General features: G+C 44.1%; 3 long non-coding RNA genes across 3 annotated transcripts; all 3 read left to right on the top strand.

The window, feature by feature from the left end:
* Nucleotides 1–21371: 21371 nt before the first annotated feature.
* LOC142436139 (uncharacterized) lies at nucleotides 21372–22252 on the top strand. Its single transcript, XR_012781801.1, has 3 exons — nucleotides 21372–21454; nucleotides 21720–21857; nucleotides 22197–22252. It is a non-coding gene; the product is annotated as an uncharacterized LOC142436139 (long non-coding RNA).
* Nucleotides 22253–22747: 495 nt separating this feature from the next.
* On the top strand, nucleotides 22748–24906 carry LOC142436141 (uncharacterized). Its single transcript, XR_012781803.1, has 3 exons — nucleotides 22748–22902; nucleotides 23688–23877; nucleotides 24413–24906. It is a non-coding gene; the product is annotated as an uncharacterized LOC142436141 (long non-coding RNA).
* An 11076-nt stretch (nucleotides 24907–35982) lies between these two features.
* Nucleotides 35983–47986, top strand: LOC142436140 (uncharacterized). Its single transcript, XR_012781802.1, has 3 exons — nucleotides 35983–36116; nucleotides 36421–36612; nucleotides 46775–47986. It is a non-coding gene; the product is annotated as an uncharacterized LOC142436140 (long non-coding RNA).
* The last annotated feature ends 24103 nt before the right edge of the window (nucleotides 47987–72089 follow it).

Below are 72089 nucleotides of genomic sequence, written 5' to 3'. Positions count from 1 at the left end.
CTACAGAACCATAAAGTGCCTGGGATAGATGAGTTTATTGTGCTTGGCCTTTTAAAACCATCAAACGGGCAACAGTTAGAAAGTCAAACATACCAAGTGTCATTGGAGATCCGGGGAAAGGAGAGAAACACTGCTAATGATGCAGGTTTGCTGCACAGCAATCTGGCAGAGCTTAGTGAAAGTCCATTGAATGGACCCTAGGACCTAGTGAGCCCCTCCTGGGCGTACAACCAAAGAAGCGCAGTCACTGAGTTGACTTTCATTCCTCGTGACCCTATCAAACAAAGCTGAATGGTCCCATGATTTTTCAAGGCTTCTATTGGGAAGTAGACAGCCATGCCTTTATCCCACAGTGTGTGGAAGACGGCTTCAAACTACTGACCTTTGTGTTAGCAGCCAAGCACTTAATATCTCCCCCATCAAAGCTCTCTCCTGGATGTATAAAAGCAAACAAAACCCCAGTTGATTCTTCCTCATTAGCAACCCTACAAGGCACAATAGAATTGCTGCTTTAGGTTTACAAAACTAAATTCTTACGACAGCAGACAGCCTCTCTTTGCTCCATGGAATAGCTGGTGGGTTGGTACTGCTCACCTTGGGGTTAGCAGCCCAACACATATTTCCTGGGTATATAGGCCAAGCTATTTATCCAATTCACAGGGCCCTTGGGACATTTTTACAAGAATGGTCACCACACTGATACCTGCAGTAGAGAAGAGTTGGAGCCGAATTGGATGCCAATCAACAGACAACTGAAGAAGGAAACAAAAGAAAGATGATGATTGCTCATGACCAAGTGGCACGCAGCAGCACATACAATTGATATGCAGCATGACAATAACTCTTAATGACATTGCAAGGAGTTGAAAAGTTCAAAAACAGAATGAGATTTATATTGCAGTACCATTCATGGAAGCTGAAAGCCCATTCACCAAGCAGCATGGTCTAGTGCACATGGCTGTATGCCTATAAGGACACACACACACCAAGCACCCAGCAGGGGGTATTAGTCTGAAGAGGGGAATGGAAGTGATGTGAATGTGGAAAAGGAGGGACAAAACACAAGCAGGGCCTGACATTGATCAGGGTTCACAGTGTGCTATAAAGTAGGCATGATTAATCACTTCCCTGTACCAGAAGACTGAGCTAGATTTTTAAAGCAAATCGAGTGCCTGGAACACAATGGTTGTTAGCTGCTGTTGAGTCAGCCTCCATCCCAACTCACTGTGACAACCAGCTCCCAGTGAGTCCATGGGCAATATTCTCCCTGGTCCTGCACCATCTCTTTGGTTGTGCATCAGATTGTGATTCAAAGGGGTTTTCGTTAACTGGTTTTCAGAAGAAGAAAGCCATGCTCTTCTTCATCGCTCATCTTAGTCTGGACACATCACAGAAACAGGTTCAGTCTCAAAGCCGCACCCAACCAAGCTTCCCCATTTCAGTATCATAGCAACGCAGAATCAGTTCAGTACCTCAGCAATAACCAAGCATCCCCCTGACAAATGAGTGTTGGATGCACATGAGTTTCATTGTCTTGGACTCAAACCCAGATCTCCCACATGAAAAAGGAGAATTCTACAACTGAACCACCAATTTACCCTCAGAATATAATATGTATCCAGTAAATGGTTATTAAGAATGTGGCTGCCAGGAAAATCCAGCAATTTCCTGCCAAGGCTTAACACTAATATCTTCCCCCACACACTAGAAGGCTGCAGAGGAATGACTTTCTCCATGCCAGCCCTGGTATCTAGACAAGGGACCCTAACACTGAGCCACTGAGCCCCAGCAGGCTGGGGAGCAATGTCAAATTGGATGAGGGACAATCCTGGTTGAGTTAGTTTCCCTAAGCTCGCAGGGCAGTTTAGCATGTCCACAGCTGTGTTCAGAATAGCCATGCGATTACCACCGAGAGAAATTCTACATGCTTTCACACCCCATGCTAGTCGTTGCAGCCATCGTTGAGTACAGTTCATGCTCATCACTATCTAGAACTCACGGTGACGCTGTGGGTGAGCCGTTGGGCAGGTAACCTCAAGGTTGGCAGTTCAAAGGCACCAGTTGTTCACTGAGAAGAAGGTGAGATGATCTGCTCCTGTAAAGATTTAGCCTGAGGAATTTTATATAGGGTCACAGTGAGTCAGGATCAACTCAATGGTGTTGGTTTGGTTTATTAGACCCACTATCAGATCATATTTAATGTTTTTATTAACATGTATATTTGCCACAAATCCAATGTCTTTTATTTTTATCACTGCATTTCAATACAATTTGTGCCTTTGTGATTCTGTATTTCATTGGAGGTATTTGGAAATATTATTCTGGGGAGTGGGCAGGTGTTCCATAGCCTTTCCTAAATGCCAAAAGGATCCATGGGGTTGCAATGGTTAAGACCCTCTAATAGAGTTTATCAAAGAGCCCTGGAGGCACAATGGTTAAGTGCTCAGCTGCTATCCAAAAGGTTGAAGGTTTGAACCCACCAGTGGCTCTGTTCTTGGAAGAAAAACCAGGCAACTCATTCTTGTATAGATTACAGCATAGAAAAGACTAGAGCAGTGGTTCTCAAACTTCCTAATGCCACAACCCTTTCATACAGTTCCTCATGTTGTGGTGACCTCCACAACCATAAAAATATTCTCATTGCTACTTCATAACTGTAATTTTGTTACAGTCACCCTGTGCAAGGGTCCCACAGGTGGAGAACCATTGGTCTAGAGAGCTCTGCACTGATGCATTGAGTCACTATGAGTTGGACTGGACTAGAAGGTTCCTAAAAAAAACACCAACAATCCTTTTTTACCATGACCTTGTTAACTCAAAAAGATTAATAAGCAAATTCACAAATGAGGACATCCAGTTGCCCCTCCAAACTGGACAAGCATGAGTTAAATGGTGACCTTGACCCCACGGTGTCTTCCAGTTGGTGCCATGCTGCCTTTATTCCCTCTGCCTCTCAGTTCTGTGGAGAAGAAGGGGAAAGGGAGGGAAAGAAAAAGAAAGAAATGAAAAGATAATTTTCCCAGCTTCTTCACATCACTGAATTGAACTTTACTTTTAATAAAAGTATTATGAAATGGAAATGGTGCTTTCACTATTTTGCTTTTACGTGATATTCAGAGACATGGTGCTGGTAATTATTTGAGCCGGGGAGGTTAATGTGCGGACTTTCTGAATATGGTTGAGCCAGCATGCCCCCTTCCAGGCCTAGCATTTCCCTGGACTATGAGAAGTTATAGACAGTCTACCCTCTTCTTCCTCTGACTTCGCTGCAAACCATGGACACACTGGTTCTGACTTGACCTGGCTCCAGTACAGAAAAAAATATCCTCCTTGCATAATTGTAGTGCTTGCATTGGAAGGCACCCAGAGACAAATCTCTCATCTGGTGGCATAATGGGTTATGTGTTGGGCTATTAACTGCAAGGTCAGCAGTTGGAATTCACCAGTCGCTCCTTTGGAGAAAGATGAGGCTTTCTTCTCCCATAAAGAGTTATAGCCTTAGATGAGTATAAAAACTCAAAATGCATTGGCAGAGATTCCACAGAGAATAAGCCTCCATTAAATCCCCTGGGACCATTCACCAGGGATGGGATTAAACCCTGCTCACCGTCAGTACATCAGAAAGTGTATTGTTGCAGATATGATTAGGTTAAACATTAACATCTTATCATTTGTCTTTACTCTTAACACGTTTTCATTTGTTCTTTTTTTAATATTCTGCTTTCCTTTTTATTGAAAAAAGTAACTAATGTCACTAAACAAGTAGAGAATTTGTTAAATGAGAATCTAATCGGTTATGTAAACTTTCATTGTAAACATAACACAATTTTATTTTTACAAAGAGTTATAGCCTTGGAAACCCAGGAGGCCGGAGTATTTTCTCTCGATAGGATTGTTATGCACCCAATGGCAATGAGTGTTGTTGGATTTTGTTTCTTTATTGTTTTCTGTAGCTATGGTGGGGTATAGGGGTTATGTGTTGTGCTGCTAAACGCAATGTCTGAAATGGCAAATTTGAAATCCCCAGCCACTCCAAGGGAGAAAGATGAGGCTTTCTACTCCCCTAAAGAGTTCTAGTCTCAGAGCAGCCAGTCGACAAAGAGAACAACATGGCTGGCCCCACTATGAGACATGATGCCCCTCAGTGACCAAGGGTGATACAGGGGACAGCACTGGAGACACAGTGTGCGAATTGCACCTAACCTGATTCCACCACACCGAGGCAAAGTGTGGTGGAGTGCAGTGGAACAGCAAGGGAATGGAGTGGCAAGGTCCCCAGGGAATGCTGAAAGTGGAGTTTGGGGCCAGGTTGTGGTGCCTCAACAGACTGGATTGGAAAACACTCCTAAGGTCCAACAAATGATCCTTGAACTAACTATAAGCTCTTCTTTCTTGATGTGTTTTGTTTTGTTCTTTGTCAGTGGTTTGTTTTCGTTGTTTTGTTGTCTGGTTGTATACTGTTGCTCTGTTTTCCTCTGTCTTGTTTTCGTGCATGTTAGTGTCTCCACAGGTCTGTCTAAATAAGACAGGCTGGATGAACTATCTGGAGGAAAACAACAGGACCAACAGTTCCGGGGGCAATTGGGATAGGGGGAGGTGCGGGGTGGGGGGTAAGGAAGTGGTGTTAACAAACACAGGGACAAGGGAACAATATGGGACTCAAAATGGTAGTAAGGGGGAAGTGGCAGGCCTGGTAGGGAATGATCAAGGGTAAGATTACGTAAAGAAGAGGTATAGCTGTAACCCAGGTTGGGACGGAGCATGGTAGTGGGACAGGAGGAAAGTCAAGGGAGATGGAGGAGAGAGCTAGGAGTCAAAGTGCATTTATAGAGGTCTAGACAAAGACATGTACATACATATATATATATATATATATATATGTATATATATATATATATATATATATGTATGGGGAAATAGATCTCTGTGTCTATATTTATAGGTTTAATATTAAGGTGGTGGCAGGACCTTGGGCCTTAACTCAAGCACTCCCTCAATGCATGAATACTTTCTTTTATTAAATTGGCACTCTACAGTGCTCATCCTCCCGACACAACTGCTGAAGCCAAAGCTGGTGAACAAGTAAATGTGGTGAAGAAAGCTGATGGTGCCCGGCTTTCAAAAGAGATAGTGTCTGGGGTCTTAAAGACTTGAAGATAAACAAGCGGCCATCTAGCTCAGAAGCAACAAAGCCCACATGGAAGAGCACACCAACCTGTGTGATCACGAGGTCCCGAAGGGATCAGTTATCAGGCATCAAAAAACAAAAAAGTCACAGTATTGGCTGCACACCTCCATGATACGATTGGCGAAGACAAATGGGTGCATAAGCAAATGTGGCGAAGAAAGCTGATGGTGCCTGGCTATCAAAAGAGATAGTGTCTGGGGTCTTAAAGGCTTGAAGGTGAACAAGCGGCCATCTAGCTCAGAAGCAAAAAAGCCCACATGGAAGAAGCACACCAGCCTGTGCGATCACATGGTGCCAAAGGGACCAGGTATAAGGTATTATGCAAAAAATATATACATACCATATATATGGTATGTATATGGTATATATATGTATATATATATGTATATATGTGGATATATATATATATATATATATATATATATAAAATAGTGAATGAAGGGGGAAGTGCAGAGTGGAGACCCAAAGCCCATTTGCTGGCCACTGGAGATCCCCTCACAAAGGGGTTTAGGAGAGGAGATGGGTCAGTCAGGGTGCGATGTAGTACTGATGAAAAACACAGCTTTTCCCTAGATCCTGGATGCTTCCTCCCCACAACTACCATGATCCGTATTCTACCTTGCAGGACTGGATAGGGCAGAGGTTGTACACTGGTACGTATAGGAGCTGAAGGCATAGGGAATCCAGGGTGGATGATACCTTCAGGACCAGGAGTGTGAGGGGTGATACTGGGAGAGTAGAGGGTGAGTGGGTTGGAAACGGGGAACAGATTACAAGGATCCACATGTAACCTCCTCCCTGGGAGACAGATGGCAGAGAAGGGGGGGAGGGAGACTCCGGATAGGGCAAGATATGACAAAATAACAATCTGTAGATTATCAAGGGCTCATGATGGAGTGGGGAGCGGGGAGGGAGGTTAAAAAAAAAGAGCACCTGATGCAAAGGGCTTAAGTGGAGAGCAAATGCTTTGAGAGTGATTAGGGCAAAGAATGTACGGATATGCTTTATACAATTGATGTATGTATATGTATGGATTGTAATAAGAGTTGTATGAGCCCCTAATAAAATGTTTAAAAAAAAAAGAGTTCCAGTCTCAGAAACTCACAGGTGCAGTTCTACCCCAAACTGTAGAGTTGCCATGAGTCGGCATCAACTGGATGGCAGGAAGGACACATAACGATTCAGACCCGGGCTTAGTTTGGGTTCTCACTGAAGCAGACCCTGGCCAAAGACTTAAAGGCAATGAGCTTATTTAGGAAACTCTGAGCATGCAGGTAATGATGTGGGGTTGTGAGCCAGTGGAGGGAAGGCCACCGTTAACAAATAGATTGTGAATCCAATGACAAACCTGGGAACCTGCTTCTTAATCACTTAGGAAGTCTCCAGGGGTAGGGTGTAGCACACGCCTCTCAGAGTTTTGCCATCCAAGGAGTAAGGGGCCTGGTCAGGGCTGTTCCCAGGGGCATATGTTCCTCAGCACATTCAGCCAGCACCAGCAAAGGGACCTTCAGAGCTGGCCCTTGGTGACTGAGGCGAGTACACAGAATCAGGAATTTGGGAGTGAAGAGAAGGAGCACCGGGAGTGTCTGCTACAGATTGGAGACTGGAAAGTCAACTCGTTGCTCCTCAGGCGGACAGGCGCTCCCCTCTCTGGATCTCACTTTTAACATCGATACACAAAGGTCGATTCTGTGAGGGTCACAGACTTGGGACTCCCATAGCCAAATGAGGACCTGTGTGGACTCTGGTTGGCCTGCTTATTCACTGCCATCTAGAAGATTCCAACTCACCGTGACCCTGTAAGACCGAGCAGAACTGCCCCTGTGGGTTTCCGAGGTTGAAATTCTATATGGACTAGAAAGTCTCATCTCTGCACAACCCCCACCCTATCCCCCACCCCCCGCTCCCCAGTGTGACTGGTGGTTTCAAACTACTGACCTTCTAGTTAGCTGCCCAACACATAACCCACGGTGCCACCGGGGCTCTTTGGCCTAACTGGCTTCTATCCAATGTTATTGAATCGCCTTTGAAAAAATCAGGAGGTTTTTAAGAAAACAGGAATTTTGACTATCTCTAGAAAAATCGATCTGGCATCACTGGAACCTAAACTAGAGGATCCACAATTCCACGTGGCTCTGGGAATCTCAACATTTCTTCCTCCTGCTCAAAGTAAAATGGTTTAAGGGGACCTTTCACAGCTGGTGGGCTGGTCTCCTTTCTAGAAGTTGCCTCTGTAAAGTAAATGCATCTTTCTTCCCTTTTACCTAGTTGGGGGTGGTGAGGGTAGCGGGAGCCATTGGGTTAAGAAAAAACAGTCGAGGTAGCTTCATTTGCCCTGCCAGGGCTTTAGAGTCCAAGCCTTTTTTGCTCCACCTGACTGGCCTGCTGTTTCCAGGGCAGCCCCACCATCTGTTCCCAGATGCAGGGAGGGAGCCCACTTTCCTTCATCACACCTGCCCCAAACTCAGGCCCAGAACTACTTTCTAAACACAGAACAACTTTTGTCTGTGGCCAAATGTGGGACCCCAAATTTCTTCCCTCTTTCCCAATACTCCTTCAGTGACTTGATGACCTGGGCCAGGCTGAGATGAATTAGCTTGCTCCTCACAGCTGGCTGCTGGGTTCCAGTCAACTCCCAGAGGCCACTGGCTGTGCCCATCAGTAGAAGTGGGAGTTGAGAACCCTCAGCTCTTGGCTGAGCAGCTCTGTCAGTCTGTAGCTGTTGACTGTAGCTGCTTCTGACAGCCAGTCTAGCTGGTGCTTTAAGTCATTTCAGTCGCTCCACCTCAGCTGTGATTAGTCTAGTCTCTGTAGCCTCAGAGGGAGGGGAAAACAAAACACCTCAATTACTTTGAATCAGAGTGGGTTATCCTCTTTTAAAAGGCAGAAAGTCTGAATTGGAGGATATTTTGGGGGGTCTCTTTTATGCATTTCACATTTACAAAATAAGAACTAACAGTATTTGTTCCAGTAAGTGGATCAGAACCAACTAAGGGCCCACTCCTCCCACCAGGCCACGTCTCACTAAGAATAGAGGTCCATCACTTGTCTGGCATTTTGTGGTACTGTGGTGACTTTTGTTTTGTGTGATACTGGGAGCTATGTGATTGGCATTTCATATACCAGCAGGGTCACCCAAAGAGCTTCCAGACAAAGAACAGACAATGAAGAAGGAATTGGCTGCACGCATGGGAAGAATGAGCCATTGAAAACCCTATGGATAGCAGCAACACTGTCAGTTACTAGACCCCCCATGAACAACAGAAGAACATTGTCAGAACGTGTGCCAGAAGATGAGCTCTTCAACTTGGAAAGTACTCAAAATACGGCTGAGGAAGAGGAAGAGCTGACTTTTCATAGGCAAGTCTACCATAATGATGCAAATCGAGTATAGCCATCAGGACCTTCATTTGCTGATGGGGCACAGCTCAAAATGAGGAGAAACAGTTCAAATCGTCATTAATAATTGAAACTTGGGATGTATGAAATATGAATCTAGGGACATTGGAAGTCATTAAAAATGAAATGGAATACATAAAGATTGATATTGTAAGCATTAGTTAGCTGAAATGGACTGATATTGACCATTTTGAAACAGAAAATCTTATGGTTTACTCTGCTGGAAATGACACAATCAAGAGAAACAACATTGCATTCATCATCAAAAGGACATTTTAAGATCTATTTTAATGTACAATGCTATCTTTGATAGGATGCTATGTAGCCCCCTTCAAAGAGAACCAATCAATACAACTATTGTTCAAATTTATGCACCAACCACCCAAAGCTGGTGACACAGAAATTGAATAATTCTACCACCATATTCAGTCCCAAATTTGTCAGACTTGCTATCAAAATGCTATTGGAATGCAAAAGTTGAAAACAAAGAGGAAGGATCAGTAGTTGAAAAATATGGTCTTGGTGATACAAACCAAGCTGGAGATCGCATGACAGAGTTTGCAAGACCAATAAATTGCTGATAGCACATACTATATTTTCCAACTTCTGTTCTTTCCTCTTTGGTTCCTACATTTGCACTCCAATCACCAATAATTACCAATTTATCTTGATTGTATGTTAGAATTTTGCATGATTAATGATTTCTTCAAACATATGATCAACAACAAAAAAAGTGACCATAAATGTGGACTTCTCCAGATGGAATACACAGAAATCAAATTGACTACACCTGTGGGAAGAGACAATAAAAGAAGCTCAATATCAGCAACTGAAACCAGTCCAGGGGCTGATTGTGGAACAGATCAGCAATTGTTCATATGTGAGCTCAAGTTGAAGTTCAAGAAAATGCAAACAAGTACACGAGAGTCAATATACAACCTTCATAATAACCCACCAAATTTTGAGAACATCTCTGAATAAAGCACAGTGTCATTTTTAAAAAAAGGAAATAAAGAAAAGATACAAGTGCTTATCAGAAGAGACTCTGAAACTTACTCTTAATCAGAGAGTAGCTAAGGCAAATGGAAGAAATGATGAAGTAAAGAGCTAAAAAGAAAATTTCAAAGGACAACTCGAGAATACAAAGTAAAATATTATCACAAAATGTGCAAAGGCCTAGAGTTAGAAAACCAAAACAGAATATATTCAGCATATCTTAAACTGAAAGAACTGAAGAAAAATGTCAAGTATCGAGGTGCAATATTAAAAAATTCTATGGGCAAAATATTGAATAATGAAGGAAACATCTGAGGAAGATGGAAACAATATGGAGTCACTGTATCAAAAAGAATAGACCAACATTCAACCATTTCAGGAGGTAACATATGAGCAAGAACCAATGGTCAGGAAAGAAGAAATCCAAGATGCATGGAAAGCACTAGCCCAAAACAAGATGCCAGGAATTGCTGGGATATCTATTGAAATGTTTCCACAGGCCGATAAAGCACTGGCAGCACTCACTCATCTATGTCAGAAATTTGGAATACAGCTACTTGGCTAACGGACTGGAAGAGATCCATATGTGTATACATACCAAAGAAGGGAGACCAAAGGAATGGTCAAATTATGTAACCCTATCATTGGCATCACATGTGAGTCAAATTGTACTGAAGCTAATACAACAACAGTTGCATTGATTCATTGACAGAAAGTTACCATATTCAGCATTCAAGAGCCATCGTGGCACAGTGGTTACAGGTTGGATTGCAAACCCCAAGGTCAGAAGTTCAAAACCACCAGTCACTCCGTGGGAGAAAGGCAAGGTTTTCTACTCCCATAATGAGGTACAGTCTCAGAAACTCACAGAGGCAGTTAGTTCTACCCTATACTATAGGGTCAGGATGAGTTGTCATCAACTACAAGGCAGTGAGTTTGGTTTCCCAGAGATTTAAGCCAGATTCAGAAGAGGATGTGGAACAAAGGATATCAGATATCAGATGGATCTTGCCTGAAAGCAGTGAATACCCAAAAGATGTTTACTTAAGTTTTATTAACACCCAAGGTATCTGACTGTGTGGATCATAACAAAACATGGATAGTTTTGAGAAGGGAATTCCAGAACACTTTGTCTTGCTCATGTGAACCTTGTACATGGATTAAGAAGCAGTAGCACAAATAGAACAAGGGTAGATTGCATGGTTTAAGAATCAAGAAAGATGTGCATCCTGGTTGCACCCACTTATTATACTTTTTCAATCTGTATGGTGAGCAAATAATCAGAGAAGCCAAATTATATGAAGAAGAGCACAGAATCAGATTTGGAGGAAATATTATTAACAACCTGCTATATGCAGACGACACAGTTTGGCTTGCTGACAAGGATGGGGGACTTGAAGCACTTGCTGGTGAAGATCAAGGATTGCAACCTTCAATGTGGGATACAACTCAACACAAAGAAAACCAAAGTCCTCACAACTGAACCAATAGGTAACATGATGATAAATCGAGAAAAACTTGAAGTTGTCAAGGATTTTGTCTTGTCTGGATCCACAAGCAATGCTCCTGGAAGCAGCAGTCAAGAGATGAAAAGATACATTGCACTGGGTAGATCTGCTGCATAAGAGCTCTTTAGAATGTTGAAAAGTTAGGATGTTACTTTAAGCAGGAAGTGCACCTGATCCAAACCATGGTATTTTCATTGGCCTCATCTGCATGTGAAAAGCTTGCCATTGAGTGAAGAAGACCCAGGTAAACTGTATGAATTTGAACCATGGTACTGGCAAAGAATATTGACAGTACCATGGACTGCCAAAAGAACAAACAAAATCTGTCTTGGAAGTACGGCCAGAATTCCCATTAGAAGTAAGGATGGTGAGACTTTGGACATGTTGTCAGTGGAGACCAGTCCCTGGAGAGGCATCATGCTTAGAAAAATGGAAGGGCTGTGAAAAAAGGGTGAAGGCCCTTGAAGAGCTGGATTGACACAGTGACTACAACAAGAGGACTGAGCATAGGAACACTTGGGTGGATGGAGGAGGAGCTGTTATTGTTACATTCTGCTGTGAATAGGTTTGCCATGGACCAGAACCAACTGGATGGCAAACTAACAACAACAACAACAACAACAGGAAGAGACATTAAAAAGCCAAACTCACTGCCATTGAGTTGACCTTGATTCAGAGCAACCCGTGAGTTTCCCGAGAGTGTAACTTTTCACAGGAGGGGAAAGCCTGTTTAACCTACTACTTAGCAGCCCAGCCCATCACCAGGGCTCCACAAGGATAGCGAGAAGCACTGTTAGGGCTGGATAGGGCAGAGGCTGTATACTGGTACATATGAGGGCTGGAGGTACAGGGAATCCAGGGTGGACGATACCTTCAGGACCAAGGGTGTGAGGGGCGATGCTGGGAGAGTGGAGGGTGAGTGGGTTGGAAAAGGGGAACTGATTACAAGGATCCACATGTGACCTCTTCCATGGGAGAGGGACAGCAGAGAACCGGGGAAGGGAGACTCCGGATAGGGCAAGATATGACAAAATAACGATGTATAAATTACCAAGGGCACATGAGGGAGGGGGGAAGGGGTGGGAGGGGGAAAAGAAGAGGACCTGATGCAAAGGGCTTAAGTGGAGAGCAAATGCTTTGAGAATGATTGGGGTAGGGAATGTATGGATGTGCTTTATACAATTGAAGTGTGAATATGGGTGGATTGTGATAAGAGTTGTATGAGTCCCTATTAAAATGTAAGAAAAGAAAAGAGGAGAAAAAAAATGATTAGGGCAAAGACTGTACAGATGTGCTTTATACAATTGATGTATGTATATGTATGAACTGTGATAAGAGTTGTATGAGCCCCTAATAAATTGTTAAAAAAAATGATCCTCAATTCTATCTGAATCCTTGCCAGGGCTGCAAGTTGCCTTAATAAACACGAGCAAAAAAAGTACCTCTGGCAGCAGACCGCTCAGGTTCAAATCCAGGCTCTCTAACTTATTGACTATGTGACCTTGGACCTCTCTGTGCTTCCAAAGACTCACTTTCCAAAAGGGAAGTCATAAGCCAACTTTTCTTATTCCTCACTGGGTTGCTTTGAAGATGAAATGAGACATCTGTCTAAAAATGCTTCTGACCATCCCTTGGTTCTCAGAGCTCCACAAATGCTATGGATTATTGTTTTAAGATTATGAATGCTTTTTTTCCAAGGGTAGTGCAAAGATTAACATCAGTGCTACTTCTCTCTGACAAAATATAAATCCAAATTTCTAAATAGCAGGGTCTGAACGGATGCGCTGTTAACAGCATCTTGCTTTTCTCCCATCACTTGTCACAGAAAATCTGATAAGAAATGCTGGGCTAGGGCCTGCAGCCAAGCCCCTCACTGGCAGAGTGCAGGACCTCAGGTTGTTGGCAGGCCAAGGGGCATCACAATGGCAAGAGGAGACTCCACAAAGGGCCCCTGATTCCTCCCCCACGCCCCCCTTCCCCACGTTCAGGGTGAAACGTCAAAATACAATTTTTTTTGTCACCTGGTGAAATAATGAGCCCCCATTCCTGTTGCCTTGGTATCATCAGAGCGCAACAGCCACGTGGGGTAATCGCTGTCTCCGTGTTAATGCTGCTCAGTTCAAACATTTTCACAGGCCCTGGCGAAATGAAACCCGTGCTTTCTACCTAGGTGGAGTTTGAGGCGATTCAGCCCATTTGCTTCTGCTGAAGAGGCTACCTCAGAAAAACAGGAAATAAAAACATAGAGGGTGCCATTGACATTAGGTTTCTCGTTTTCTTCCTTTCTTCCCTACCTTCCTTTCTTCTTCTTGCCCTTCTCTTTCTCTTTTCTTCCTTCCCCCCCTTTGCTCACGTCTTCCTGCCTGCCTTCACCTTCCATCTTCCCTCCCACACTCCTCCATTTCTTCTTCGCTCTTCTCTCCCCACCCCCACCTTTCTCCTTTCCTTCCCTGCCTTTTCCCCTCAGCCTCCCAGGCTCCCTCCTTCACTCTCTCCCTTTCCTCCTTCCTTTCCCCACCTTGTTTTCATCCAGTGATTTGTACTCCTTTCTTCCTCTCATCCCACCCCTCCCCATTGCTGGAGAAACATCAGTTCCTTGTGGCGCTGGTTTTTTGGCGCCAGACACTGTTCTTTGGGTGCTCACAAGTCTGCGTCCTGTGTGCAAACATAAGACAGACATATGATCAGGGTTGGACAGAAGATGGGATTTGACAGGTGTTCTGCACCCGAAATCTCCAGGAGGCAAAGGTAAAGTCAGGCTCCTGCCTTTAAGGTTATATCTCCCATTGTAACTGCATCCCACAGAGGCTCCTGCCTCCTGGCCACCTGAGGCCTGCTGCCTGCCTTCCTCTAGCTCCTGGGGAATTGGGGCAGCAGTGGCAAGAACAACAAAAATCCCCAGGAGTTGACAAGAAGGGAGGCTGCCTTGCTCAAGAGACGGCCCCCTCACCCACCTGCATGTTGTTGAGATGCAGGTTCTCATCCCTGTGGCTGGGCAAGAAACGCCCCCTCGGCCAAACGCAGTGGTTTCAAACAAGGACCATCATCGTGTGGTTGCTGGGAGGCCACTGGGTCGTGCTTGGAGTCTCCCATGAGTTGGCAGTCACATGGGAGCTGGGGCAGGGGCCTCTGGTGACTCCAGTGCCTACACGTGCACTCAGAGGGCTGTCAGCTGAAGCTGGCCGTTAGCTGGGTGCTTAACTGGGTTGTTGTTTGGAGTGTCTCCACGTGGCCTTTCCAGGTGGCTCAGGCTTCTTTCAGCATAGTGTCTGGGTGCTGAGAAGTGTCCTGAGAGGTAGCACGTGGAGGCTGGACATTCTGAGGGTGAGCACTCAAGAAGAAGACTTTGAAGGGATTTTTCAGAAGCTGTGAAGCACTTTGGGGGAGGGAAGGGGGTTGCCCAAACTAGATGTCACAGTGTCATCTTCTCCATAATCTATTGGTCACAGAGGTCATGAAACATCCCAATTTAAGGGGAAAGGGCATAGACTCTACCTTCCTATAGGTAGCCTGTCAAGGAATTTGGGGGTCACATACGAAGGCTGGGAGACCCTGAGTGGCACAAATGGTTAAGGACTCAACGTATCAAGTGGTGGGCAGTTGCACCCCTCAGAAGAAATAACTAATGGCCTGCTTCTAGAAGCCCACAGGCTTGAGAATCCTGTGATGTGTAGTTTCTCCCTGGCACCCACGGGGTCCTCGGGAGCCAGAACCAACATAACAGCAACGGGTTGGGTTTTTGTTGGTTTTGTTTGGGCTAATATTAAAACGACTAGTATGAAATTATATATGTATTGTGTTTAACTCTCAGGACTCTGATTATGCTGAAGTTGAACAAAACTGTCTGCCTCTTCTATGAACGCCAGCCGATGGAGGCAAAGGGTGAGGGTCTAGAGGAAGAATGAATGTCACATTCCCATCCTTATGTTTCAGTTGTCCTTAAAGGGCACAGGGGACAAACCAGATGTCTTTGATATGATTTTAGCCTAATGATGTGCTAGTATGATGATGAGCAGCCTGAAAAGTGGTTTTAACTAATGTGATCCAATATTTGAAAAGTTGACGATTTCACATCGAATTTTATATTCTCAGCATCTCAGTTACAAACAGAAAATCAGGCCTTAAAATCCTTGCATTTACCCAAGGCAACAACCGTCTGGAGCTAGAATTTGAATGTCCCCCGTGGATGAGCTGCCACGTGCCTGTTAACCACAGTCCCTTTCCATCCCTATTGCCCCCAACACAGAGGTTGGCTACAAGTATCCTTTATCTATATGGCTAAATAGGTTAGTTGGTTTGGATTGGGTTGCTATTTTTTCCTGTTTTGTTTTTGTTTACTTTTGATTTTTTGGGGGGCTAGGAAATGGTGTGTATTTTGGTACCATGTCTTCCAAAGTGAGAAAATAAAACCCAGTAAGCCTAGAAGGTCAAACAGTTTAGATTAATGATGAAAGGTGGAGCCTTGTTGGTGAAGTAGATTATGAGTTGGACTTCTAACTGCAAGATCAGAAGTTCGAAACTCCCCTCCCCACCCCCACTCCCCAAGAGAAAGATGAGATTTTCTACTCCTGTAAAGATTTACAGCCTTGGAAACCCACAGGGGCAGTTCTATACTCTGTCCAAAGGGTTGCTATATGTCAGAATTGATTCCAGGGTAGTGAGGTTTTTTTGATTGATATAAATAATTTTTGGTGAGTATTGAAAAAAACAGTCAATATTATTTTAATACACATCAAAGAAGGTCCACATTAATTGTTCACACAACCTTGCCACCTTCTTTCTTTATTCCCTTGCCTCTCACTCTCCTTTCTTCCTCCCTATGGTCTTTTATCTCATTCTTTTTCTTTCAAGGTTTAGCCTAGGAGTGGGAAAGTCTGAGTAATTCTTAACCAAAAGACTAAATTGGTTTTATTGTTGGTGTTATTACTTGGGTTAAATTTTTTTCTTTTCTCTTCTTCTATTGGTTTGTGTCATGTAACCCAGAAAATGGGGAAACATTTGGAACATTTAAACACTAACCTTTCTCAGTAGACTACAATCATTAAAAGCAACAGAGATAAATACTCCTATAATAACAATAACATACAAGGATAGCTAGAGAGATAAATAGATAGATAGAAAAACCACAAAATCTGAGCAGTTGTGGGAAGGAGAATGGGACTAGCCCCATGAATAAATATAGGTTTGCCAGAGAATAGTTCTATATACATATTAGCATATACTACAAATATGTCCATGAATATAATAGTACATCCAGGAGGCATAGTTATGAAAATGTCTTAGCTATAACAAAACCCCTTGAGGGAGTGTGTCCTAAATATGGGGGATCAGGAACATAGCTCTGAGAGACCTCAAAATCAATTCGTACAAACTAGCTCACAAAGACAATGTTCTGTATCCATCAGGGAAGTGACTGGGGTCTTCAAAAGCTAGTGAGTAGCAAACTAAAAGTCGGTTCTTGGTGTATGTGTGTGTGTGTGTGTGTGTGAAAAAAGACACCAAGTAAGACACCCTCCAGAGATTCTACCAGGGTGTGTGTGTGTGTGTGTGTGTGTGTTTGTATAAAAAGACACGAAGTCAGAAGCCCTCTAGAGATTCTTCAAGGGTGTGTGTATGTGTGTGTGTTTGTGTAAAAAGGACACAAAGTTCGAAGCCCTCCATAGATTCTTCAAGGTGTATGTGTGTGTGTGTGTGTGCATGTAAAATCACACGAAGTCAGAAGCCCACTATTGATTCTGCAAGGGTGTGTGTGTGTATGTGTGTGTTGTGTTTGTAATAATTACACCAAGTTAGAAGCACTCCAGAGATTCTGCAAGAGAGTGTGTGTGTGTATGTTTGTGTGTGTGAAAACGATACAAAGTCATAAACCGTCTGGAGATTCTGCAAGGGTGTGTGTGTGTGTGTGTGTGTGTGTGTGTGTGTGTCAAAAAGACAAGAAGTCAGAAGCCCTCTAGAGATTCTGCAAGGGTGAGTGTATTGTGTTAAAAGGACACGAAGTCAGAAGCCCTCTAGGTTTTCTGGAAAGGTATGAGTGTGAGAGTGAGGGAGTGTGTGTGTGTAATAAGGACATGAAGTCAGAAGCCCTCCAGAGATTCTTCAAGGGTGTGTGTATGTGTAAAAAGGACACAAAGTTCGAAGCCCTTCAGAGATTCTGCAAGGGTGTATGTGTGTGGGTGTGAGTGTGTGCGTGTAAAAATCAAACGTAATCAGAAACCCACTATTGATTCTGCAAGGGTGTGTGTGTGTGTGTGTGTGCGTTGTGTTTGTAATAATTACACCAAGTTAGAAGCCTTCCAGGGATTCTGCAAGAGAGAGTGTGTGTATGTGTGTGTGTGTGTGTGAAAATGACACGAAGTCATAAACCGTCTGGAGATTCTGCAAGGTTGTGTGTGTGTGTGTATCTGTGTATGTGTGTCAAAAGGATACGAAGTCAGAAGCCCTCTAGAGATTCTGCAAGGGTGAGTGTATTGTGTTAAAAGGACATGAAGTCAGCAGCCCTCTAGGTTTTCTGGAAAGGTATGAGTGTGAGAGTGAGGGAGTGTGTGTGTGTAATAAGGACACGAAATAAGAAGCCCTCCAGAGATTCTACAAGTATGTGTGTGTGTGTGTGTGTTTAAAAAGGACACGAAGTCAGAAGTACTGCATAGATTTTGCAAGAAAGTGGCTTTAGGTTGTGTGTGTGTGTGTGTGTAAAAAGGACATGAATTCAGAATCCTTATAGAGATTCTACAAGGGTGTATGTGTGCGTGTGTGTGTGTGTGTAAAAAGAACACCAAGTCAGAAGCACTCTAGAGATCCTGCAAGCGTGTGTGTGTGTGTGTGTGTAAAGAGGACACGAAGTCAGAAGCACTCCAGAGATTGTGCAAAGGTGCTTGTGTGTGTGTGTATGCCTGTGTAAAAAGATATGAAGTCAGAAGGCTTCCAAAGATTCTTCAAGGGTGTGAGTGTGTGTGCGTGTGTGTGTAAAAATGAAAAGAATTCAGAAACCCTCTAGAGATTCTGCAAGGGTGTGTGTGTGTGTGTGTGTGTGTGTATAAAAAGGACATGAAGTCAGAAGCCCTCCATGGATACTAAAAGGTTGTGTGTGTGTGTGGTTTTGTTTGTTTAAAAAGGACAGGAATTCAGAAACTCTCTAGAGTTTCTGCAAGGGTGTGTGTGTGTGTGTGTGTGTGTGTGTATCTGTGTAAAAAGGACCCGAAATCAGAAGCCCTCTGGAGATTCTGCAACGGTGTGTGTGTGTGTGTGTGTGTGTGTGTTTAAAAAGGACAAAAATCAGAAGCCATCCAGAAATTCTGCAAGGATGCATCTATGTGTGTGTGTGTGTGTGTGTGTGTGTGTGTGTGTGTGTGTGTGCGTAAAAAGGACACGAAGTCAGAAGCCCTCCAGAGATTCTGCAAGAGTGTGTGTGTGTAACAAGGACATGACGTCAGAAGCCCTCAAGAGATTCTGCAAAGGTTTGTCTGTGTGTGTGTGTGTGTGTGTGTGTGTGTGTGTGTGTGTAAAAAGGACCCGAAATCAGAAGCCCTGTTTGTGAGCCCTGGCTCTGTTCCTTAGTGGTCCTTATCTCTCAAATTTGGACTCCCAGATACCTGAGGGTGTCATGGTTCTGTGTTGGGGTTCTAACGGCAAGGACAGCAGCTAGGCCCCACCAGGCACTCCAAAGGAGAAAGATGACACTTTCTGGTCCCCTAGATAGTTCGTATCGGAAACCCACAGGGGCGGTTTTGTTGTGTTCTGTGGGGTCACTGTGAGTCAGAATCGACTCAGTGACAGTGAATGTGGTTGAGTGTTTGAACACCTTCCTTTCATCCTCTGTGCAGGCAGCTCTGTTTTAGAGGAGTTAGGCCAGTCCCATGTATTAGACTCTCCTTCAGAGCAACTGGGCAGGTGTGTGTCTGCGTGTTTCTAAGGTCATCTTGTTTTTCTCATTCAAGGAATGTGGAGAGCAGCGGTCTTCAAATCGGTTTAAAGAGAGAAAGGGGATAAAAAAGAGAACAAAGAAAAAGAGGGTGAAAAAGGATTGGAGGGGAGGGGCTCTGAGGAGAAGAGGGTGTTGCTCAGGCTTCTAAGGCTGTCAATCAGCCTGGTAGCCAGCTGTGAGCTTACCTGGTGTACCTTCAAGATCCCAGAATCCCTAGTTGACAGTGGAATTTGCATTGCGAACTGGCTCATTGAGCCGAGCCGGAGGCCTCTGTCTGCAGCAGAGACCAAGCCCTGTGCGGCACCTCCTGCTCCCATCTGCAAGCAGTGGGGTCCAGATGCGGGTCCTGCGGTCTGCTTCCTGTTGTAAAAGGCAGGGTTGGGACAAGTAGCCTTCTACTGAGTCTCTCCCCCATCTACCCAGTCGACCCCCTTACCTGGGGTAGCAGGTTCCAGGCTTGCTGTGGCCAGCTAATAGCAATTAGTAGGCATAGCGCTAATGAAGAGAGGGGACAGCTGGGCAGAGGGCCTAAACCTGCTGAGCGCCATGGTCCCTGAGACACGAGAGCTGTTGGCTCCCAGCTCCTTGTCCCTGACTGTTACCTGCCTCCCTCTCTCGAGTTCACTCTTGAATTTCAGTCTCCTTCCAATCTCACCCAGCCTTGCTGCCTGACTGGAGAGGGAGACTGGAGGCTGTTAGAATGGCGCTGCTCAGGCTCTTTGGGCTAAAGAGTCTGACGTGGGCCAGCAACTCCATGAAGTTCCCTCCCTCAGGCAGTTTTCTGCCCCTCCATCCCACTTAGTCTCCCTGCAGGCCTGGCCCTGGGCCCTGACCTTCCACTTGCTTCCTCATCCAACATGTGGTGGGCTAGCTCTTGCCAAGTACACACATGGGTGCAGACATGAGAGATCCCACTCTCTCCTGGAAACCAGGTCTGTAAACAAGGGCACAGCTGAGGCCTGTTCTTACCCAAATCATGTGCATCCTTCTCTCTGCCCTCTGCCCTGGGGTAGGGACAAGAGCTCTGGGAATACCGGCCACCCCATCGCTATGGGGCATGTCCCGATGGTGCTGGTGTACAGAGCACTGGGCAAGCAGGGCTCCCTACAGGACCTTGCGCCATGTGGGGCTACAGAAGGGGAGAAAGGCAGAAGAGTGCTGTCAGGAGCCAGCTGCACTCTGGCAACGTGGGGTCCTCTGGGCTGGGCCGCTGAGGTGGGGTGCTAAGTCTGTGCTCCCCTCTCCCTCTCCCTCTCCCTCTCCCCAGGTGTGTGGTTGTGCTCTTCAACCCCCAGAAACACAAGCAGCACCACATCCTCAACAGCTCCAGGTAAATGGGCTCAGGGGCTTTGGGGAGTGCCACCTTTCCCCAGGGACGGCCAGAGGGGTGCCACCTGCTTCTCTGTGGCATTGGGCCCTGTTGGGCCCCAGGCATGGGAGGGAAGCAGCACAGGGACAGCGGGTTTGCTGCCCTTGTTTTGAGAGGGGACTGTGAGAGGCCAGACCTGGGCCAGGCTGCCAGTGCCCCTCTTGAGCCTGCCCGATTCCTTTCAGGAAAACCATCACTGCCCTTGCCTTCTCTCCTGATGGCAAGTACATGGTCACCGGTGAGATGAGTGAGGAAGGAAGCTCAAGCACTGCAGAGGGGGGGGCCTGGCCTTAGCAGAGAGTGACAGCCTGCGGCCCGCATAGGACTGGTGCCAATTTTGACTTTCTCTACTGGTGTCCACTTTGGGTGTTTGGTCTGCCCTAGAGCAGTGTTCTTAGGCTGTAGCCTGCATCAGAAGTGCCATGGTCACCCCTTAGTACAGACTGCTGGCTCTGGGGTTCTGCAGGTCTGGGGTGGCTCTCTTCAGTTTGCAATGCTAACAAGTAGTTCCCAGTGAGGCTGAAGCTGCCAATTTGGGAACCACATTTTGGAAAACACCTCCTTAAAACATTCCTTATCCCTGGAGTCCCCCTGCTGGTCACAGTGTGGAACAGGACTGCCCTCCCATAGACTTGCCCTGTGAGGCTGTGAGAGCAAACCGCAGGAGTGGTGGTTCTTGCCCATCCAAATCACGCCAGGAGCCCGTCCCTGAGTGTCCCTGTTCCCCAACACTGATCACATTCCCTCCGGGGGTGTCCTTGATTCATGTGCAGGCGCATTAGGTTAGGTGTCCTTCATTTATGTGCAGGCTCTTGTCCAGTGGCTGGGAGGGCCAGGCCTCCATGGATGGGGAGGGAGCTGGCTGCCTCTGGCCTTTACTTCGGGGTCTTCGGTCCCTGCAGAGTGGACACATGCCTGCTGTGCGGGTATGGGATGTGTCGGAGCGCAGCCAGGTGGCGGAGCTTCAGGAGCATAAGTATGGCGTGGCATGTGTGGCCTTCTCACCCAGCGCCAAGTACATTGTCTCAGTGGGCTACCAGCATGACATGATCGTCAATGTCTGGGCCTGGAAGGTGAGTGGGCTGCTGGCCTCAGGACAGGCGGGGCCGGGATGGGAGCCAAAAAATTGCTGACCGGTGGCCTTAACTTCCGCCTGCTGGCCTCAGTCCCTTTCTAAAGAACTCTGAGCAGAAAGGAGCAACTGGGTATCTAGGATGCTGAAGAAGGGGCAGAAGGAGAGGTCCAGTTCACAGCTTGTCTAACCTCCTTCAGTGTGTAAGTTTCTTTTCCCTCAGCTCCTAGAAGCAGAGCCTTGATTTCCCTTGACTTTCTCTCCAGAAAAACATTGTAGTGGCTTCCAACAAGGTGTCCAGTCGGGTGACAGCAGTATCCTTCTCTGAGGACTGCAGCTACTTTGTCACTGCAGGCAACCGGCACATCAAATTCTGGTACCTCGATGACAGCAAGACCTCAAAGGTGAGGCAGCAAGTAGCCACTAGGGTGGGGTCTGCTCAGATCTGTTCCACCTGCGCCCCCTTCTGCATGCTCAAAAGCCCCTTGGAAGTCTCAGCTGGGCCAGGTGCTATGTCAATCTGCAAGGGAAGCCTTCTCCCTCTCTCCCCAGGGCCTGCTTTCCAGGGGATAGCCTGCAGGGTGGGTGGGTGGCACCTGTGGTGGGTCTCCACAGGTGAATGCCACTGTGCCCCTGCTGGGCCGCTCTGGGCTGCTGGGGGAACCTGCGGAACAACCTGTTCACTGAAGTAGCCTGTGTCCGCGGGAAGAAGACTGACAGCACCTTCTGTATCACATCCTCAGGGCAGCTGTGTGAGTTCAGTGACCGGAGACTGTTGGACAAGTGGGTGGAGCTGAGGGTAAGTGAATGCTTTGTCGGCAGGCACCCTCCCGTCTGTCACCTCCGGGCTCCGGGACACCTGAGTCTGCATGCACGCTGGGGGAGGCCCCAGGCGGAGGAAGGTGTTTGGAAACCTCACTGCTCGCTCGTGCTCTCTGTCTCTGCCTCTTCCTCTGCTTTCCTCTTCTGCTCAGCACACAGACAGCATCACAGTAAGTGTGCTGGCCCTGTCCACTGCCTCTGCTGCCTTTCTCTTGGCCGGCCTTTTCTGGGTGTGTCTTTGCCCAAACCTCAGGTGCCTTATAAGGCTTGCTGACTCCTTCCCCCTAATTGCACGGGGCTGTGAGCCCTCTGGCCAGCTGCTGTTAGAGGGAGGGGCATTGAGGGGCTCCAGCCAGGGCAGCTGGCCTGCCTTGCGCTTGTCCTTGCCTCTTGGCTCATGGCTGTTGAGGTGTCAGGTGAAGGAGTGGGCAGACGCCCTTGCTGACTGGGGCTTCTGTGCTCACAGACCACAGTGGCCCACTGCATCTCGGTGAGCCAGGACTAAATCTTCTGTGGCTGTGCTGACGGCACCGTGCACCTTTTCAACCCCTCCAACCTGTACTTCCTCAGCACGCTGCCCCGGCCCCATGCCCTGGGGACAGACATTGCCAGCATCACAGAGGCCAGGTGAGCGGTGTTGGTTGGCCCCTGAGTCCTGTCAAAGCCCCACTCTGTGCCAGGCCATCCCTGGCATGCTGCAAGGAGAGGAGGGCACACATAGACCTCTGGGAAGACCCTTGCAGTCAAGCACAGGTGGGTCTTTTAGCATTTGTTACTCACTGTGGGCAACCGTGGTAATCTGAGTCTGCAGTGTGGTAATGCATTGTCCTGTAAAGACCACAGCTAGGACAGACGGGCAGTTCCTTAGGGTTTCTGAGAGAGACTGGAAACCTGACGGAGCAGACCTTTCTCCCTCAGGGTGGTACTGGGTAGCAGCTGCGGTAGGATGGTCTTATTGTAGCCTCGGGCCATGGGTTGGGTGATTGCAGGAAGTGAAGTTTTGCTCTGGTTTCAGTGCTGTCAGGAAGCGGGGCAGTTCTGCAGTTGGGTATATTAATTTCTCTTTCAGGCCAGGAGGGGGCTAAATCTGCAATTGGCAGGAAATGATATATGACCATGATTATGGTTTGCACAGTGCCCTTCCTTGTCCTCTGATGTGAGTCTAGAAGGGCCTGACATCTGCTTGGTTGCATCACGGCCACACACTGTCCCCGCCTGACGTTGGGGGCTATGAAATAGCTTGTGTTCTTTTGGAGAGCCCCATGGCAAGGAATGCCAGGCCAGCCGCTGCGTTCTTTCTCTAGTGACTGCTGGCCAACCTGCTGCTCCTCCCTTTAGTGCCCCATTTCATTAGCGCTCACTCACCAGTTTGCCCTGTCTGCCCAGGACACCCCGCTCCCCTCTTTCCTCAGTTGCCTTTTTGCTGGAGTGGCCAATGCGAAGTATCGGGACACCATCGCCTTGACCTTTGATCCTGCAAATCAGTGGCTGTCTTGTGTGTACAATGACCATAGTACTTATGTCTGGGATGTGAAGGACCCCAAGAAAGTGGGCAAGGTGTATTCAGCTCTGTATCATTCCTCCTGCGTCTGGAGTGTAGAGGTACGTGGGCCAGGTCTGCTGAGACTGACCGTGTTTCCTGGGCTACCATTAGGAGCTGGGGTTCCTCAAGTGTGGAATTTGTTTCCTCCAGCACCCTTGCTCCCCCAGCAGTGCCCCTGGGTCCCTTCATATCTGTTAATTGGCTCTGAGGATGCGAGTGGATATTAGTGCTGACTCATCTCAGACTTTTTTCTGTATGCCCCTGTGCAGTCTTAGCTTGGCCTCTTTGGACATGTTCCTGAACTTGACCAAACCTTAGTTTCTGCAATTATGAAATGACATACCTGATGCATTTGATTTTTACGAAAAGGAGACAATGTAAGTGGGAGATTTAGAATGCCTAGTACTTACTAGGTGCTTGGTTAATGTATATTCCTTTACTTGTTAAAGACAAGAGCTAATCATTATGACATGCTTGCTATGGGATAAGCCTGGGGCTAAGTCTTGACCAGCCTTTTCTCTACTCTCATTCCGTCCCATCTCTGTGGGCAGCCAAGGTCTGACCCGGGTCCCTCTGGTCCTTGTGCTCCTCCAGGTCTACCTTGAGGTGAAGGACAGTCAACAGGCCTGCCTGCCCCCGAGCTCCTTTATCACCTGCTCTTCTGACAGCACCATCGCCTGTGGAATACAGAGAGCTTTGGCGTGCATGGCTCCACCCTGCACCGAAACATCCTCAGCCACGTGAGCCTGGTGCCCCCACACCACAGTCTCAGGATCTGGGTCTCCAGACCAGACTGTTCCAGATGTTGTTTGGCCAAACTCTGACAAGGATGTGCTCTTGGCCCGCATTTCTCTCCCTGACAGGTGTCCTGTGTCAGGCCTTCCTCAACCACCTCTTCTCCTGACCTGTTTCACTAGTACCTCATTAAGATCATCTATATGGATGGGAACATGCTGGCCCTGCTGGACACCGAGCTGCCTGGGGGAGACAAAGCCGATGGGTCCCTGATGGACCCCCATGTGGGCATCCGCTCTATGTGCATCAGCCCCAACGGGCAGCATCTAGCATCAGAGGACCCTATGGGCACGCTCAGGTAAGGCCATTTGTGGAGTGCAACCCGTTGCCTCCAGGGGACAGGATGGGGGAACTTTAGGCCCCCAAGGAGAGAGGTTCAGGAGGGTTTAGCTGAAAAGGGTTGGGGACAAAATTTATTATCTTCAAGGGAAAGATACTAACTTGACAATGAAGAAACGGCAAAACCCACCCTTAGCCAAGTCATTAAGGTTAACTTCCCGTGGCAGCAGCATGAATCTGGTGAGAGGGTACACTGAGAGGCTTCAAAATGTTCCCAGAAAATCTTATGACTCTTAAGAACTCCCAATAAAATGTTGAACAACAACAACCAACGTTGATGGAAAGTTTCTTTTAGTTCTGTTTTTCCATGCAGCCTCCTCCTAGCATTGTGTCTGGTATTCTTGACCCAAATGTATAAGGAACTTAGGATAGTCATGAGGAAACATCAGGCAAACTTCATTTGAGGTACACCTGCCAGAGTAACATATCATACTCTCCCAGGTGTCACGGTAGGAAAGACAAGCAAAGACTGAAAGCCGTTCTAGACTGGGACAGATGACACCCATGTGCCGTGGGGGCTCCTAGGATCCTGGAGCAGAAGGACATTCATGGGATAAACAAACTCATTGGCATTGGGTTGATTCCAACTCAGAGCAACCCCCGCTGGTGACATTTAAATAAAGTCTAATAATGTTGTACCAGTGTGACCTCCGTGGTCCTTATCACTGTGTACTGTAGTACATAAAACATTAATACGAAGGGAGACCAGGTGAGAGAGTTGAATGTGACATATCTGGACTCATTTTTCTAAGTCTAAAGGTTCAACCCAAAAGGTAAAGTAAAACAGCTCTTGATGGAGAGGAAAAGGTGGAAGGGGGTGGGTGATGATTCTTTCCCCCGCTGCCTGGCACTGAACGGCCTCTCCTTTCTTCTCATTTTGCAGGGTCCATGAATTGCAGTCCCTGAGTGAAATGCTGAAGGAGGAGGCCCATGAGTCAGAGATTCTGTGCCTGGAGTACTCGAAGCCAGACACAGGTACCTGGCCCTGGCCTAGAATGGCCTTGAGTGAGCCCCTCCAGTCTGGCCAGAGCCACTGATACTTGTCCTGCCTCTTGACTATGGGGCTGATTGTTCTTTTGGCTACCAAAAGAGTTAGTGATCCTTCTTGATGTCTCTGAAGGCTTTGGGGAGGACTGCATCTCAACTCTGCCCGACTCCATGGCTCATGTGGCTTAAGGATGTGGGGCTCAGTTTCTCTGGGTGCTCTTTGCTGGGCACTCATCAGCTGACGGAGTTCATCCCATCCCAGGTCTGAAGCTGCTGGCCTCAGCGAGCCGGGACCGGCTGATCCATGTGCTAGACGCAGGGCGGGAGTATAGCCTGCAGCAGACGCTGGACGAGCACTCCTCCTCCATCACCGCTGTCAAGTTCGCAGGTGTGGGCAGAGCACTTAGACACACTCTGCCACCTACCACCCCTGCCACCTGCCTGCCACGCCCAACACTCCATAGATTCTGAAAGGGTGTGTGTATGTGTGTGTGTGTGTGTGTGTGTAAAAAAGTCATGAAGACAGAAGTCCTCCAGAGATTCTGCCAGTATGTGTGTGTGTTTGTAAAAAGGACACCAAGTACGAAGCTCTCAAGAGATTCTGCAAGGATTTATGTGTGTGTGTGTGTGTGCGTGCGGGTGTAATAAGGTCATGAAGTAAGAAGCCCTCCAGAGATTCTGCAAGGGTGTGTGTGTGTGTGTGTGTGTGTTTAAAAAGGACACAAAGTAAGAAGCCATCCAGGAATTCTGCCAGGATGTGTGTGTGTGTGTGTGTGTGTGTGTGTGTGTGTGTAAAAATGACAGGAAGTCAGAAGCCCTCCAGAGATTCTGCAAGGGTGTGTGTGTGTGTGTGTGTGTGAATGTGTGTGTGAGTGTAAAAAGGACACGAAATCAGAAGACCTCCAGAGATTCTCCAAGTGTTTGTGTGTTTGTGTGTGTGTGTGTGTGTGTGTAATAAGGACACGAAGTCAGAAGCCCTCCAGAGATTCTACAAGTGTATGTGTGTGTGTGTTTAAAAAAGGACACGAAGTCAGAAGGACTGTAGAGATTTTGTAAGAGAATGAGTTTTTCGTTGTGTGTGTGTGTGTGTGTAATAAGGACACGAAATCAGAAGCCCTCTAGAAATTCTTCAAGGGTGTGTGTATGTGTGTGTGTTTGTGTAAAAAGGACACAAAGTCAGAAGCCCTTCAGAGATTCTGCAAGGGTGTATGTGTGTGTGTGTGTGTGTATAAAGGACACAAAGTCAGAAGCCCTTCAGAGATTCTGCAAGAGTGTGTGTGTGTGTGTGTTTGTGTGAAAACGACACGAAGTCATAAAACGTCTGGAGATTCTGAAAGGGTGTGTGTGTGTGTGTGTGTGTGTGTGTGTATGTGTGTGTGTGTCAAAAGGACAGGATGTCAAAATCCCTCTAGAGATTCTGCAAGGGTGAGTGTTGTGTTAAAAGGACACGAAGTCAGAAGCCCTCTAGGTTTTCTGAAAAGGTATGAGTGTGAGAGTGAGGGAGTGTGTGTGTGTGTAATAAGGACACGAAATCGGAAGCAATCCAGAGATTCTACAAGTGAATGTGTGTTTGTGCGTGTGTGTGTGTGTGTGTGTTTTTAAAAAAGGACACGAAGTCAGAAGGACTGCAGAGATTTTGTAAGAGAATGAGTTTGGGTTGTGAGTGTGTGTGTGTGTGTGTGTGTGTGTGTAATAAGGACACGAAATCAGAAGCCCTCTAGAGATTCTTCAAGGGTGTGTGTATGTGTGTGTGTTTGTGTAAAAAGGACACAGTCAGAAGCCCTTCAGAGATTCTGCAAGGATGTATGTGTGTTTGTGTGTGTGTGTGTGTGTAAAAAGGACACAAAATCAGAAGCCCTCCAAGGATTCTGCAAGGGTGTATGTGTGTGTGTGCGTGTGTGTGTGTGTGTGTGTGTGTGTGTAAAAATCACACGAAGTCAGAAGCCCACTATTGATTCTGCAAGGGTATGTACGTGTGTGTTGTGTTTGTAATAAGTACACCAAGTTAGAAGCCCTCCAGAGATCCTGCAAGGGTGTGTGTGTGTGTGTGTGTGTGTGTGTGTGTGTGTGTGTGTAAAAAGGACACGAAGTCAGAAGCACTCCAGAGATTCTGCAAAGGTGCTTGTTGTGTGTATGTGTGTGTAAAAAGTTATGAAGTCAGAAGGCCTCCAGCGATTCTTCAAGGGTGTGTGTGTGTGTGTGTGCGTGCGTGTGTTTGTGTAAAAAGGACACAAAGTCAGAAGCCCTCTAGAGATTCTGCAATGGTGAGTCTGATTTTTTAAAAGGACATGAAGTTAGAAGTCATCCAGAGATTCGGCAAGGGTGTGTTTGTGTGTGTGTGTGTGTGTGTGTGTGTGTGTGTTTAAAAAGGAAAAAAGTCAGAAGCCATCCAGAAATTCGGCAAGGATGCATCTATGTGTGTATGTGTGTAAAAAGGACAGGAAGTCAGAAGCCCTCTAGGAATTCTACAAAGGTATGAGTATCAGTGTGAGGACCAGGCGGTGCCTTCAATCTCTTATGTGTACTTTTGCTATGAGTCAGGAGCTCACTCAATGGTATCTAACAAGTTATTGTGAGATGACATAAGAGGACTTCGTGGAGGCCCTTCCAAGAGAGGGTTGGAAGATAGCATAGTAAGAGGCCTGGTCAGGAATGTGCTCATTGTGCTCATTGTTTCCATCCCCTTCTCCCAGAAGCCAATGCTCTAGGGAGGAAAGGCAGGCCCAGAGACAGGGAAGGGCTAGGGAAGAGGGAGCGATAGGAGAGCAATAGAAAAGACAGGTTACTCTCCCTCATTCCCAGTATAGCTCCTCAAAACTCAGGTAAAGCCTCTGATTCTGAGGCTGAGGCTTATAATAGGATCAGACTGAACATTTAATCCCTCAAGCTGCCTGGAAAGTGTGGGAGCTGATTAAGATGGCAAGAGATGAAGAAGGAAGGAATCTACTGGTTACAGATGTGAAAGCACCTGTTAGTGAAGCCTTCTCAGTTTCTTATTGCCTTATCAATGTCATCAGTCCACTAAATGTACTCACTTTCCAAACGCCTATTAACCAATTGTACATACCTTGAGTTCTTTCTAGGAGGCAATGTTAATATTCTCATTTCCGAGTTGAGGCCACAGAAGTTTGGACAATTTCTGGATGTTGTTGTTGCTGGCAGGTGCTCATCAAGTTGGTTCCAACTCATAGCAACCCCCGTGCATACCGGAAGGGAGCATGGCCCCGTCCTGTGTCCCCTTCTCTGGAGGGCACTTGCCTCAAATCTTTAAATTCAAAGCTTCATGTTTTGTCAAATGAAATCATTTCTTCAGTCAATCTCAGAAATCTTTATGTAAAAACGTTGGAAACGCCTTTCACTCAATGTCTAGGGAGGCTGAGTAAGGTGGGAGGGGCTCCAGGACAGATGGTGGGAATCACTCCTGCAGGTGGGTGGTAGGATGGCGAGGCCAGTCTGACTTGCCTCCCTGGTGACTGACCTCAACCAGCAATGGGCAGCTAGACACATGGCATGAAGTGACCTCTGGTCTTCGTGGCGGTGGATGCCAGTAGACCGTCAGGTATGGGAGACCCATGAGAAAATAGGTTACTTTTCTCTTTCTCTCCAAGTTTCTCTGTGATCTCTCTATGCTGCCTGAACCCGCATGCATACTGACAAAGGCAGACATGTGCACACACATGGCAAAGTAAATAGAGACGCCCACATTCACAGACGTATCCATCCACGTGCAAATAGGCACATATTTGCACATGCATGCCAAAGCAGACACAGACATCCATGAATGCACATGTATTCGTGCAAGCTGATTTTCATGGGGAAAAAAAGATCAGCTCTATCACTATCAAGTCCACTCCAACTGAAAGCAACTGTAGAGCACAGAGGAGAACTGCCCCATTGGGTTTCCAAAGCTGTCATCTTGTCAGACACAGTCAGCCACCACTTTCTCCTGCAGAGCAGCTGGGGTTTTCCAACTGCCGGCCTTTCACTTAGCAGCCGAGCACTTGCTGGTTTTCATAGGAGTCTGGAAATCAGTTTCATTGCCTGCTAGTCACACCTCCTCTGTGAGTTAGCACAGCCTGGTAAGCTTGGAAGGAGAAAAATCTTCCTTCCAGAGGTAGTTGAGTGGTTTTCCCCTGAGGAAATGGTTCAGAAGAAGATTTCCTTCAAGAAATCAGAACACTCTTGAAGAGAAATTTCCTGCCAAAACATTTGTTTGCTTGACAACGAGACAAATGAAGCAGCCCTCTGACTTCCCCCTTGGGTCCTCTTTCTCATCATGACTGCTCTGCTCAGCTACAAGGCTCCAGGTCCTGGGAGCAAGGGTGACCTTCTATTTGGAACCTAACAGGGCTCCACTGTGAGTCAGGGAAAGACCTGGAAACTTGAGCATCCTTAAACGGGGCCTGCATAGCAATATCATCTGTCATCAGGCTCATCGTTTCTCTCATTTTTTGTAAGATCATTGAGCCCTTGGAGCCCTGAGAAGTTCTCTCAGCGGAAGCCATCCTCCTCCCATGAATCCAAGAGGGACTGCTTAAAGATTGTTTTCTTCTACTTACAGGAATACCAGCAACCAATTTCCATTGAGTCAACTCGGACTCATATAGAGCCCAAGTGTGTTAGAGAAGTCCGGTCCCTAGAATTTTCCATGGCTGAGGTGGGTTTTTTTCCAGAAGCATATCACCAGGCCCTTCTTGGAAGGCACCTCTGGGTGAATTCAAACCTTTAACCCATAGTTCGCAGCCTAGCTCATGAACAACACCATCCAAGGACGGTACAGTTCCTTGCAAATGGTCACCTGCAGTAGATGAACCAAGGTCAAGTAACTGCCTGAGAAACATCAACCAGAGGAAAGCAGAGTGAACCCCAGGGTTCTTGGGAAGAGGGCCAGAGAGAGAAAAAGGAGAAAACAGCTTTCTTGGGACATCAGAAAGGAAAGGACTCCACTTAGTGGATGCCATAGAACAATCCCAAGCCAAGCATGGGTGAGAAACAGACCCCACCCAAACCCAGCGGGCTGGATTCTGTCGCCAAGTGTTGAACACCAGACATGGATATGACAGAGCCGCTAGTCGTCCATGGAAAGAAACTGTTTGCCCATTGTCTGGTAGTTTTGCAGCATTTGAACAACCAGGCCTCTGCTGCCTCTTCTGGCCTGAAATATAATTGCAGCCATAACCGCCCAGCGTTTCAATGGGTAGAACTCCCTGGGGAGGGCTAACTACCCAAATCATTTGGGAGATCATTTTAGAATTGTCCAGGAGATCTTTGGCTGTGTCTATTATATGAACTATGGTGTCTTTTTTTTAAAAAAAAAAGAAACTTTTTATTGTAAGGTGGGTTAAGATTTACAGAGAAAATCAGCTTTGCACATAACAATTTATACTCGTTTTTTTATGTGACATTGATGACAATCTCCTGCAATGTAATATCACTCATGCCATTGAAACTCTGCTTCCTGTTTTCATTCACCCTTCTCCCCTAACCTTGCCTGCCTTTTGAATTTGGCCTTGGGCAAATACTGCCTATTAGCTTTTGAATGGTTGATGGTTCTGAGGAATGTGTGCTCCTCAGTGCTATGATTCATTTTGGTGTAGTTGTTCTTATCAGGTGCCATTGAGCCAGTTGCAACCCACATTGACCCTATGCCAAACAGAAAGAATCACTACCTAGCCCTGAATTATTCTCCTAATTGTTCCCAAGCTTGAGCCCCTTGTTTCAGTCACTGTCAATCCATCTCCTTAAGGGGCTTCCTCTCTTTCACTGTCCCTCTACTTCACCTGGCATGATGTCCTTCTCCAGGGACTAGTCTCTCTTAATAACATGACCAAAGTATGTGAGAGGAAGTCTCACCATCCTTGCCTTTAAGGAGCCCTCTGACCATACTTCTTCTAAGACAGATCTGTTTGTTCCCTTGGCAGTCCATGTTACTTTCAATATTCTTCACCAGCACCACAATTCAAACATATCAATTCTTCTTCAGCCTTCCTTATTCAATGTCTGACTGTCACATACTTATGAGGCAATTTAAATTACTATGGCTTGGGTAAGGTGCACCTTAGTCCTCAAAGTAACATCCTTGCTTTTTAGCACTCTACAGACGTATTGTGCACCAAATGTATACATATGCAATGCGTCATTTGATCTCATGATTGCAGCTTCCAAGAGCATTGATTATAGACTTCATCAAGACAAAAATCCATGACAACGTCAACAAATAACAACAAATAAAAAAACAACAAACTTCTCCATTTATCATGGTACCTATTGATCAAGTTGTGAGGATGTGTGTCTTCTTGACATTGAGTTGTAATCCATACTGAGGGCTGCAACCTTTGATTCTCATAAGGTTCACTTTATAAACCTGTCTATTTTTCAGGGGGTGGAATTCAGTTCCAGACCTGAAGGGTGATGAAGGACCATAGTAGTGGGGATCTCTCTAGTCTATCTAACCAATAAACCTCATCTTTTATCATTATTATTATTACTATTGGTAGTAGTAGTATGACTTTCAGTTTTCTGACACATTACTCCCCACTCTATCTAGGATCATGTACCATGATCCCTTTCAGAGCAGCTGTTTGTGATAGGCAGGCACCATTTAGTTCTTCTGACCTTAGCATCATAGAGGCTGAGGTACGCATAGTCCATTACTGATTTGGACTAATTGTTGCCAGGCATCTTGATTTTATTCACTGTTATTTGCTCCAGACAGGGTCCAATAGTTTATAGTGCCAGCCTAGCCGATAAACACAAGTAGGATTAATCGAAGGGCAGAGGGATAGATGGTTTCGTGAGCCTCGCCTTGCTTGTTCTGTGCCTCAATTTAAAGGGGTACACTACCTGTGGGATGCCTAGCTTGTGGACTGTGTCGCTGTAAGTTGAGGTCCATTTAATCCCACAGGATTGGTATGTTCATCTCTGGAGCTGGGGACCGACAGTTGGTGACAGTTGGTGACTTGCCTTGCTGTTTGCTGCCTGGGTATATATAGCCCAGCTCTCTCTGCAGAAAGGGACTGGCAACTGGCGGCTCTCAAGCCTTAAAGGACTGCTAGTGTCTCACTGTTTTATAATTTCACTGTTAGTTTCTTGTGTTATCTATCTGTGTATAATTTAGTGGTTCATTTCTTGTATTGTATATCTAGCTTTATAAATATATTTATATATAATTACTAGCAATATGGTTTTGTCTCTCTAGAGAACCCTGTCCAACACATAGGGTGAGACCAAGAACCGACTTTTAGTTTGCTACTCACTAGCTTTTGAAGACCCCAGTCACTTCCCTGATGGATACAGAACATTGTCTTTGTGAGCTAGTTTGTTCCAATTGATCTTGAGGTCTCTCAGAGCTATGTTCCTGATCCCCCATATTTAGGACACGCTCCCTCAAGGGGTTTTGTTATACCTAAGACATTTTCATAACTATGCCTCCTGGATGTACTATTATATTCATGGACATATTTGTAGTATATGCTAATATGTATATAGAACTATTCTCTGGCAAACCTATATTTATTCATGGGTCTAGTCCCATTCTCCTTCCCACAACTGCTCAGATTTTGTGGTTTTTCTATCTATCTATTTATCTCTCTAGCTATCCTTGTATGTTATTTTTATTATTGGAGTATTTATCTCTGTTGCCTTTAATGCTTGTAGTCTACTGAGAAAGGATAGTGTTTTGATGTTCCAAATGTTTCCTCATTTTCTGGGTTACATGACACAAACCAATAGAAGAAGAGAAAAGAAAAAAATTTAACCCAAGTAATAACACCAACAATAAAACCAATTTAGTCTTTTGGTTAAGAATTACTCAGACTTCCCCACTCCTAGGCTAACCCTTGAAAGAAAAAGAATGAGATAAAAGACCATAGGGAGGAAGAAAGGAGAGTGAGAGGCAAGGGAATAAAGAAAGAAGGTGGCAGGGTTGTGTGAACAATTAATGTGGACCTTCTTTGATGTGTATTAAAAATAATATTGACTGGTTTTTTTCAATACTCACCAAAAATTATTTATATCAATCAAGAAAACCTCACTACTCTGGAATCAATTATGACATATAGCAACCCTTTGGACAGAGTATAGAACTGCCCCTGTGGGTTTCCAAGGCTGTAAATCTTTACAGGAGTAGAAAATCTCATCTTTCTCTTAGAGAGTGGGGGTGGGGTGGGGGGAGTTTCGAACTTCTGATCTTGCAGTTAGAAGTCCAACTCATAATCTATTTCACCAACAGGGCTCCTCCTTTCATCATTAATCTAGACTGTTTGACCTTCTTGGCTTACTGGGTTTTATTTTCTCGCTTTGGAAGACATGGTACCAAAATACACACCATTTCCTAGCCCCCCAAAAAATCAAAAGTAAGCAAAAAAAAAAAAAAAGGAAAAACTAGCAACCCAATCCAAACCAACTAACCTATTTAGCCATATAGATAAAGGATACTAGTAGCCAACCTCTGTGTTGGGGGCAATAGGGATGGATGGGGACTGTGGTTAACAGGCACGTGTCAGCTCATCCATAGGGGACATTCAAATTCTAGCTCCAGACTGTTGTTGCCTTGGGGAAATGCAAGGATTTTAAGGCCTGATTTTCTGTTTGTAACTGAGATGCTGAGAATATAAAATTCGATGTGAAATCGTCAACTTTTCAAATATTGGATCACATTAGTTAAAACCACTTTTCAGGCTGCTCATCATCATACTAGCACATCATTAGGCTAAAATCATATCAAAGACATCTGGTTTGTCCCCTGTGCCCTTTAAGGACAACTGAAACATAAGGACGGGAATGTGACATTCATTGTTCCTCTAGACCCTCACCCTTTGCCTCCATCGGCTGGCGTTCATAGAAGAGGCAGACGGTTTTGTTCAACTTCAGCATAATCAGAGTCCTGAGAGTTAAACACAATAAATATATAATTTCATACTAGTCGTTTTAATATTAGCCCAAACAAAACCAACAAAAACCCAACCCGTTGCTGTTATGTTGGTTCTGGCTCCCGAGGACCCCCTAGGTGCCAGGGAGAAACTACACATCACAGGATTCTCAAGCCTGTGGGCTTCTAGAAGCAGGCCATTATTTATTTCTTCTGAGGGGTGCAACTGCCCACCACTTGATACGTTGAGTCCTTAACCATTTGTGCCACCCAGGGTCTCCCAGTCTTCGTATGTGACCCCCAAATTCCTTGACAGGCAACCTATAGGAAGGTAGAGTCTATGCCCTTTCCCCTTAAATTGGGATGTTTCATGACCTCTGTGACCAATAGATTATGGAGAAGATGACACTGTGACATCTAGTTTGGGCAACCCCCTTCCCTCCACCAAAGTGCTTCACAGCTTCTGAAAAATCCCTTCAAAGTCTTCTTCTTGAGTGCTCACCCTCAGAATGTCCAGCCTCCACGTGCTACCTCTCAGGACACTTCTCTGCACCCGGACACTATGCTGAAAGAAGCCTGAGCCACCTGGAAAGGCCACGTGGAGACACTCCAACCAACAACCCAGCTAAGCACACAGCTAACGGCCAGCTTCAGCTGCCAGCCCTCTGAGTGCACGTGTACGCACTGGAGTCACCAGAGGCCCCTGCCCCAGTTCCCATGTGACTGCCAACTCATGGGAGACTCCAAGCACGACCCAGTGGCCTCCCAGCAACCACACGATGATGGTCCTTGTTTGAAGCCACTGCGTTTGGCCGAGGGGGCGTTTCTTGCCCAGCCACAGGGATGAGAACCTGCATCTCAACAACATGCAGGTGGGGGAGGGGGCCGTCTCTTGAGCAAGGCAGCCTCCCTTCTTGTCAACTCCTGGGGATTTTTGTTGTTCTTGCCACTGCTGCCCCAATTCCCCAGGAGCTAGAGGAAGGCAGGCAGCAGGCCTCAGGTGGCCAGGAGGCAGGAGCCTCTGTGGGATGCAGTTACAATGGGAGATATAACCTTAAAGGCAGGAGCCTGACTTTACCTTTGCCTCCTAGAGATTTCGGGTGCAGAACACCTGTCAAATCCCATCTTCTGTCCAACCCTGATCATATGTCTGTCTTATGTTTGCACACAGGACGCAGACTTGTGAGCACACAAAGAACAGTGTCTGGCGCCAAAAAACCAGCGCCACAAGGAACTGATGTTTCTCCAGCAATGGGGAGGGGTGGGATGAGAGGAAGAAAGCAGTACAAATCACTGGATGAAAACAAGGTGGGGAAAGGAAGGAGGAAAGGGAGAGAGTGAAGGAGGGGGACTGGGAGGCTGAAGGGAAAAGGCAGGGAAGGAAAGGAGAAAGGTGGGGGTGGGGAGAGAAGAGCGAAGAAGAAATGGAGGAGTGTGGGAGGGAAGATGGACGGTGAAGGCAGCCAGGAAGACGTGAGCAAAGGGAGGGAAAGAAGAAAAGAGAAAGAGAAGGGCAAGAAGAAGAAAGGAAGGTAGGGAAGAAAGGAAGAAAACGAGAAACCTAATGTCAATGGCACCCTCTATGTTTTTATTTCCTGTTTTTCTGAGGTAGCCTCTTCAGCAGAAGCAAATGGGCTGAATCGCCTCAAACTCCACCTAGGTAGAAAGCACGGGTTTCATTTCGCCAGGGCCTGTGAAAATGTTTGAACTGAGCAGCATTAACACGGAGACAGCGATTACCCCACGTGGCTGTTGCGCTCTGATGATACCAAGGCAACGGGAATGGGGCTCATTATTTCACCAGGTGACAAAAAAAATTGTATTTTGACGTTTCACCCTGAACGTGGGGAAGGGGGGCGTGGGGGAGGAATCAGGGGCCCTTTGTGGAGTCTCCTCTTGCCATTGTGATGCCCCTTGACCTGCCAACAACCTGAGGTCCTGCACTCTGCCAGTGAGGGGCTTGGCTGCAGGCCCTAGCCCAGCATTTCTTATCAGATTTACTGTGACAAGTGATGGGAGAAAAAGCAAGATGCTGTTAACAGCGCATCCGTTCAGACCCTGCTATTTAGAAATTTGGATTTATATTTTGTCAGAGAGAAGTAGCACTGATGTTAATCTTTGCACTACCCTTGGAAAAAAAGCATTCATAATCTTAAAACAATAATCCATAGCATTTGTGGAGCTCTGAGAACCAAGGGATGGTCAGAAGCATTTTTAGACAGATGTCTCATTTCATCTTCAAAGCAACCCAGTGAGGAATAAGAAAAGTTGGCTTATGACTTCCCTTTTGGAAAGTGAGTCTTTGGAAGCACAGAGAGGTCCAAGGTCACATAGTCAATAAGTTAGAGAGCCTGGATTTGAACCTGAGCGGTCTGCTGCCAGAGGTACTTTTTTTGCTCGTGTTTATTAAGGCAACTTGCAGCCCTGGCAAGGATTCAGATAGAATTGAGGATCATTTTTTTTAACAATTTATTAGGGGCTCATACAACTCTTATCACAGTTCATACATATACATACATCAATTGTATAAAGCACATCTGTACAGTCTTTGCCCTAATCATTTTTTTTCTCCTCTTTTCTTTTCTTACATTTTAATAGGGACTCATACAACTCTTATCACAATCCACCCATATTCACACTTCAATTGTATAAAGCACATCCATACATTCCCTACCCCAATCATTCTCAAAGCATTTGCTCTCCACTTAAGCCCTTTGCATCAGGTCCTCTTTTTTTCCCCCTCCCACCCCTTCCCCCCTCCCTCATGTGCCCTTGGTAATTTATACATCGTTATTTTGTCATATCTTGCCCTATCCGGAGTCTCCCTTCCCCGGTTCTCTGCTGTCCCTCTCCCATGGAAGAGGTCACATGTGGATCCTTGTAATCAGTTCCCCTTTTCCAACCCACTCACCCTCCACTCTCCCAGCATCGCCCCTCACACCCTTGGTCCTGAAGGTATCGTCCACCCTGGATTCCCTGTACCTCCAGCCCTCATATGTACCAGTATACAGCCTCTGCCCTATCCAGCCCTAACAGTGCTTCTCGCTATCCTTGTGGAGCCCTGGTGATGGGCTGGGCTGCTAAGTAGTAGGTTAAACAGGCTTTCCCCTCCTGTGAAAAGTTACACTCTCGGGAAACTCACGGGTTGCTCTGAATCAAGGTCAACTCAATGGCAGTGAGTTTGGCTTTTTAATGTCTCTCCCTGTTGTTGTTGTTGTTGTTGTTGTTAGTTTGCCATCCAGTTGGTTCTGGTCCATGGCAAACCTATTCACAGCAGAATGTAACAATAACAGCTCCTCCTCCATCCACCCAAGTGTTCCTATGCTCAGTCCTCTTGTTGTAGTCACTGTGTCAATCCAGCTCTTCAAGGGCCTTCACCCTTTTTTCTCAGCACTTCCATTTTTCTAAGCATGATGCCTCTCCAGGGACTGGTCTCCACTGACAACATGTCCAAAGTCTCACCATCCTTACTTCTAATGGGAATTCTGGCCGTACTTCCAAGACAGATTTTGTTTGTTCTTTTGGCAGTCCATGGTACTGTCAATATTCTTTGCCAGTACCATGGTTCAAATTCATACAGTTTACCTGGGTCTTCTTCACTCAATGGCAAGCTTTTCACATGCAGATGAGGCCAATGAAAATACCATGGTTTGGATCAGGTGCACTTCCTGCTTAAAGTAACATCCTAACTTTTCAACATTCTAAAGAGCTCTTATGCAGCAGATCTACCCAGTGCAATGTATCTTTTCATCTCTTGACTGCTGCTTCCAGGAGCATTGCTTGTGGATCCAGACAAGACAAAATCCTTGACAACTTCAAGTTTTTCTCGATTTATCATCATGTTACCTATTGGTTCAGTTGTGAGGACTTTGGTTTTCTTTGTGTTGAGTTGTATCCCACATTGAAGGCTGCAATCCTTGATCTTCACCAGCAAGTGCTTCAAGTCCCCCATCCTTGTCAGCAAGCCAAACTGTGTCGTCTGCATATAGCAGGTTGTTAATAATATTTCCTCCAAATCTGATTCTGTGTTCTTCTTCATATAATTTGGCTTCTCTGATTATTTGCTCACTATACAGATTGAAAAAGTATAATAAGTGGGTGTAACCTGGATGCACACCTTTCTTGATTCTTAAACCATGCAATCTACCCTTGTTCTAATTTTGCTACTGCTTCTTAATCCATGTACAAGTTTCACATGAGCAAGACAAAGTGTTCTGCAATTCCCTTCTCAAAACTATCCATGTTTTGTTATGATCCACACAGTCAGATACCTTGGGTGTTAATGAAACATAAGTAAACATCTTTTGGGTATTCACTGCTTTCAGGCAAGATCCATCTGATATCTGATATCCTTTGTTCCACATCCTCTTCTGAATCTGGCTTAAATCTCTGGGAAACCAAACTCACTGCCTTGTAGTTGATGACAACTCATCCTGACCCTATAGTATAGGGTAGAACTAACTGCCCCTGTGAGTTTCTGAGACTGTAACTCATTATGGGAGTAGAAAACCTTGCCTTTCTCCCACGGAGTGACTGGTGGTTTTGAACTGCTGACCTTGGGGTTTGCAATCCAACCTGTAACCACTGTGCCACGATGGCTCTTGAATGCTGAATATGGTAACTTTCTGTCAATGAATTAATGCAACTGTTGTTGTATTAGCTTCAGTACAATTTGACTCACATGTGATGCCAATGATAGGGTTACATAATTCGACCATTCCGTTGGTCTCCCTTCTTTGGTATGTATACACATATGGATCTCTTCCAGTCCGTTAGCCAAGTAGCTGTATTCCAAATTTCCTGACATAGATGAGTGAGTGCTGCCAGTGCTTTATCGGCTTGTGGAAACATTTCAATAGATATCCCAGCAATTCCTGGCATCTTGTTTTGGGCTAGTGCTTTCCATGCATCTTGGATTTCTTCTTTCCTGACCATTGGTTCTTGCTCATATATTACCTCCTGAAATGGTTGAATGTTGGTCTATTCTTTTTGATACAGTGACTCCATATTGTTTCCATCTTCCTCAGATGTTTCCTTCAATATTTTTCCCATAGAATTTTTTTAATATTGCATCTCGAGACTTGACATTTTTCTTCAGTTCTTTCAGTTTAAGATATGCTGAATATGATCTGTTTTGGTTTTCTAACTCTAGGCCTTTGCACATTTTGTGATAATATTTTACTTTGTATTCTCGAGTTGTCCTTTGAAATTTTCTTTTTAGCTCTTTACTTCATCATTTCTTCCATTTGCCTTAGCTACTCTCTGATTAAGAGTAAGTTTCAGAGTCTCTTCTGACATGCACTTGTATCTTTTCTTTCCTTTTTTTTTAAAATGACACTGTGCTTTATTCAGAGATGTTCTCAAAATTTGGTGGGTTATTATCAAGGTTGTATATTGACTCTCGTGTACTTGTTTGCATTTTCTTGAACTTCAACTTGAGCTCACATATGAACAATTGCTGATCTGTTCCACAATCAGCCCCTGGACTGGTTTCAGTTGCTGATATTGAGCTTCTTTTATTGTCTCTTCCCACAGGTGTAGTCAATTTGATTTCTGTGTATTCCATCTGGAGAAGTCCACATTTATGGTCACCTTTTTTGTTGTTGATCATATGTTTGAAGAAATCATTAATCATGCAAAATTCTAACATACAATCAAGATAAATTGGTAATTATTGGTGATTGGAGTGCAAATGTAGGAACCAAAGAGGAAAGAACAGAAGTTGGAAAACATAGTATATGCTATCAGCAATTTATTGGTCTTGCAAACTCTGTCATGCGATCTCCAGCTTGGTTTCTATCACCAAGACCATATTTTTCAACTACTGATCCTTCCTCTTTGTTTTCAACTTTTGCATTCCAATAGCATTTTGATAGCAAGTCTGACAAATTTGGGACTGAATATGGTGGTAGAATTATTCAATTTCTGTGTCACCAGCTTTGGGTGGTTGGTGCATAAATTTGAACAATAGTTGTATTGATTGGTTCTCCTTGAAGGGGGCTACATAGCATCCTATCAAAGATAGCATTGTACATTAAAATAGATCTTAAAATGTCCTTTTGATGATGAATGCAATGTTGTTTCTCTTGATTGTGTCATTTCCAGCAGAGTAAACCATAAGATTTTCTGTTTCAAAATGGTCAATATCAGTCCATTTCAGCTAACTAATGCTTACAATATCAATCTTTATGTATTCCATTTCATTTTTAATGACTTCCAATGTCCCTAGATTCATATTTCATACATCCCAAGTTTCAATTATTAATGACGATTTGAACTGTTTCTCCTCATTTTGAGTTGTGCCCCATCAGCAAATGAAGGTCCTGATAGCTATACTCGATTTGCATCATTATGGTCGACTTGCCTATGAAAAGTCAGCTCTTCCTCTTCCTCAGCCGTATTTTGAATACTTTCCAAGTTGAAGAGCTCATCTTCTGGCACACGTTCTGACAATGTTCTTCTGTTGTTCATGGGGGGTCTAGTAACTGACAGTGTTGCTGCTATCCATAGGGTTTTCAATGGCTCATTCTTCCCATGCGGGCAGCCAATTCCTTCTTCATTGTCTGTTCTTTGTCTGGAAGCTCTTTGGGTGACCCTGCTGGTATATGAAATGCCAATCACATAGCTCCCAGTATCACACAAAACAAAAGTCACCACAGTACCACAAAATGCCAGACAAGTGATGGACCTCTATTCTTAGTGAGACGTGGCCTGGTGGGAGGAGTGGGCCCTTAGTTGGTTCTGATCCACTTACTGGAACAAATACTGTTAGTTCTTATTTTGTAAATGTGAAATGCATAAAAGAGACCCCCCAAAATATCCTCCAATTCAGACTTTCTGCCTTTTAAAAGAGGATAACCCACTCTGATTCAAAGTAATTGAGGTGTTTTGTTTTCCCCTCCCTCTGAGGCTACAGAGACTAGACTAATCACAGCTGAGGTGGAGCGACTGAAATGACTTAAAGCACCAGCTAGACTGGCTGTCAGAAGCAGCTACAGTCAACAGCTACAGACTGACAGAGCTGCTCAGCCAAGAGCTGAGGGTTCTCAACTCCCACTTCTACTGATGGGCACAGCCAGTGGCCTCTGGGAGTTGACTGGAACCCAGCAGCCAGCTGTGAGGAGCAAGCTAATTCATCTCAGCCTGGCCCAGGTCATCAAGTCACTGAAGGAGTATTGGGAAAGAGGGAAGAAATTTGGGGTCCCACATTTGGCCACAGAAAAAAGTTGTTCTGTGTTTAGACAGTAGTTCTGGGCCTGAGTTTGGGGCAGGTGTGATGAAGGAAAGTCGGCTCCCTCCCTGCATCTGGGAACAGATGGTGGGGCTGCCCTGGAAACAGCAGGCCAGTCAGGTGGAGCAAAAAAGGCTTGGACTCTAAAGCCCTGGCAGGGCAACTGAAGCTACCTCGACTGTTTTTTCTTAACCCAATGGCTCCCGCTACCCTCACCACCCCCAACTAGGTAAAAGGGAAGAAAGATGCATTTTCTTTACAGAGGCAACTTTCTAGAAAGGAGACCAGCCCACCAGCTGTGAAAGGTCCCCTTAAACCATTTTACTTTGAGCAGGAGGAAGAAATGTTGAGATTCCCAGAGCCACGTGGAATTGTGGATCCTCTAGTTTAGGTTCCAGTGATGCCAGATCGATTTTTCTAGAGAAAGTTAAAATTCCTGTTTTCTTAAAAAGCTCCTGATTTTTTCAAAGGCGATTCAATAACATTGGATAGAAGCTAGGTAGGCCAAAGAGCCCTGGTGGCACAGTGGGTTATGTGTTGGGCAGCTAACTAGAAGGTCAGTAGTTTGAAACCACCAGTCACACTGGGGAGCGTGGTGTGGGGGATAGGGTGGGGGTTGTGCAGAGATGAGACTTTCTAGTCCATATAGAATTTCAACCTCAGAAACCCACAGGGGCAATTCTGCTCGGTCTTACAGGGTCACGGTGAGTTGGAATCTTCTAGATGGCAGTGAATAATCAGGCCAACCAGAGTCCACACAGGTCCTCATTTGGCTATGGGAGTCCCAAGTCTGTGACCCTCACAGAATCGACCTTTGTGTATCGATGTTAAAAGTGAGATCCAGAGAGGGGAGCGCCTGTCCCCTTGAGGAGCAACGAGTTGACTTTCCAGTCTCCAATCTGTAGCAGACACTCCCGGTGCTCCTTCTCTTCACTCCCAAATTCCTGATTCCGTGTACTCGCCTCAGTCACCAATGGCCAGCTCTGAAGATCCCTTTGCTGGTGCTGGCTGAATGTGCTGAGGAACATATGCCAGTGGGAACAGCCCTGACCAGGCCCCTCACTCCTTGGATGGCAAAACTCTGAGAGGCGTGTGCTACACCCTACCCCTGGAGACTTCCTAAGTGATTAAGAAGCAGGTTCCCAGGTTTGTCATTGGATTCACAATCTATTTGTTATCGGTGGCCTTCCCTCCACTGGCTCACAACCCCACATCATTACCTGCATGCTCAGAGTTTCCTAAATAAGCTCATTGCCTTTAAGTCTTTGGCCAGGGTCTGCTTCAGTGAGAACCCAAACTAAGCCCGGGTCTGAATCGTTATGTGTCCTTCCTGCCATCCAGTTGATGCCGACTCATGGCAACTCTACAGTTTGGGGTAGAACTGCACCTGTGAGTTTCTGAGACTGGAACTCTTTTTTTTTTTAAACATTTTATTAGGGGCTCATACAACTCTTATTACAATCCATACATATACATACATCAATTGTATAAAGCATATCCGTACATTCTTTGCCCTAATCACTCTCAAAGCATTTGCTCTCCACTTAAGCCCTTTGCATCAGGTGCTCTTTTTTTTTAACCTCCCTCCCCGCTCCCCACTCCATCATGAGCCCTTGATAATCTACAGATTGTTATTTTGTCATATCTTGCCCTATCCGGAGTCTCCCTCCCCCCCTTCTCTGCCATCTGTCTCCCAGGGAGGAGGTTACATGTGGATCCTTGTAATCTGTTCCCCGTTTCCAACCCACTCACCCTCTACTCTCCCAGTATCACCCCTCACACTCCTGGTCCTGAAGGTATCATCCACCCTGGATTCCCTATGCCTTCAGCTCCTATACGTACCAGTGTACAACCTCTGCCCTATCCAGTCCTGCAAGGTAGAATACGGATCATGGTAGTTGTGGGGGGGAAGCATCCAGGATCTAGGGAAAAGCTGTGTTTTTCATCAGTACTACATCGCACCCTGACTGACCCATCTCCTCTCCTAAACCCCTTTGTGAGGGGATCTCCAGTGGCCAGCAAATGGGCTTTGGGTCTCCACTCTGCACTTCCCCCTTCATTCACTATTTTTATATATATATATATATATATATATATATATATATATATATATATATATCCACATATATACATATATATATACATATATATACCATATACATACCATATATATGGTATGTATATATTTTTTGCATAATACCTTATACCTGGTCCCTTTGGCACCATGTGATCGCACAGGCTGGTGTGCTTCTTCCATGTGGGCTTTTTTGCTTCTGAGCTAGATGGCCGCTTGTTCACCTTCAAGCCTTTAAGACCCCAGACACTATCTCTTTTGATAGCCAGGCACCATCAGCTTTCTTCGCCACATTTGCTTATGCACCCATTTGTCTTCGCCAATCGTATCATGGAGGTGTGCAGCCAATACTGTGATTTTTTTGTTTTTTGATGCCTGATAACTGATCCCTTCGGGACCTCGTGATCACACAGGTTGGTGTGCTCTTCCATGTGGGCTTTGTTGCTTCTGAGCTAGATGGCCGCTTGTTTATCTTCAAGTCTTTAAGACCCCAGACACTATCTCTTTTGAAAGCCGGGCACCATCAGCTTTCTTCACCACATTTACTTGTTCACCAGCTTTGGCTTCAGCAGTTGTGTCGGGAGGATGAGCACTGTAGAGTGCCAATTTAATAAAAGAAAGTATTCATGCATTGAGGGAGTGCTTGAGTTAAGGCCCAAGGTCCTGCCACCACCTTAATATTAAACCTATAAATATAGACACAGAGATCTATTTCCCCATACATATATATATATATATATACATATATATATATATATATATTTGCATGTACATGTCTTTGTCTAGACCTCTATAAATGCACTTTGACTCCTAGCTCTCTCCTCCATCTCCCTTGACTTTCCTCCTGTCCCACTACCATGCTCCGTCCCAACCTGGGTTACAGCTATACCTCTTCTTTACGTAATCTTACCCTTGATCATTCCCTACCAGGCCTGCCGCTTCCCCCTTACTACCATTTTGAGTCCCATATTGTTCCCTTGTCCCTGTGTTTGTTAACACCACTTCCTTACCCCCCACCCCGCACCTCCCCCTATCCCAATTGCCCCCGGAACTGTTGGTCCTGTTGTTTTCCTCCAGATAGTTCATCCAGCCTGTCTTATTTAGACAGACCTGTGGAGACACTAACATGCACGAAAACAAGACAGAGGAAAACAGAGCAACAGTATACAACCAGACAACAAAACAACGAAAACAAACCACTGACAAAGAACAAAACAAAACACATCAAGAAAGAAGAGCTTATAGTTAGTTCAAGGATCATTTGTTGGACCTTAGGAGTGTTTTCCAATCCAGTCTGTTGAGGCACCACAACCTGGCCCCAAACTCCACTTTCAGCATTCCCTGGGGACCTTGCCACTCCATTCCCTTGCTGTTCCACTGCACTCCACCACACTTTGCCTCGGTGTGGTGGAATCAGGTTAGGTGCAATTCGCACACTGTGTCTCCAGTGCTGTCCCCTGTATCACCCTTGGTCACTGAGGGGCATCATGTCTCATAGTGGGGCCAGCCATGTTGTTCTCTTTGTCGACTGGCTGCTCTGAGACTAGAACTCTTTAGGGGAGTAGAAAGCCTCATCTTTCTCCCTTGGAGTGGCTGGGGATTTCAAATTTGCCATTTCAGACATTGCGTTTAGCAGCACAACACATAACCCCTATACCCCACCATAGCTACAGAAAACAATAAAGAAACAAAATCCAACAATACTCATTGCCATTGGGTGCATAACAATCCTATCGAGAGAAAATACTCCGGCCTCCTGGGTTTCCAAGGCTATAACTCTTTGTAAAAATAAAATTGTGTTATGTTTACAATGAAAGTTTACATAACCGATTAGATTCTCATTTAACAAATTCTCTACTTGTTTAGTGACATTAGTTACTTTTTTCAATAAAAAGGAAAGCAGAATATTAAAAAAAGAACAAATGAAAACGTGTTAAGAGTAAAGACAAATGATAAGATGTTAATGTTTAACCTAATCATATCTGCAACAATACACTTTCTGATGTACTGACGGTGAGCAGGGTTTAATCCCATCCCTGGTGAATGGTCCCAGGGGATTTAATGGAGGCTTATTCTCTGTGGAATCTCTGCCAATGCATTTTGAGTTTTTATACTCATCTAAGGCTATAACTCTTTATGGGAGAAGAAAGCCTCATCTTTCTCCAAAGGAGCGACTGGTGAATTCCAACTGCTGACCTTGCAGTTAATAGCCCAACACATAACCCATTATGCCACCAGATGAGAGATTTGTCTCTGGGTGCCTTCCAATGCAAGCACTACAATTATGCAAGGAGGATATTTTTTTCTGTACTGGAGCCAGGTCAAGTCAGAACCAGTGTGTCCATGGTTTGCAGCGAAGTCAGAGGAAGAAGAGGGTAGACTGTCTATAACTTCTCATAGTCCAGGGAAATGCTAGGCCTGGAAGGGGGCATGCTGGCTCAACCATATTCAGAAAGTCCGCACATTAACCTCCCCGGCTCAAATAATTACCAGCACCATGTCTCTGAATATCACGTAAAAGCAAAATAGTGAAAGCACCATTTCCATTTCATAATACTTTTATTAAAAGTAAAGTTCAATTCAGTGATGTGAAGAAGCTGGGAAAATTATCTTTTCATTTCTTTCTTTTTCTTTCCCTCCCTTTCCCCTTCTTCTCCACAGAACTGAGAGGCAGAGGGAATAAAGGCAGCATGGCACCAACTGGAAGACACCGTGGGGTCAAGGTCACCATTTAACTCATGCTTGTCCAGTTTGGAGGGGCAACTGGATGTCCTCATTTGTGAATTTGCTTATTAATCTTTTTGAGTTAACAAGGTCATGGTAAAAAAGGATTGTTGGTGTTTTTTTTAGGAACCTTCTAGTCCAGTCCAACTCATAGTGACTCAATGCATCAGTGCAGAGCTCTCTAGACCAATGGTTCTCCACCTGTGGGACCCTTGCACAGGGTGACTGTAACAAAATTACAGTTATGAAGTAGCAATGAGAATATTTTTATGGTTGTGGAGGTCACCACAACATGAGGAACTGTATGAAAGGGTTGTGGCATTAGGAAGTTTGAGAACCACTGCTCTAGTCTTTTCTATGCTGTAATCTATACAAGAATGAGTTGCCTGGTTTTTCTTCCAAGAACAGAGCCACTGGTGGGTTCAAACCTTCAACCTTTTGGATAGCAGCTGAGCACTTAACCATTGTGCCTCCAGGGCTCTTTGATAAACTCTATTAGAGGGTCTTAACCATTGCAACCCCATGGATCCTTTTGGCATTTAGGAAAGGCTATGGAACACCTGCCCACTCCCCAGAATAATATTTCCAAATACCTCCAATGAAATACAGAATCACAAAGGCACAAATTGTATTGAAATGCAGTGATAAAAATAAAAGACATTGGATTTGTGGCAAATATACATGTTAATAAAAACATTAAATATGATCTGATAGTGGGTCTAATAAACCAAACCAACACCATTGAGTTGATCCTGACTCACTGTGACCCTATATAAAATTCCTCAGGCTAAATCTTTACAGGAGCAGATCATCTCACCTTCTTCTCAGTGAACAACTGGTGCCTTTGAACTGCCAACCTTGAGGTTACCTGCCCAACGGCTCACCCACAGCGTCACCGTGAGTTCTAGATAGTGATGAGCATGAACTGTACTCAACGATGGCTGCAACGACTAGCATGGGGTGTGAAAGCATGTAGAATTTCTCTCGGTGGTAATCGCATGGCTATTCTGAACACAGCTGTGGACATGCTAAACTGCCCTGCGAGCTTAGGGAAACTAACTCAACCAGGATTGTCCCTCATCCAATTTGACATTGCTCCCCAGCCTGCTGGGGCTCAGTGGCTCAGTGTTAGGGTCCCTTGTCTAGATACCAGGGCTGGCATGGAGAAAGTCATTCCTCTGCAGCCTTCTAGTGTGTGGGGGAAGATATTAGTGTTAAGCCTTGGCAGGAAATTGCTGGATTTTCCTGGCAGCCACATTCTTAATAACCATTTACTGGATACATATTATATTCTGAGGGTAAATTGGTGGTTCAGTTGTAGAATTCTCCTTTTTCATGTGGGAGATCTGGGTTTGAGTCCAAGACAATGAAACTCATGTGCATCCAACACTCATTTGTCAGGGGGATGCTTGGTTATTGCTGAGGTACTGAACTGATTCTGCGTTGCTATGATACTGAAATGGGGAAGCTTGGTTGGGTGCGGCTTTGAGACTGAACCTGTTTCTGTGATGTGTCCAGACTAAGATGAGCGATGAAGAAGAGCATGGCTTTCTTCTTCTGAAAACCAGTTAACGAAAACCCCTTTGAATCACAATCTGATGCACAACCAAAGAGATGGTGCAGGACCAGGGAGAATATTGCCCATGGACTCACTGGGAGCTGGTTGTCACAGTGAGTTGGGATGGAGGCTGACTCAACAGCAGCTAACAACCATTGTGTTCCAGGCACTCGATTTGCTTTAAAAATCTAGCTCAGTCTTCTGGTACAGGGAAGTGATTAATCATGCCTACTTTATAGCACACTGTGAACCCTGATCAATGTCAGGCCCTGCTTGTGTTTTGTCCCTCCTTTTCCACATTCACATCACTTCCATTCCCCTCTTCAGACTAATACCCCCTGCTGGGTGCTTGGTGTGTGTGTGTCCTTATAGGCATACAGCCATGTGCACTAGACCATGCTGCTTGGTGAATGGGCTTTCAGCTTCCATGAATGGTACTGCAATATAAATCTCATTCTGTTTTTGAACTTTTCAACTCCTTGCAATGTCATTAAGAGTTATTGTCATGCTGCATATCAATTGTATGTGCTGCTGCGTGCCACTTGGTCATGAGCAATCATCATCTTTCTTTTGTTTCCTTCTTCAGTTGTCTGTTGATTGGCATCCAATTCGGCTCCAACTCTTCTCTACTGCAGGTATCAGTGTGGTGACCATTCTTGTAAAAATGTCCCAAGGGCCCTGTGAATTGGATAAATAGCTTGGCCTATATACCCAGGAAATATGTGTTGGGCTGCTAACCCCAAGGTGAGCAGTACCAACCCACCAGCTATTCCATGGAGCAAAGAGAGGCTGTCTGCTGTCGTAAGAATTTAGTTTTGTAAACCTAAAGCAGCAATTCTATTGTGCCTTGTAGGGTTGCTAATGAGGAAGAATCAACTGGGGTTTTGTTTGCTTTTATACATCCAGGAGAGAGCTTTGATGGGGGAGATATTAAGTGCTTGGCTGCTAACACAAAGGTCAGTAGTTTGAAGCCGTCTTCCACACACTGTGGGATAAAGGCATGGCTGTCTACTTCCCAATAGAAGCCTTGAAAAATCATGGGACCATTCAGCTTTGTTTGATAGGGTCACGAGGAATGAAAGTCAACTCAGTGACTGCGCTTCTTTGGTTGTACGCCCAGGAGGGGCTCACTAGGTCCTAGGGTCCATTCAATGGACTTTCACTAAGCTCTGCCAGATTGCTGTGCAGCAAACCTGCATCATTAGCAGTGTTTCTCTCCTTTCCCCGGATCTCCAATGACACTTGGTATGTTTGACTTTCTAACTGTTGCCCGTTTGATGGTTTTAAAAGGCCAAGCACAATAAACTCATCTATCCCAGGCACTTTATGGTTCTGTAGCAGATTCTTAGGGTTGCCATGCTACATTCCTTTGACCCATCTCCGACACCATCTCACTGCCTTCCAGTCAATACCGACTCATAGCGATCCTGTGGGGCAGTGTACAATTGCCCCCTGCGAGTTTCAAACACTACAACTCTTTATTGGAGTAGAAAACCCCATCTTTTTTCCTTGGAGCTAGTAGTTTTGAACTGCTGACCTTGAAGTTAGCAAACCAACTTGTAACCACTGCACTTCCAGGGCTCCTCCTGATATCCATCATAGCAGTGGCGAAAGGCTCTATGTAAGTGCAGGCTCCTGCTGAAATGGTGTCTTATCACAACTGTGCAGCACGCAGCTCTCCATGTCCTTCTGCCTCGAAGCCTTTTCAAAGGCATGGAAAGCCAAACCCAGGAAGGTAGGAGAGGTCACCTTACTAGGAGGAATGCTCAACACCACTACAGGCGAAGAAGAGCCCAGCCCCATGTTTCTGGTAGACAATTCTAGGACAGAACCCATGTTGCTCAGAAGTCCTGGGGGAATCAAGCCCCTGTATCCTACATTAAAAGCCTCAACACCCCGTTCCCATTGTGATTGCTTCTCCCCCTAACTCAGTCTTGCGTCCGCTTTCCTATTCCCACTCCCTGCCATCAGATCTCAAATAGCCTCCCTGCACCCAGGCCTCAGGAATAAGCTCGGCATGCACGGGCACTCAATCAAAGACACACATATTACTCTGAATTTCCAAAAGAACCCTGTGGCCTACGTGTGTAATCCCCAGTTCACAGATGAGAAATGGATTGAAAAACAGTGACACACCAATGATCACACAGGCAAGGGTTCAAGTCTGTGTCTATCAGTTATTCTTTTATTCAAGTATGCCTGAGAAGACTGGGTCTTAACACTTGAGCAATCTTCTTGGAAGAATAAGGCAAACTACAGAAAACACAAAATGAATATCGCTTTTGTTCGTTTACCCATTTGCAAAAGACATAATACCTATAGTGCTAAGAATAGTATTCAAAGTATCTATTACTACCCCCTCAAAGCTTACGTACTAGTCACCAAACTCAAACAAATAAAATGCTATCAAGTTGATTACAACTTATAGCAACCACATATAGGGCTTCCAAGACTGTAAATCTTTACAGAAGCAGAGAGCTTCACTTTTCTCCCCCAGAGTGACTGGTGCATTTGAACTACTGACCTTGTGGTTAGCAGCCCATTGCTAAATGATTAGTTCCATAATCATTACGCTTACTTAACTCTACATTCTTTTAATTATTTCTCTATCAGTCCAAATTGTATCTGGCTACATGGGAAAAAAACAAACTGACTCTAGTGGTCTAATCACAAAAGCTTCATTTTTCTTATATTAACACCAAAAATACCAAACCAGTTGCCACTGAATTGATTCTGATTTACAGTTACCCCATATGATTCAGGGTAGAACTGTGCTCCATGAAGATTTCAAGGGCTGAATTTTTAAATGTAGATTGCCAGGTTTTTCTTCCAAGGCATCTTTGGCTTAGCAGTGAATTGTGTTAACCCTTTGCACCACACAGGGGTTTGTCTTATACAATAGTAAGTCTTGAAATAGGTAGCCTAGGTCTGGCGTATTTGCTCAGGGACTCATCTTGGATATAGGAGAATGCATGCTTTTTGGTCTGCCAAACTCATGTAACCTATGTGACTCTCCCATCTTTCAATATTCTGACTAGGGAGCATGACAGCAGAAGAGCCAAGGACAAAAATGAAATGGGTTATGCCAGAGAAGTGTTTTGCCTTAAACAACAACAAAAACTTTCTTGGGAGTCCTACTCAGTATCTTTCACCTACACATATTTGGCCCAAACTGGGTCAAATGTTTATGCATAGCTGCAAGGCAGCCTAGGAGTGAGCGATTTAAGTAGGTACATTATCACCCTAAACAAAATTGAGCTTCTATTAGTAGTAAGAATGAGAAAAATGGATACTGTTTAGGCATATAGCAGGGTTGGGTAGAATTCTATTTTGTGTCTTAATTTACCTTTTGAATGAACTCAGAAAAAGTCATAGAGAGTAGAACAAAGGGATGGATGTGCATCCAGCCACCTCAACTACTCATTTCTTTTCATGCTCTCCCTCTAGCTTCCCTGAATAGTTCTTGGTTACACATTGGGCTGCTAATTGCACGGTCGGTATTTTGAAATCACCGGCTGTTCTTCGGGAGAAAGATGGGACTCTACTCTGTAAAGAGGTACAGTCTCAGAACCTCACAGGTACAATTTTATCCATGTCCTGTAGGGTCGATATGAGTTAGCATTGATTCAATGGCAGTGAGCTTGGTTTGGATAGATCTGTGGAATCTTAGGATGGAATAGTTTGAATACACAGAAAAAAATTCAGTGGAATCATAACCCTCCAAATAATTACCCTCTAAAGCCACAAAGATCAACTGTGTCCAGCATGGTGACAGTTTAGCATATGCCATGGGGACATTGCTCATATCCCAGTGTTGTTAATCAACAAAAACTCACGCACTGCCACTTATAGTGACCCTATGCACAATAGAATAAAAGCCTTTCTAGTCCTGTGACATCCTCACAATGGTCATATTTTAGCCTCTTGTTACAGCCACTGTGTTGATCCATCTCATTCCGGGTTTACCTGTTTTTTGATGATGCTCTACCAAGTATTTTGTCCTTTTCTAGGGACTAATTTCTCCTGATACCATGTTCAAAGTATATGAAATGAAGTTTTACCATCCTCACTTCTAAAACACATTCTGGCTGTACTTCTTCTGGGACAGACCTCTTTGTTCTGCTGGGCATTCGTGGTATATTCAAAATTATTTGCAACATCATATTTTAAAGGCATCATAATTTCTTCAGTCTTCCTTATGTATGGTCCATCTTTCACATGCATATGCCAAACATTACCATCAAGTCTTTTGTTATTCATAGTGACCATATAGGGTTTCCAAGGCTGTAAATCTTTACAGGGTCAAATAGCTTCCTCTTTCTTCTGTGGAGCAGCAAGTGGGTTGAACCACCAACCTTGCTGTGAGTCATTCAACCCATACCAGACACTGAAATTAAGACTCCTTTCACATGCATCTAAGGTGATTAAAAATATCAAGGCTAAAAGCAGGCATAACTTGCTAATCCCCAAAGTAAAACATTTGCTCTTTCACATTTTAAAGAGGTCTTTTACCACAGATTTTTCCAATGAAATACGTTGATTTATTGACTGCTGCTTCTGTGAGTATTGATTGTGGGTCCAAGTAAAATAGAGTTTAGCTACATTTCTCTATTTGTAATGATGTTTTGGGTTTATATTTGTTAAGTTGAGAAGACATTTGTATTCTTAGTGTTGAAGACTAATTTATATGAGCTTTATCATTAAGTACTTCAAGGCCTATTGACTTTCAGCCAGCAAGATTGGGTCATCTGCATAACACAGGTTGTTAATGATTCTTCCTCCAATTCAGATGCCTCAACTTCTTCATACAGAGCAGCTTCTCAGATTATTTGAATAAGTATAGTGTGATAGATAGGTAGGTTTATAGTGCCAACCTGGCCAATAAGAACATGTGGGATTAATAAGTTCGCAGTTTGATTCGTGGGCAAAGAGATAAATGGCTCAGCAAGCCACACCTATCTCTCAGTTGCTCTCTGGTGATCAGACCAGTGTGTGGCTGCCTTACCTAGTTCTGCAGTTTGCTGCCTGGCTGTACTGCCATATTTACTGTTGCATGGAAGTGAGTTAAACTGAGTCCTCTGTACTGCTATGTGGACTAATTAGCTGTTATATTCCTTCGTGTTCTATCTATCTATCAAATCATAAATGTCCTGGTTTTGTTTCTCTAGAGAACCCTGTCTAACACATATGGTGAAAGGATATAACCACAACACACACTCTCCTGATTTTAAACCACGCACTATCCCCTTGTTCTATTCGAACCACTTCCTGTTGGTTTGTGTACAGGTACCACAGGAGCACAATTAAATGTACGGGAATTCCAATTGTTCTCATATGTATTCATATGCTACCCAAAGTTTGTTATGATACACAGTAAAGTCCTCTGCATAGTCAATAGTACATAAGTAAGCATTTTCCTTGTATCCTCTGTTTTCAGCCAAGGTCCATCTGAAATCAGCATTGATATACCTTGCCTCATGCCCTCTTTTAATACAGCCTGGATTTCTGGCAGCTTCCTGTTGACATATTGCTATAACTACTTTTAAAGTTATCTTCAATAAAATTGTACTTGCATGTCATATTAATGTTATTTTAAATTAATTTGCAGATTTTGTTGCATCATATTTCTTTAGAATGGACACAAATATTAATCACTTCCAGTTGGTTGGCCAGATAGCTATCTTCCAAATTTCTTGACATGGACTATCACTGCATGAGCGTGTTGAAATATTTCCATTCCTATCCCTTCCTTGCTTTGCACTAATGCTTACATTGCAGCTTCAACTTCCTCTTGGCCTTTTGAACTAGTAGAACCTCAACTAATTCTTGGGTACAGAGACTCTGTATACTCCTTCCATGTTCTTTGGATTCTCCCTGCATCATTCAATAGTTTGATAAATAATCCTTCAACATTTTAGTCCAAGGCTTGGATTTTTTCTTCTGTTCTTTCAATTTATGATATGCTGACTGTACTCATTCCTTTTGCTTTCCTAATTCCAGGTCTTTACACGTTACAATATAATTGTTTACTTTATTTTCTCAAGCTGGACTTTCAAATTTTTCTGTTCAACTCTTTTATTTCATCATTTCTTCCATTTGCTTTAGCTGCTTTAGGTTCAAGAGCAAGTTTCACAATCTCCTCTGATATCCACTGTAGTATTTTCTTTCTCTCCTGTATTATTAATGATCTTTTTGAGGAGCCCCCAATAAAATAATTTATGATAAATAAATAAATAGCCCCAGTTCACATGACAAAAAAAAAAAAGATTGATGACCTTGATGCTATTTCACAAGTCTTCTGGTAGCTGATCATTAATGTTCAATATGTCCGAACCATTCTTGAGATAGGCTCTAAATTCAGGTGAGATATTGTGATAGTAAAGTTTGGTGTCAATTTAGCTTGATCAGGATCTTCAGAAGGTGCAGGTCACAATCTCCTTGGGGGTGTGACCTATTTCATAGCTATAAGTAGACTGTGGAGAATGGGCTCACTCTTTTTCTTCCTGATGAAAAGACCCTGGACCCTATGGCTAGCTTCTTGGGATGGCAATCACCATGAGACCTGCTGACCCTAAGAGCTGTCTGTGGCCTGCCAACTGCCTGCTGACTTTGGATTCTCCCAACTCTGCCTCCACCAACCTGTGGTTTTCCTGTTTCTTGGGCTATTCCTCCAACAGCTTCATGAGTCTGGAAGGGCCTCTAGTTTGCATCTGATTTATGGGCTGGAGTTGGACTGGGGTTTCTTGTTGTGTGGACTTCTTAATGTAAAATTATTTATTGATATAAATTTCCTTCTTCTACATGTATCAGTATCACTGGTTTGTTTCTCTAGAAACCCCAGCCTACCACAGATATAATGTAGGCTGTATTTGGGCTCTTTTGCGTTCTTATTTTAATTTTCTTCAGGTTTGATTTGAACTTGCATATTAGTAATTGATAGTCTGTTACATAGTTGGCCCCTGGTCTTATTTTGTCTCAATGATATTGAGCTTCTCTATCATGTCTTCCCACAGATTTAATCAGTTCCATTCCTGTGTATTCCACATGTATATATGCCGCTCCTGTTGTTGAATAAAGATGTTTGCAATGAGGCAGTTATTGCTCTTGCAGAATTCTTTCGTGCATTCTTCAGCTTCTTTTCGATCCCCAAAGCCATAGTTTCTAATTACTCTTCCTTCCTTTATGTTTCCATGTGTGCATTCCAATTGTCAGCAATTATTAATGCATTTTCAGTACATGTGTGATCAATTTCAGACTAAAGAAGTTGGTACAATTCTTCATTGGCTTTAGTGGTTTGTGAGAAAATTTGAATAATGGTTCTATTAACCGGCCTTCCTTGCGTGTGAAGATAGATATTATTCTGTCACAGGCAGCATTGCATTTCAAGATAGATCTAGAAATGCTCTTTTTGAGGATGAAAGAGACATTCTTTTGAATTTGTTATTGTCAGCATAGTCATTCTTATCATTTTAAGATTCAAAGGGACTATTTCAACTCACCAATGCCTAGGATACTGATCTTTATAGGTCAGATTCCGTGTTTTATGATTTCCAATTTTCCTAGATTCTTATTTTTCACGTTTCATGTTCTGATTATTAATGAATAGTTGCAATGATTTTTCTCATTTTGAATTATAATCCATCAGCAAATGAAGGTGCCAGAAAGCTTTAGTACACTTTGTTGCTAGATGCCTTCAAGTCAGTTCTGTCTCATAATAATGCCTACACAACAGAATGAAACATTGCCTGGTCCTGCTCCATACTCAAAAATTTTGTTATGTTTGAGCCCATTGTTGTAGGAATTGTCTCGATCCATTTGATCGGGTGTCTTCCTCTTTTTGCAACCCCTCCACTGTAATGTGTATGATGTCCTCCAGGGACTGGGCTGTCCTGATAACATCTGCAAAGTACAGGAGATGAAGTCTCGCCATCCTATCTGCCACGAACATTTAGCTGCACTTCTTCTCAGACAGATTTGTTTGTTCTTCTCTCCACCCATGGTACTTTCAGTATTTTTTGTCAGTACCTTAATTCAAATGCACCAGTTCTCCTTCAGTCGTTCTCATTCAATGTTCAAATTTCACGTGCATAAGATGTGGCGGAAAATACCATGCCTTGGGCCAGGCGCAACTTAATCCTAAGTGAAATTCTTGATCTTCAGTACTTTAAAGTGGTTATGTGCAGTAGATTTGCCTAATGCAATATGTTATTTGGTTTCTTGATTGTTGTTTCCATGATCATTAGTTGTGAATCTAAGCAACACGAAATCCTTGATAACCTCAATATTTTCTCCATTTATTATGATGTTATCTCCAGCTCCTGTTGTGAGGTTTTGAGTTATCATTAAGGTGGACTCTACTTTGAGGAAGCTCTCTTTCTCGGTGATATTTTGATTGTTTTGCAATCTGAGGGGCTCATTTTCTGGCATTATATCAGACAATATTTTACTGCTATGCAGAAAGTTTTCAATGGTGAATCCCTCAGAAGTGGACTGATTGTTTTGTCGTCCTGTCAGTTCTTAGTCTGGAAGCTGTGTTGAAATCTGTTCACCGTGGGTGATCCTGCCTGGTATTTGAAGTACTAGTGGACTAACTCCCAGCATTACAGCAAAGCACAAGCTACCACAGTGCAGCAAATTGACAGATGGGGCGGGGGAGGGGAGTTGTCATTGTTAGACACAGTTAATTTGGCTCTAACTCATAGCACCCACATTCTGTTTCCTCACAGTTAATGTTGGAGTCTGTTTTTGCAGCCAGTATGCCAATTCATCCCATTGAGGACCTTCTTCTTTTTTTCACCACTCCAATTTATCAAGTATGATATCCTTCTCTAGGGACTATGCTCAGCTGTTAACATGTGCAAAGTATGTGATATGAAGTCTTGCCATTCTCACGTCTAGGAAGCATTCTGGCTCTACTTCCGCCAAGAAAGATTTGTTCCTTCTTCTGAAAGTCCATGGAATATTCAATATTCTTCACCAGCATCATAATTAAAAGACATCAACTTTTATTTTACCTTTCATAATTATTGTCCATTTTCAAGTACATATGAGGTGATTGAAAATGCCATAGTATGATAGTTATATAATTTTATGTCAGTTTGAAGATATGTAAAAGTGTAAGGTTGGTATCCAATCTGTCAATCACACCATAGCCTGATGTTGCCTCTTTGTGGCCATGGCCTTCTCATAAGGAGGGCCCTGGGAACCTCCCCTTCTTTTTGCATTCACCTGACTGCTTCCTGCCCACGTTGAGAGCTGCCAGAGTCTTGCCATGCTTCCATCGACCTTGGGTCCACAAGACATTGCAATCACTGGCCTTTGACATCCCTGCATTCTGCATCATTGCATGTAACTGCGTAAGTTGGAAAGGAACTTATGGGCTAGTGTTGGACTTATGGACTTGAGTTGGACTGGCCTGGGATATTTCCTTGAAATAGAAATATTATAATGACTTCTTGATAGAAAACTATTTATTGCACATATATGAGTGGCACTTGATTTGTGTCTCTAGTCAGCCTGTCTTACATCCAGTTCACTGCCATCAAGTTGATTCCAACCCTTAGCAACTCTATAGGACAGGGGAGAGATATCCCTGTGGGTTTCCAATACTGGAACTTTGTATGGGAGCAGAACTGCTGATCTTGTGTTGAGCAACCCAACTGGGTTGGTTCTGACGCATTATGTTTGTAACCACTATACCACTAGGGCTCAGCTGTGCCTTATTCTTCAAAGTGACATCTTTTAACACTGGAAATTGGTCTTCAGCAAGATCTACCAGTGTACTCGGTCATATGACTTATTTTCTTTTTACACTGTTTTGATTGTGATGTGAGGGAAAATCTACAGAGTAAATTGATTTTCCTTACAATTCATGCAATGTTTTATGATATTGATTGCAATACCTACAATGCAATACTACTTTTCCTATTCCCTCCCATTGTTTGCCGTTTCCATTGGTCTTTGGTTCCCATTCCTTCCTGCCTTCTGAGTAACTCCCTGACAAATGCTGGGCTCTGAATTGTACATCGTTGACAGTATAGGTCTCCTATTTGGGGGCTGAAAGTTGAGCCATGGAGGTGAGGTCAGGTGTCAAATGGGAATTCCACTAGTGCCTATCATATCCTAAGGTTAGTCTTCTTATTTTGAGTTCTATTTTTTCCCAAGTTGATCCAGGGCCTACTACTGTGAGTACTCTCAGAGCAATCTGCAGTGAGAACCCTATGCTATCTTGGTCTTCTGGACTCAGCGCTGTGGAGCCGGGGCTTCATGTGGTCAGTGAATCCCTTTCATCTTCTTTTGATGCTATCTGTGTAATTCTGTATTTTGAATTTCTCTTCCATTTTTTCAGCTAGTGAAATGCACATGCTTTTCATTTTTGCTGTCCTAATTCCAGGTCTTTGCACCTTTTCATATAATTCTCTATTCCATCTTTTTGAATTCCCCTTTGAAATTTTATGTTCAGCTTCTTTATTCAGCGTCTTTACTTCATCAATTATTTCTATATTTCTCTCTCTCTCTTTTTCGTACTTCATCATTTCTTTCATTGGCTTCAGCTACTCCACATTCAACGTGACATCCATTTTGTCTTTTCTTTAGTTTCTATCTTTTTAATTATCCTTGAATTTCTTTATTTATGATGTTCTTGATATTATTGCAGAACTCTTATCATCTCAGGTGATTTGTTTTCAATGTGTCAACTTTCTTCTTGAAATATCCTCTAATTTAGATGAGATATACTCAAATTCATACTTTGACTCTTGGGGACTTGTTTTAATTTTATTTGAATTCGAGTTGAATTTGCCATTGATGGTTTGTTCCACAGTTGGTCTCCAGTCTCGTGACTGATGATATTGAACTTCTTTATACCGTAAATACTTGAGTATAAGCCGAGTTTTTTTCTGCACATTTTTTATGCTGAAAAAGCACCCCAGCTTTTGGGGGTAAAATTAGTTGCCTTGGGTTATACTCGAGTATATATAGTAGTTTATTTCAACAGATGTAGTTGATTTAATTCCTGTGTATTTCTATCCAATATACATGATCCATGTCTATGGTTACTGTTTACATCACTGAAAAATAAATGTTCAATCAATAAGCCATCCTTATTGGAATATTCTGTCATGAGATCTCCCATGTGGCTTCCATCCCCATGGCCATATTTTCTAACTAGTGATCCTCCTCCTTAGTTTCCAATTTTTGCATTCAAGTCATCAGTAATCTTGATTGCATGTTTCATCAATTTCAGACTGAAAAGGTTGGTAAAAATCCTCAATGGCTTTATTGTTAGCATTAGTGGTTGGTGTGTCAATTTGAATAATAACTTTATTAATTATTCATCCTTGTAGGTGTAATATATCCTACACCTAACAATGGTGAACATTGGAATCGATGTTGAAACATTCTCTTTTTTAACATGAAAGTCATCCATTCCTTTCAAATTTGTTACTCTGGTATGTAAACCATATTATTATGACATTCAAAATGGCCAATACCAGTCTATTTCAGTTCAATAACACCTAGAGTGTTTGATCTTTATGTGTTCCATTTTTTCATGGCTTCCAATTTTTCTAGATCCATATTTCATGCATCCCATCTTCTTGTTAGTGGTTATTGCAGTACTGCTGTTTCTTCTCATTTTGAGTCATTGCCACATCAACAAATATAGGTCCTGGAAACTTTATATCACTAAGGTCAACACTACTTTGAGGAGACAGCTCTTCCCCAATTATATTTTGAGTGTCTTCCAACTTGAGGGGTTCATCATCCTGCACTATATGAAAAAATATTCCACTGCTATCAATGTGCTCCACAAACACCACTATTTTTTTCAGATGTAGATTGGCAGGTTATTCTTTCTAGTCTATTTAGCTTGTAAGCTTTTCTGAAAATTTTCCACCACGGGTAACTATGCTTGTGTTTGAAATACCAGTGGTATATCTCACAAGTTATGATAGTGCAAGAACCTGACATGTCTGACAACTTGGCATGCTAGCCTAATTCCGAATGGCCAGCACATCTCTCTTCCTGCTTTCTCTAGTTTCTGTAGACCACTGTACCTGAGCATTCATGGCTTAGGAGGTTGTGGAGTTAATTCTTGCTTCCTGCAGTAACCCTTAACCAATGACCCATAGGAGTTGTTGGACAAATAGCCACACTCCCTCCCATTCTGGGCAGAATAACTAGTGGATTTTCTACAGTGTCTCCAGTAGATTAACCTCCAGTTGCTCACAATTTTAAATTGTTTGATAATGTACTTTTCATTGGCTGCCTTCTTTCCCTTTTCTGTTTCCCATTTCCTTATTGATATCTCCCCCAAAAATGGCTTAATTAAAACCTTTGTCTCAGGATCTAATCCTATGGGGAACCAAAACTCAATCACACAAGACATTTGTCAAATCATGGACTTAGTGGTTATATCTATTATATGTGTAGGTCATGGAAGAGGAGAATTCATACCATCACTTTGAATAGTCATTTGGAGTGCCAACCGGGTCCCCAGCATAGATCCTGGACATCAAAACTCACTGTGTCCTGTATCATAACACTTCCTTTTAGACTTCTGTCATTCAAAAAACTCAACAAATAGTTTGCTGTCTCACTTCAAATTTTGTAGTGTGCAAATATGGCTATGTTTTCATTGTGTGTTTAGCACTGGACAAATCAGCTTTGACCAGGAAGGTGAAGTCATGTGGAGAAAAAAACCAAAAACACTAGCAGCTGTGTGTTGTGGAAGAAAACCCTGTGGATGAAGTGCAATTTTTAGGGAACAGAGACCAGCAAGATAAACCAATAAGTGTCCACTGTTCTGATGTTAAGGAGAACCCTGGTGAGGCAGTAATTAAGCACTTAAGGGCTAATTAATCAGCAGTTCAAACCCACCATCTTCCCCAAGGAAGAGTTACGATGTGGCAGTCTGACCCCTTTAAGATCTACATTTATTGCCACTACCAACTGATCTGAGAGGGATAGCATTAGGGAATCCTGGATAGCATTCTTAACGAGCTCTAATGGCAGAGTGGACTCCTCATTGAGCTCCTAACCACAAAGTAAGTGGTTCTAACCTATCATTTGGTCCATGTGAGAAATATGAGTTTGTCTGCTCTGGTAAAGATTTAAGCCTTGGAAAATGAAAGGGTGAAGTTCTATTCTATCTTGTAGGGTCTCTATGAGTCAGCTTCAACACAATGATAATGAATTTGCTTTGGAATTTTGGGATAGAATAGGAGAAATATGTGCAACAAAGTTTAAACTTATTTTAAAATTTAGGGGTATTGCTCAGAGAGAGATTCTTGGAACCTACAAGACTGTTGTCCTTAGGCACCTTCAGATCTGGAACTGAACTCACTCCCTTGGCTCAATCTTCAGCCAAACAATAGGTAGATCTATAAGGTAAAAAGTAACACTAATCAACTATTTGAATCAAAAGGATATAATTTATTCAAAGATAAAGTTCAGAAGGGTCAGGAAAGAAGGGGGAATGGAAACAGGAAATACAAGGAGGAAGTGCGATAAGTGATATTACGTTGAGCAGACTGCAATCAATATCATGAAGCAAAATATGGGTGAACTGTCACATGGAAAACGGATGTATTCTGTAAACCTTCACCCAACTCACAATAAAGAGATTTTTTTTCAGCCTTGGAAACCTATGAGGCAATACTATTCTGTCCTATAGGGTACCCATGAGTTGAAATCAACTCAGTGGCAATGGGATATTGATGCTGATGCTTTCTTCCGATTCTAAAAAATAGGGTTATTAGCAATTATTGTGGAAATAGCATGAATGAGACTATGTAAATGGGGTTGGTTACAGATAAATTCTTGTAAATGTTAAAGGATAAGTGATTCAGGATGGACTTACCCAAACAGAGAAAATTATTGCAAGATTTTGTTCCAGGGATAAAATAAAAATAGGCTTCCTGTGGGTAAGGCTTAAGCCTATAGATATGGAATTTAAGGAACTGGTATTCCATGATGGTCACCTTCCCGACACAATCACTCAAGACAAAAAGTGGGTGTATAAACAAATGAGGTGAAGAAAGCTTATGGAGCCTATCTATCAAAAGATAGTCTAGGGTTTTAAAGACTAGAAGGTTCACAAGTGGCCATCTAACTCAGAAGCAATAAAGCGCACATGAAAGAAGCACACCAGCCTGTGTGATCACAAGATGTAGAAGGGATCAGGTATCAGGCATAAAGAACAAAAAGAATCATATCATTGTGAATGGGGGAGGGTACAGTTAGGGGATCCAAGATCTATCTGTAGGCAACTGGACAACCCCTTACAGAAGGGTCGCTGGGAGGAGATGAGCCAGTCAGGATGCAGTATAGCAACGATGAAACATATAACTTTCCTCTCGTTCCTAAATGCTACCGCGCCCACTCTCATGATCCCAATTCTACCTTACAAACCTGGCTAGACCAGGGAATATACACTGGTCCATATAGGAACTGGAAACACAGGGAAACCAGGACAGATGACCCCTTCAGGACTGGTGCTGAGAGTAGCAATAACAGGAGGGTGGAGGAAAGGTGGGGTAGAAAGAGGGATCTGATTACAAGGATCTACATATAACCTCCTCCATGAGGGAGGGACAACAAAAAAGTGGGTGAAGGTAGATGTCGGACAGTGAAAGATAGGACAGAATAATAATTTATAAATTATCAAGGGTCCATGAGGGAGGGGGAGTGGGAAGGAGGGGAAATGAGGAGCTAATACCAAGGGCTCAAGTAGAAAGCAAATGTTTTGAGAATGATGATGGAAAGAAATGTACACAGTGGATTTATGTATAGATTGTACTAAGAGTTGTAGGAGGCCACAATAAAATGATTCTTTTTAAAAACCTCAAAGAGCAAAATACACTACGGTTTATTGTACATCAATGATACTTAAATAAAATTACATAAAAGAGTGGAAAAAGAAATGGAATTTAAGGTAAAGAAAGTATTCCCTTTGAAGACCATATTTCAAATATATATTTAGGCAGGCAATTAGATAAAGACATTTTAAGTCTGGGCTTCTATACCTGCCATCTGTCTGTTATGAAAAGTATAATTAGCAACTAGAATCTCTCATACAAAATCAACTCAATATTGTCTTTCTGGTCTGACTTCCGTGGTGTTCTACTCTGCTTTGATGGAGCTCATCATATCATGACTCTATAACAAGATTGAGGAGTTATTTGCATTCTTATGTGGAAGGTAAATCTGTTTGGCCATTCTGTTAGACTAGTTCATTTTCTTTCCTACCATCCCATCTGCCATTTTAATTCAAAACAAGGAGAAAGGCATGTATGTGCCTTTTGAGGAAGGACAAGATTTTGGTGTGGAAGAAATTCTCTTCTAGACTGCAAGGTAAGTATTTACCCCCTCTAGCCCTGTTGGAGGAGGGGAAAAGGAAGAGAGACAAGGCAAAGAGAACAACATAGTTAGTTTCATGCCTCCTTACTTTACCTGGGGATTGAGGGGAATATCAGTGCTATGGACCTGTTATGCTCCCCATTTGGAAGCATGAAGAATAGAGGTTGCCAGGCAGAGCAGCCCTATGGGAAGTCACTGAAGACAAACATATAGAGTGCCATCAAGTCTATTGTGATCCATGGAGACCTTATATGAAATGGAATGGAGTGCTGTCTTATCTGGCACCATTGTCACACACTCCTGAATGTTGAAGTCCATTGTTGCAGCGATTAGGTCAATCTGCCTCAACAAGGATCTTCCCTGTCCCTCTATTTCATCAAATATGTTGTCTTCCTCTAGCAATTGTCCACTGATAGTGTGTCCAAAACACATTAGTCAGTCAGTGTTCTCTTGTCATCCATAAGGTTTTCTTTCAGTAATTTGTGGAAGTGGACTGTCAGGCCCCTCTTCCTTGTCTGTCTTAGTCTAGAAGCTTCACTGAAACCTGTCCACCATGGGCAATCCTGCTGGTATTTGAAATTCTGGGAACTGAGCTTCCAGCATCATAACAATACACAAAGCATTATAGTACAACCAACTGTCAGATGAGTTGAGGATATCTATATCTATATCTAAATGTATATCTAAATCTATATCTATATCTATAGATAGATAGATATATGGAGGGAGAGAGTAAAACTGGCAATGCAGTCTGATTAGGCAGTATTCTGATGATCTGCTGCTAACAGAAAGTATCCCCACAATTAAGATCTTAAAGTAATGATAATATCAATTTTGCTCACAAATCTGCAATCTGGGCAGAGCTCAGTGAGGACACTAGTTTTGGCTTCATCAAGCATTAGCTGGGGTAGCTCAAAGACAGAGGCTGCAGCTCTCTTAAGACTCACTCCCTCACACGACTGATACTTCTATTGGTTGGAGCTCAAGAAGAACCCTATATGTGACATTTTCATTTGGCTTGGTCTTCCTTGCAATATCCTGACAGGGTCCCAATGGTGAACAACCCAATACGACCAGGTGGAAGTCACAGAGCAACACTTCTGCCATAGTCAAAGGCCTGCCAAGATGCAAGGAAGTGGGAAAGCAGGCCCTGTTTTTGGAAAAATGAACACAAACTCATCTTGTAACAAGAGAATGTGCGATGTGCAACATTAGGACAGTCATCTTTGAAGGACACAACCTGCCACGAGCCAAGATACAGAGACAGATTTCTATGAAAGCGGAAGGGCAGGACTTAGACTTAAAGATAAAGCTACAGACTTCATAGGACAAGAGCAATAGGGAGACAAGCAAAGGAAAGCTCTAGGACGCAAGCCTAACATGGCTAAAGATAGGGACAATGTCAGGACTGAACTGGAAGCAAGCAGACACCTGTGCAAGGCAGAACCCGTGAAGTTGTGAGTGCCTTCAAAGCTAAGTCAAAGTACCTTGGGGTGTGAGAAGGGAAGGAACAGGAGAAGGAATTAATGGGTAGGTTTATGGAATTTGTAAGTCTGGGGACAGAGCATCAGGAATAGCTGGGTTCTGGCACTCAGTTGATACCATCAGAGTTTGAACCTTTTCCGTTCAGTGCTGTTTCCTTTTGAGTTTCACGCAGGCTTCCTGATGACAGCTGTAGTTTTATCTAGAAGCTCAGGAATTCTATTAGAGAGAGGCTCTTTTCCTTTCTAATCATTGGTGGTACTATCAGGTAAGCATTGGATTGCTAACTGCAAGGTTGGCAGTGCTACCCTACCAGCTACCTCATAGGGAAAAAGATGGAACTTTCTGCTCACATAAATATTTACAGTCTGAGAAACCCACAGGGGCCTTCTATGATTCAAAATGGACTCATTGGCAATGGGGTAATTGTTTCTGGGGCATTTTTAGGGTTAGATATCATTAACCTAGCATGAGTCACATACTGAGTCTGACCCAGTCCCTTTGGACAGAGCAAAGTCATGCCCTGACTAGGCAGGCCTGGAGCTGGCAGATTGGATCAATGCCAGCAGAAGCATGGAGATGGAGCATGGTGGAAGAGTGATCCCAAAGATACAAGCCATGTGCTGTGAGTGGAAGAAGGGCAAATGAATGCTGCATTAATTAACCAGTCATTGACAAAATGAGGTTGCATAACAAATGGCTCCAAAACCCAGCAGTTCAACACACAGCCCAACCCCTTCCCTCCCACACACACAGTTCTTAAAATTCAGCATCAGGGAGATTAACTGTAACTGTGAACTTGGCACTTCAGGGCTTGGAAGAGATGACAGTGCATGTAAAGGCCTTGGGGCAGGAGAGATCTTGGTGTGACTGAAAGCCCAGAAGAAGACTAATTTGGGGGAGGTGAGATAATAAGATGGAGTTTTCAGTGAGCATTTCCTTGAGAGCCTTCAAGCAAAAGCGATTTTTCTATATTCATGTTTTAGAAGTAGATCTCCACCCATTGGGTAAACTTTGGGTAATGGATTGGTGTCGGTATGCAGGGAAAAAATAAATGGGCTTGTTATGGATTAGGAGCCTGTGGTAGTCACCTAATCTTGTGTCGAGTTAAGGATTAGGAGTGTAGGCGTGGAGTGTAGGCTGCCAATCTGGAGATAGTCAGTGAGATTTTTATGTGGGCATAGCCTTCTCCTGAGAACTCTGAGAAATCTGGTACTTCCTCCTTGGAGGTGGAAGACACCTCTCTCTCTCTCTTTCTCTCTCTGCGACTCCTTGGGAGACATTGCAGAAGGCAAGCCAAATGGATGCGACCAGACCTCTGAAGCCAAAGAAGCCTCAGAGAGATCGCTGCCAGCACTGAGATGCTTACAATGCCACTGGATCCACAAGACTTTCCACCCATTGGCCTGTGATTATCCTGCATTCAGCATCACTGCACAGGTTTTATGGGTCTGAAAAGGAATTTATAGATTGGTATCAGACATATGGGCTAATATCAGACTTATGGATTTGATCTGCACTGGGCTGGGACGTTTGCTTAATGTACAAATACTGATTGATATAAAACTCTCTCTCTGAACTTATAAGGTAGAATTAGACCAGAACATGTACTCTGGTACAGACAGGAGCTGGAAACACAGGGAATCCACGACAGATGATCCCTTCAGGACCAGGGGTGAGAGTGGCAATACCAGGAGGGTGGAGGGAAGGTGGGGTAGATAGAGTGAACCAATTACAAGGATCTACATAAAACCTCTGCCCTGGGGGACGGACAACAGAAAAGTGGGGGAAGTGAGATGTTTGACATGTAAGATATGACAAAATAATTTATATATTATCAAGGATTTATGAGGGAGGGGGAGGAGGATGGAAGTGGGGAAATGAGGAGCTGATACCAAGGGCTCAAGTAGAAAGCAAATATTTTGAGAAGGATGAGGGCAACACATGTACAAATGCACTTGACACACAATGGGTGGATGGATGGATGGATGGATGGATGGATGGAATGACTGTGATAAGAATTGTATGAGCCCCCAATAAAATTATCAAGGGTTCATAAGGAGTGGGGAGTGGGGAGGGAGGAGAAAAATGAGGAGCAGGTGCCAGGGGCTTATGTGGAGAGCAAATGTTTTGACAATGATGAGGGCAATGAATGTATAAATGTGCTTTATAATGGATGGATGGATGGATTGTGATAAGAGTTGTATGAATCCCTAATATAATGATTAAATAATAGGGAAATGATTTTTAAAAACCACCAACTCTCTCTCATACACATGAGTCTCCCTCGATTTTCTCTAGCATACCCAGACTAATACACAGTTCGCCCCTGTCCTATAGGGCGGCTATGAGTTGGCATGGACTTGAGGGCAGTGGGTTTGTTAGGGCTTTGGAGTTCAGCAGGCCTTTGTTGGTGTGTTTGAGTCTATTTTTGTAGCTGTTGTGTGCAGGTCAGTGGCTCATCTTCCAGCACTCTATAGGACCATATTTTGTTGTGACCCATAAGACTTTCATTTGTTAATATTTGGAAGTAGATCACCAGGTCTTTCTTCCTAGTCTGCCTTAGGCTAGAGCAGTGGTTCTCAATCTGTGGGTTGTGACCCATTTTGGGGTCCAGCGACATTTTAACACGAGTCACCCGATTCATGGCAGTAGCAAAATTACAGTTATGAAGTAGCAAGGAAAATGATTTTATGGTTGGGGGTCACCACAACATGAAGAATTGTATTAAAGGAAGGTTGAGCACCACAGGGCTCGAGGTTCCACTGAAGCCTGCCCATCATTGCTGACCCTTCTGGGGTTTGTCATATCGGTGGCACGGCTTCCAATTTCACAGCAACACTCTAGCTACCACTGCACCACGAAATGATAGACAGGTGGTGGACTGTTTTTAAAAGCCACCTGATTTACGATGCTTTGTTTTGACAGCCCTGGAAAATGGATACAGAATCTAGTTTCATAGTCAATGCAAGGCACACCTTGGGGCAGTAGGGATGGCATGAAGTGAATAGATTCAAAGTATATTTTAGGGAGAGGAAGGATGAGAGTTAATGCCTGGGGGGGGGGTGTGCAAGAAGGAAGGAAGCAGAGACACCATTGATATTAAGTGCTTGAATTAAGACAGGAATTTCCAGGGAAGCTGGTGGGTCATGATGGGAGAATTTCACACTCCCCGGGGACAGGGGGAGCATTTATTAGTTTATATGTCTGCGCATCTTCTCAGACAATAGAGGCTTTGTCATCATCAAATGAAGCATGCAGTTGGAGCTCAGAGAGGGCATGCAGTGCAAATGAAGACTGGGTTGGTTGAGATGGGTGGACCAGGGCCACTAGTCAATTCTGAGGAGCTTCAGCAAACCTGCCCAGTGTCTCTTGGAGAGTGGGCATGTCTCATAGCCACAGAGGGCCTTTTAATGTTTTACCTCCCACTGCAGCAGCGTGAGGCTCTATCAGCTCATCCTGGAAAGGAAACATACTACCTGCCATCAGGTTCATTTCTTCAAAAAGGATGGAAGAATACAAATGAAAGACTACAATTTGAAGGGGTCTTAGGCAGACTATCAGGCGCATTAAAGCTTCATTTATTAAAACTTCATTATTCAGAAACATTCTCCCAGTAGGATGTATGCTGGGGTGGGGGTGGGCATGAGGAGGAAGGCTTGGAGCAGGGTAGGGGAACAACCCCACACCCCCAAAAAATACCTTCCCACGAAGCAATTCCAGTGGGCACAGATTAGATAGAAGTTTCATCCTCTGGTCACTTGATGTTTGTCCCTCTCTTTTATCTGAATGCTCTTTCCACATTGCTCAGATGAAGCATCAAATTTATATTAAAATGCAAGTTAGGAAGCATCATCCCCAACCAACCCTGTTCATCAAAATGGTAGTGCTCTCTCCGGGTACCCTGAGTTCAGTTTGTCAACAAGCTGAAGCAGTTGAGCTGGGGCTCTGTGAGGCCCAGGAGCATGAGTTCATTAATATCCGACCCATAATGCCTTGCTGTGTTTGTGCCAACAAAGCCCTGTCACTCCTTACCTAAGGATTTACTCACTCCTTGAAACAGGCATTTATTTACACACAGTTTGACCTCATGATGGTGTTCAGCAGATGTGGATCTTACTTATTTGCATTGTTCTGTGACAGTTGCAAAATTTGTTAGTGGCTCAGGGATCAATCCTCTGTGGACTGCCCTGAAGCTAGATGAAGCAAGCGGGTTCTTGCTGATTCATCCTCCCTCCTTAGGATTGCTTGCTAGTCAGAATAACATAGTGCCCATTAAAGAAACCGCCTGTATCAGTTTAAATTTGTGACCTGGGGGGGAGGGAGGGTCATGATCACAAGTGACAGAAACTGACGCTTGACTAACTTAGGGAAAAAGGCCTATTGGTGGATAAATGGTGGGAAGACAAGAACATGTGGCAAATGCCTGGGCAATCTCAGGGCTGTGAAGCAGGTACTGGCGAAACACTCCTCCTGAGGCCAAAGCGTGCCCTCTGTAGTACATTAAATCACATTCACACACACTCATTCATGTTCACATGGAACCTGAGGCTATGGCCTTACTTGGAGAGGAGGTCTTGGCAGATGTGCTTAGTTAAGGATTTCAAGAGCTCCATCTTTCTGGGTTTAGATTTCAGATGGATGCTACATGCACTGATTGGTGTGTTCTTATAAGAAGAGGAGTGGGCACACAGAGACCCCGTGTGAAGACACTGGCAGAGATTGGATCAGTGCATCTATAAGCCAAGAAATATCAAGGATTAGCAGCAGTGACCAGAAGCAGAGAGAGGCTACTTTGATTCTCCTTCAGAGCTCTCAGAAGGAATGAATCTTGCCCACACCTTAATTTTAACCCTTTGCCCTTCAGAAAAGTGAGAGAACAAATGCCTGCTGTTTAAGTCACTCGATTGGTAGCCATTTGTTACAGCTACCCAAAAGAACCATTATGGATTGATCTTTAGCCCCCTCAAAATATGTGAGAAATTTGAACCTTGGTGGACATGATCCTGTTTGAAAAGAATGGAGTTCTTTTGTAATATAAATGAGGCCCTATGGCCACTGGAGATCCCCTCATAGAGGGGTTTAGAAGAGGAGATGGGTCAGTCAGGGTGCGAGGTAGTACCGATGAAGAACACAGCTTTCCCCCAGATCCTGGATGCTTCCTGCCCCCAACTACCATGATCCAAATTCTACCTTGCAGGGCTGGATATGGCAGAGGTTGTACACTGGTGCATATGGGGGCGGGAGGCACAGGGAATCCAGGGTGGATGATACCTTCAGGACCAAAGGTGTGAGGGGCGATGCTGGGAGAGTGGAGGGTGAGTGGGTTGGAAAGGGGGAACTGATTAAGAGGATCCACATGTGACCTCCTCCCTGGGAGATTGACAGCAGAGAAGGGGGGGAAGGAAGACTCGGGATAGGGCAAGATATGACAAAATAACAATGTATAAATTACCAAGGGTACATGAGGGAAGGGGGAGGGGGGAGGGAGAGGAAAAAAAAAGGAGACCTGATGCAAAGGGCTTAAGTGGAGAGCAAATGCTTTGAGAATGATTGGGGCAGGGAATGTGTGGATGTGCTTTATACAGTTGATGTATGTATATGTATGAATTGTGATAAGAGTTGTATGAGCCCCTAATAAAATGTAAAAAAAAGAAAATGATTAGGGCAAAGAATGTACAGATGTGCTTTATACAATTGGTGTATGTATATGTATGGATTGTGATAAGAGTTGTATGAGTCCCTAATAAAATGTTAAAAAAAATGAGGCCATATGAGAATAGGCTTGAGCCTAAACCTAAACACTTCTGAGTTAAAGGCCAGGATAGATTCAGTAACACACAGTACGGGGAGAAAAATAGCGAGGAATGCCAAGGAACTTTCTGGTATCCACAAAGAAGGACCCTGACCTAGAGTCGCACCCCAAATTTGAACCTGTAAGCTCCAAAGCAGGGGGAAAAGTGTTTTAAGGCTACTGACTTGTTGGATAATTTTTGGTTAAGGAGATTAAGACAAGAACTTAAGACATCCTCCAATCCTTCCTCTGGCTTCGTTCTATTTTCTCACATTCAAGAGTCCTCCCAGAGGATTCAGTCAGGTGGTGGTTGTTGTTGTTGTTCAGTGTCATAGGGAGGGTTTGGATTCATTGTGACCATACATACAACATAATCATACACTGCCCGGTCCTGTACCATTCTCACAGTTGTTCTTAAGTTTGAGCCCATTGTTGCCGCCACTGTGTCAATCCCATTTGTTGAGGGCCTTCCTCTTTTTCATTGCCCCTCTACTTTCCAGAACACGATGTCCTGCTCCAGGGACTGATCTCTCCGGACAACATGTCAAAGTTAAGGCGAAGTCTCATTATCCTTGCCATGAGGAACATTCTGGCTGTACTTCATCCAAGTTAGATGGGTTTGTTCTTTTGGCAGTCCATGGTACATTCATTACTCTTTTACATCAATACTAATCAAATATATCTATTCTTCTTTGGTCTTCCTTATTCAGTGTTCAACTTTCACATGAATATGAGACAGTTGAAAATACCATGGCCTGGATCAACCCGCCCCAGTCCTCAAAGTAATCTCTTGCTTTTCAACACTTTAAAGAGGTCTCATGTAGCAGATTTGACTAGTGAAATGTGTCATTTGTTCTCTTCTCTGCTGCTTCCATGAGAATTGATTGTGGATTCAAGCAAGACAAAATCCTTGACAATTTCGATCTTTCCTCCATTTATCATGATGTTATCAATAGGTCCAGTTGTGAGGGTCTGGGCTTTCTTTACATTGAGTCATAATCCAAACTGAAGGCTTTAATCCTTCAACTTCAACAGCAAGTGAATCAAGTCCTTCTCAT

The sequence above is a fragment of the Tenrec ecaudatus genome, unplaced genomic scaffold (genome assembly GCF_050624435.1).
Source record: "Tenrec ecaudatus isolate mTenEca1 unplaced genomic scaffold, mTenEca1.hap1 Scaffold_177, whole genome shotgun sequence".
Taxonomy (NCBI): domain Eukaryota; kingdom Metazoa; phylum Chordata; class Mammalia; order Afrosoricida; family Tenrecidae; genus Tenrec; species Tenrec ecaudatus.
The sequence above is the reverse complement of the archived record's forward strand: the minus strand, read 5'-3'. Positions and strand labels throughout refer to the sequence as shown.